Source organism: Crassostrea angulata, chromosome 6 (assembly GCF_025612915.1).
Source record: "Crassostrea angulata isolate pt1a10 chromosome 6, ASM2561291v2, whole genome shotgun sequence".
NCBI lineage: Eukaryota > Metazoa > Mollusca > Bivalvia > Ostreida > Ostreidae > Magallana > Magallana angulata.
The window spans coordinates 49,607,581-49,679,669 of record NC_069116.1 but is presented as its reverse complement, the minus strand read 5'-3'; the positions used below and the strand labels follow the sequence as shown (position 1 = coordinate 49,679,669).

Genomic DNA, 72,089 nt, shown 5'->3' with positions numbered 1-72,089 from the left:
ATTCGCCAGTGTGCTGTCACCACTTGATCCGCCTCTGTGATCTTTGATAAACTCTTCTGTGTTGTGAGGTAAGTTTTAGTCCACGTAGAAAACATTGAAGATGGCGGTTCACGAATCGTTCCATCTGTAAGTGGGCGTTAAAGTTTGTCTTTACTTTTAAGTTAAATACTTTAAGTATGATTTATTGTGTATTGTACAGTATTGGAATGATACTAACTATTGTTTATCAATCGATAATGAAAAATTTTGTTTTTTCGATCGATTTCAAATCATGCAACCGGCTCAACTGCTCAAGAACTGAAGAAGTCATCGATTGGTTAATAAAAACGTATGATTCGAACTGAGAGGCCTCGTACTATAGTGAAAACTCGATAATACAATTATCTCTATCGAATGATAAACATTAAGATGTTGGAATGTTTTTAATATAACCTTGGGTTATGTATAACTTATTATTTTTTATATTATAACTGATCTGACCCAGTGTGTTCAGACCCACTTCATGATACTTAGTTATAATTCCACTCTATGTAATCAGTGTAACATGATCACATGTGACACTTTTACGATATAGTGAGCACAGTAAAATATAAATTAAAATCCTTCTTTGAGCAATGAAGGTGCACAAGGCCTATGCTTATCCCCAATTTCACTGGTGCTAAGAAGATGAGAATCATTAATTGACTCCCACTGGATGGGACACCAGTCCATCGCAAGTTAACTCCCAGCATAACCAGGTACCCAATTTTAGTTGGGTGGACTGAGACAATGTAGATAAACTGTCGTAATTGTCTAAGGCATCATCAGGAAACCACAGTGGGACTCGAAACAATGACCTTAAAGTTACTGGACTATAAATACTGAAGTCAAGACCACTGAACTTAATGCTCCACAACATATATATAGCAAAGAGAATGTCCAGTGAACACCAGGAAGGAATTTAGAAATATGAAATTAGACCTACTAATCTATATTTATCAGTTAGTCTGCACAGAAACAGGAAGGTAGTACATACATTCCACAGGAGCAAGCTCTTTTTAACCTTTGGTTACATTAAAATTAAGGTTTAATGGGCATGGCCATTGCAATGAATTCCTTTCCTTTTTTATGATTTCCTGTAAAACATACAGTTATAAAAGTTAAGGATGTACAGTGTGTAAACGTTTGAAAAAGATTAGAACTGAGATTGTGCTGAACTCTTTAAATCTTTGAATGATCCGACAGAAATTATATTTGAAAAGCTTTTGGAAAATAAGGAATTCTTAGATGCAGATAGAAAAATCTTTATGAATACAGGTTTTAGCTTTCTATGGATATAGTTTGTTACTTTTCTTAAACAATGTCAAACTTGCATCAAAAGGATTATGAACCAAAAATTACTGAAACTTAAGCAGTATAACAAATGATACATGTAATATACAAATGATTTAATACAAATTTCAAATTGTTAACAATTCTATATTTACATTTAACGAATTATGCATTTAGAAAACATAGTCAAATACATATATATATATATATATATCATTCCAATAGATAGAATACCATATTGAACCCTTATAATTTGTATATACTGGTATACCGATATATATTGTTTTTGTCTTTCAGTCATGTAACAACAGACAAGTTTTATATCCAGCCTGTAGATTCTGGGATTGATGAACTGTTAGTCATTGATAGAGTGTCACAAGAAATCAGCCTCCAAGGTATGAAGGAATAAACTTGAATTTCTACATGGACAAATTATGTCTTACATTCATGAGTTTCATGTACTGGTAATTTTTTATCATTCATTTCTTAGCTGCCTTCATTTATATCTGCTCAAAAATCAACACAGTATATGAAATTCTATTTTTGTAATGAAAACAAAACAAGAGTCTAATCAAATTTTTCTTAAGTTTAGACATTATTGAAAAACTGATAACTTTTGATGTTTGCACTGTTATGAAACAAATCTTATAGTGGCTTAAAGATCTCAGATAATTCTATGATTGTGATCATATTAAAACTACTTACTGTCATTTTTGTTTTTTTACATTTGCTTTACATATTCATGGATTATGTATGTTTATAAAATTCAGGGGAATGGTCCCTCATATTGAGAGTTATATAGATCTGCCATTCTCTTTGCAGCAAACAAAGGACAGTTGCCCGAGTCCAGTGTAACCAAGATTATCTATGGAATATTTGGAATGATCAGGCTCATAGCAGGTAAATGTTAAGCTTTTAACAAGTCAATCAGTCGACTCTCTTTTTAACTATCTTCTGTCAACCTGATTACAAAGTTTTTGTATATTATTATTAAATAAACAATTCAACAATTTGTCATGAAATGAGTGGATAAGAATATTACAGATTGTTGATTTACATGCAAGCGTATCATACAACTATTGACACTTGGATGTTTTATATAAGTTATGTGTATATTGTGCAGGTCCATACCTAATTGTTATCACAAAGAGGGAGAAGATTGGTGATATTGATGGTCGTACTGTTTGGAAAGTTGTCAGCACAGAAGTCTTGTCGTTCAAAAGGACCCTGCTACATCTTACAGAGCAACAGGTCTGTAACATCAAGCTGTTTATTTATTTAAGCAGGATATATGTGATTTCAAATCATGTAAACAGTTGCAATTACCAGAGTTTTCCCTATATGTTTAATGTTTTTTAATTGAAGCAAAATGTTAGCTCTTAGAATTTTATTATTTTACATCAATTTATTGATTTTTAAGAATCAAGTGATTTTTATCCTGCAAATTGTTAAATCAACAAACCTCACATTCTGTTTTTATTTTTTATTTTTCTTACATTTATTATGGGTTTGAATTGTATGCATATTTATAGAGAGAGAGAGAGAGGGGAGGGAGGATAAACATTTATCAGTAACTAAAGAAGTAACTTATCTTTGTGTTTTGTAGAATGCTCACAATAAAACCTATCTAAGCATGCTTGACAATGCCCTGAAGATGGAGAGTTACTACTACAGCACTAACTATGATCTGACCCACAGCTTCCAGAGACTTTACAACACCAGTCCCGACTTCCACTCAATGTCACTCCTAGAGAGGGTAAACAAAGCACACATTAATTTACATGTATTTCATTTTCTATAAATATCTGAGTCTTATTCTTAATGGGTTCATTCATTTTTGTTATTCACTCTCAGTATAATGTAAACATATTCAATTTGGTTGTACATTCTATTTTTATGTTTTTTGTGGAAAGTGGATTCCTCTTTTCTTGAAGTTTGCAAACTTCAGAGTTTATAGATTTCATTTAATCCTCATAAATGAAGCAAATGTGCAATCAAATGGAATATTATAAAATTTAAGCAGAATACATGTACTTCTTTTTATGTAATATTCTATGTTAGCTCTCTTTTAGGACTTCAGTGTTGAACATAGGCTATCTTTAATCCATCTTTTAAACATGTACATGTATTTGTAGGCAGATCCTAGATTTACCTGGAATGGACACCTGTTGAGGGAACTCTCCCAGCAGTCAGAGCTTGGTCGGTATTGTCTGCCCATTGTACATGGATGTATCCTCATTTGGAAACAAAATGTCTAATGTCTTTTCTTGAAATGATCAAACATTTTTGATTTTTTTAAGCCTTAATATGATTGTGTCCTGTGGGCAGATACACTAAGAAATATTAATTAATGAAAAAACATTATAATACTGGCTGGTATATGTGCTTTAAATGAACTAGATATAACATTTGAATTTCAAGGCTTCACTGAAAAGATGCTAATGTTTGGCCAACTATTTTTTTTTTTTTTTATATTCTTTATTTGCACAAGACATACATCTTATGGCATAGGTTATTACATATAAATATAGCAATATTGAAATAATGGTATGGTACATAAACATGATTGTATATAAAATAAAATTTTACTAACAGGCGAAGAAACCAGAGAAATTTTTCTTAATTATCATGAATATTAAAAGCTAGATGGAGATACTTCCCCAAATTACACAGTTCTTTAAAATTTTGAACACTTAATAATTGTATAAATTTGTATACAGAAGGTTTTTTCCAATAATATTACTAAAACAGAATGAAAATACTATTTCAGCAGTGTATCAACTTTTTGGACTGTTAAATCATGATTAAACAAATTATACAGAGTTTAATACCTCTCTACTTTACTACACTTATTCCTAAAAATCTCGACCTGATATGATTAGATTACATTATTGTATATAACAACCAGACAATTTTGGCACAAACATTGTCTAGAGAAATTTTGAATATGGTTACTGAAACACCAACACAGTCACAAAGGGACTGTCAAGCCAAGTGTATTTGACAATAAGAGTTGTCCTTGATCTGTGACAGTCATAGAATGTCAGTCGTGTACAATCAACAACAAGAGCTTTGACTACATCCTGGTTTCCCGGCGCTCCGTGTACCGGGCTGGTACCAGGTTCTATGTCCGAGGCATCGACACTGAGGGACAGGTGGCCAACTTTGTGGAAACAGAACAGATTGTGCAGTACGAGGGCAATAAGTGCTCCTATGTTCAGGTAAGCTCTTAATCATGTACAATATGTAGATGAACAATAAAGAATTAATCAAATGGGGTAATATAACATATTGTATGGTAATTATCACTCATATACATGTATGTGTAAATGAGAGCGAGACTATTCAATTTAAACAAAGGTTTATGCTTATAATTACTGATTTTATAATGTTATTGAGATTTTTCAGATTGTTTTTTTTGTTGTTGTTGAAGAATTGGCTGGTAGTGTGATGATTCAAAATATGATAACTTTATGATTTAGGTCAGAGGCTCCATTCCCCTGTTCTGGACTCAGAGACCCAATCTACAATACAAGCCTAAGTTTAAAATGAACACATCTAGTCATGTAAGTATATCAAATGAACATATTGCATTGTTTCTCAGATTAATTTCTTTTAAGAGGGCTTAATGGTTGTGACCATTTTTTAGACTGTATTGATCTCCTTTAGAAGAAGAGTTCTATATTAAAATACAGAAAAATTGTAAAGTGTTGATGGTTAAAATATATACAGATTTTTCTCTACTAGCTAGATAATAGTATACATCTAAACAAATCATTTCTTAAATCTTTAGGTAGGCCTGATGATTAATTTGTTGACCATCCAACCTCCTTGACTTTTTGAATTTTGAATTTCAATATTTTAATGTGCATTTATTGCTCATATTCAAAGTGTTTTAAAATTTATAAAGTACTTTCATGTATGCATAAAAAGTTACGTGTAAAGGGACTCCATGAATTTTGCCATACATTTGTTGTTTATGACAAAAATGTTTTACTTGTGTATGTTTTCAGATAGAGGTCTTTAAAAGACATTTTGATGATTTAGTGTACAATTATGGTGATCAAGTGTTAATTAATTTGGTAAGTGCTGATGGTTTATATTATATAGCAATACGTATAAAAACATATGTGGTTTTGGTATAATTGTAGTATGCAAGTACATGTATGCAATATGATTCTGTTGCTTCAGACTTGTTTATGTCAAGGAAAAATGATCAAGGAAATTTTTTTTATCAATTTCATTGAACATGGAAGAAAAATGTATTAATTTCTTTTCTGTGTTATAAGATTATCAACCTGTTTTTTGATACTACAGATTAACCATACAGGTGGAGAAGGGCAGCTAGAAAAGGCATTTTCTCAATCAGTGACCAACACACAAAATCCGAAAATTAGGTAGGCATATTTTGGTCTGAAGTTCAAGAGCAAATCTGATATAATATGTAGCATTTAGAATCACTAGGTTTAAGGAAAAACAAAGAATCAAAGAGACAAATTCAGAATCCTTCAGAGGCAACTTGAGAGTTTAAAATGTGATACATGTCATTATGGAGTCTAATTAGTTTATTTTTTTGATTGTTCATACATGTATACCTTCATTTATTTTTGGTAGATATGAATATTTTGACTTCCACCATGAGTGTCGAAAAATGAGATGGGATCGGCTATCATTGCTGACAGATAGACTTGGAGAGGATGTCAAGAGATTTGGGTACGAGTCTTTCCCTTGTAAATATGGCAGATAAGACTTTTATGACTTAATATGATCAGTTTGTACATGTATGTTTAGAAATCTTACAATGAATGTCATGCCTTATCTTTTAACAGTTAAATATTGAAGCCAAACTATGAAATCTAAAATCAACTAACACAATTAATTCTTTTTGTAATATTGATTGTATAAATGTGTAATAACTTTTTGGTTTCTATACAAAAAAGTGTCATATTTTTGTCTGACAATATTATCATAATTTTATACATATTAAGGCAAGGTAAATTTTTATATTGGGATGCTTTTCAATTTTTTAGATATTTTGCCATATCAAAGGATGGGAATGTTCTAAGTCAGCAAGAAGGGGTGTTCAGAACAAACTGTATAGATTGTTTGGACCGTACCAATGTTGTGCAGGGGTTACTTGCCAGGATCATCCTAGAAACACAGCTAACTGTAAGCCATATACTATGACTTCATTCTAGATGAATAAAAGATGAGCGGACAAACATTTGAGTGAAAATATTTTTTCAAAATCTTCTGTTTATTTGTGTAAAATCTTTTACAAGTGAGATCACTTTAATATTTTATGATTGATCAGATGATATGATATTTTTGATATCTTTTTAACAGCGTCTGGGTGTGTTAGAAGCAAGTCAAAGAATAACAGACATGAAAACCTTCATATCTAAGTTCAATAACAGTAAGTTAGTTAGAATTGCTTTATTTCTTTCAATAAATCAAAATACATATTAAACATTTATGTGTTTATTTATGTTGCTCTTTCTTGGTGTTTTCTTAGCACTGCAGAAAGTACATGTACTTGTATCGTCCTTAAACAGTGAAATAATCTTGTAAAAGAAATTTTATAAAACAAAAGATTTATTTATTGCTCATGTACATACACTATGGTTATTTGCAGTAATTGAATAACGTTATTTGCATCTTCTTAACGTTCGCAAGAAGTATTTTTACAAGAAAGCAGATATTCAGTTTGTTCTATTTCCTCGGTATCTGATTTCGTCTCTTTGTCAGTCTGGGCAGACAATGCGGATGCAGTGTCCAAGCAATATGCAGGAACAGGTGCTCTTAAAACAGATTTCACCCGGTATGTGAGCTTGTACCAGTATTTATTAATTTAAAGCAAAGCGTGATACTAATTATTGGTGTTAACAGAAGGACTGTATTCCTTTGAATATAATTTTGTGACTTGTCCATTATCTGATTTGCTTTGAATTATTTTTAGGCAGGGAAAACGCACCAAGATGGGGCTTGTCATGGATGGTTGGAACTCGCTGATTAGATATTTTAAGAATAATTTTGGGGATGGGTTCCGACAGGTAAAGTGTTGCTTTTCTCAAGAGTGCTCTCCCTTTTCAGAATCACTCTCTCCTTCATTTTCAATATTATAGTAACAAAAATTGTTGGATTAAAATAAAAATCATCTTCAGTATTTAATACATGTAGTAGATTTAAATGAACTTCTTTTACCAGGATGCTATTGATTTGATCTTGGGTAACTACACCGTGGAAGAAAATGAAGGAATTTCCAGGCCCTCTCCTCTGCAGGCAGAAAGAGATTGGAAGTTTTATGCAGTAAGTCCAGCATATAAATTCTAAATTTTCGATGAAATGTTCTTTAAAAAAAAAATTTACCAGTACAAGGCATTTCGATGAATTTAAAAAAAATGGAGCAATTTCAAGTACTGGTATTATGGCATTGATGATTGTACATTTCAAGATGAATTTAAACAGATGTACATGTGTAAGCTTTTGACACAAGGCAAGTTTGGCTTTGCTATAGAACACATGTATGAACTGTTTCTTGTAACTGAATGTTACCTGTATACTGCTATTCATTACATGTATCTTTTATAAGATGTTTAGGAATCCTTTCCTTTGTTTTGTACAGGTACCTGTGATATTTGTTATTGCCATGGGGATGTGCTTAATCAGCATATTGTTGCCAGATGGTAAGTTATATTATAGAGATTTTTGAATTCCTTTCCGATTTATAGCAATTGTGTGATTGAAATGAATGGCAAAGAAATATATTATCTAGAATTTATTAAATATAAATGGATTAATCATGAAATAATTATGTCCTATCGGGTATAGAAGGAAAAATAATTGCTTTGATCGATGGACTTGTTTGTTTATTTCACAAAATAAGGTTGAACAATGAAAGTTACTGGTACTCTAACTTTAAATTGATTTTTATGATATAATATAATATGATATAACTCTTGACCTTGTTTTTTGCCTGCAGAGTCGTGGAGTGAACAGTTCATGTACATTTTATTCTGGGGCACTGCCAGCGTTGTGTCTCTAGCAGTGATCTACATCTATGGGAGTGAATTTGTGGACCAACCCAAACTTGTCCATACCCATGCCAGGGTTAATGGTGCTGTCATGTATGACACCCCCAAAACAGCCTGAGAGTGTGTTTGTCTGTATACAGCCTCATTCCATATGACAGAAGACAGAACTATTCTTAAATTCAATGGAAAGAAGAAAAATTTGATTTGCTTTTAATATTGCCCTTTAAGATGGATCTTCCTTGTTTATATGAATGGTTTATTGAAGTAAAATTTTAATTTGGTCCAATGTAAAGTATCAATAAAAGGATAGTCAAGAATGCATTGTGTAGCACAGTACATGTATAAACTTTTTAAAGAATTATACGTGTATTTGACAAAATATCACATGCTTTGTATTTTGAAGGAATGACAGAGAAATTTGGTAATGTAAATAAGTGTATGATTATGGTACCGGTACATGTATAAGAATACAGATATTGAATCCTTTTGTTTATACATGTACTTTATGACGGTCATCAAACATTACATGTATTTTATCTTGTGTAGGCATTGAAATTCTTCAAATTGTATGTACTTTAATCAGTTATGAAAAATGAAAATGTGATCATTGTTAGACCTATATTGCAGGGATATTAAAAAAATTGTATCGTTCAATCATTTCAATAACTTTTTTTTTTTAAATATAAATTTATGTAATTGTAATTGATTAAGTTGATCTGTGGAATTTATACCAACAGAGATCCTCATTGTGTTACTTTTCTCTACAGAACTGGTTTGTTTTGGGTATATTATACAAACAAATATGATTAAATACATGTAGATTACAAAGAGTCTTGTGTGTATGTGAATCAGAATGTTATATAATAATGTTCTCCTACCATTATAGATATCTAAAAATTTCTTAACATTGGGAAGAAAATAAAAACACCAGTTGACATGATGTGTCTGTTATGTTTATATAGACCTACTTTTAATTACTGGTAAATGGTTTTTTTTTAATGTTCTTGCGTTTACTGCAGTTATTGATGTAGTGTAAAAAAGAAACTCCGTGAAAAGGGAAATAACTCTAAAATTTAAAAAAAAAAAACGAGCATTAAATTTCGATCTAACCCATAAAATTGATCTGCATAAAATGAAATTTTGAAAATTTAGGAGAAGAAAAGTTCAAAAGTAACATGCAATATGTATGTAATATTAGTTGCTTTTGAAATTTCATGTAAATTATTATGGATAGTAAAGGTAACATGTGATATCAGGGACGTATATACGTCCCTGGTGATATATATCAGAAATCAATAAACAACAGACACTGGTACGTTTCCTTAATTATTTAATTGAAGACTTATCAGCAGTTACTGGCATAAAGTAAGAAAATATATTTGTGAAGTTGATAAAAAATTGTGACATATACATGTATGACTTCTAAATTAAAATAAATATAAATTACTCCATTATTTATTATTTCTATCTTCTCTTGCTCTGTCAACTAATTTCCTTTTTATCTTCTATCTCTATAAACTGAAAAAAAAGAATTCCCTGTGCAGTTATTAAAACAACATTCTGCTTCAACTATTCTTTACCAGTTCTTGGATGACTGAAAGACACAGTATGTACCAATTAGATAAACATACTGCTTATGTATCTAAATATGATAATTTATTTAATATCATATAATTTATATTCAAATTAGAGTGAAGAATACTATTATATAAATAGAGCCTGTTTGGGAGGGTAACAGTTGAAATTGACACCCCGAGAAAACCATTGTCAACCGACGCGAAGCAGAGGTTGACAATGGTTTTCGAGGGTGTCAATTTCAACTGTTATCCTCCCAAACAGGCACTATTTATTTTGTTATACTGAATGTCTTAATTTTTAAGAAAATTTTACTGCTTTTATATAGGAATAATGTGGATTCTACAGCAAACCGTACGCGCATAATTTTCGCGCATGTAACAATAATTAATGTTACCCGTTGCCAAGTGCGTTGCTAACGCTGAGGGTAATAGAAAGGATTATGAACTGCGTCTTAACCAATCAGATTTCAGTATTTAACATGAAAGTATAACAAAAAGAATTAATAACTGAGTATTATCTACTTGTACCTTGGAAGATTCTTTCTCATAACAGAGAAACATGGACCACACAAAGGAAGCGCAGCCCATCACTTTGGTCCGGTGTTTGTATGGAACTAGTGAGAAATTGATACTTTGAACAATTGGCCAGAACGATACCCCAGTCTGAAAAAATTCACAAAGTATCGTGGGTACATACCGGTATATAGGTAATATTTCATATAATTTATAACTTCATCAGAATCTTCCTGGTACTAAATTGATATGAATTGATCAGTTCAGGTACTAAACACAAAATTATTTTATCGTAATACAAAATGTTAAGAGAATATATAATATGTATGCACAGTACATTTCTGTCTAAAGCAAATGAATTCTACATTTTGTAAAAGACATAAAAGAGGTGTAGGTACCTTGTATGTGACTGGAAATTTTTGTAACCATTCTTCTTTAAACTGCTGCAGAGATTTTTTCTCGAGCATACATGTTGCTGAAAATATACATGATTGTTCACATGAACAATGGAAAAATCAAAAGTCACCTAAATTTGCTGAACAAATTTAAGATGATGAAAATATTTACTGTAAAATATGCATGCAATATAAAGGTAATCAGCAGTAAACTTGTTGACTTATGAAAGTTATACTAAAGATTTATAGAACATGCTCCAATCTTTATACTTAAGTTTGACATGTGTATTAAGTTATATACGAGTTACATGGAACCAAGAAATATGAAGTTGGACTTATTGCAAGTCAAACATAGCTAGACATGCAATATTATTCTCATTTCATAGATTTATTGCATTGTTCAAACTTACTGAAATAAAAAGTTGATATTGCAAAGGGGGCAAACACAGCCTGCCCTGCTATCATTTTCTTTGCCACAGTTTTAAAGGTCCTTCCTGGAAACGTCCGTTCCACAAGGAACATCCAGGAAAACACCATTGGTGCCATGACAAATGTTCCGACCGTGAACATCCTCAGAGACTTCTGGCGGTCCAGTCGCTCTTTCTTACAGATAAATTTCTGTTCAATTAGGTCAGCAATTGTCCACAAGGTGGCATAAGTTGCCATTGTTTGTAAAAGAGTCATTGTTTAGCTCACTTTATTTCTGCAATTTCTACATGAATTTCATCTACAAATTACACAGTGACATTAAACACTTTTTATTAAAATAATTATCTTAGTTACCTGTGGTATTTATTGATATTTCTATTTTCAATTCTGCTTTGCCTTTTGAAAAAAACATATTCACAAAGTTGCTCTTTTGTGCAACTAGTTATGATTTCAGGGTATAGGATTAACTATTCTTATCAATATACTGTTAATACATATATACCCTTTCCTAATAAGCACTTTTGTTTTTAATTTGTAGAGTTTTTGTACAGCTTTAAAAGATTGTGAATTTATCACTTGCCGTGAACAACATTGTCCAAACGGAACACCATACAATTTATCAACCGATAGTACTTTCAGTACTTCGATTAGAGAGTTTGTTCGGCGTGTGACAAATCATTGTATGCAAACCAATGAACGTCATTTATGAATAAAATTGATAAAGAATATATACACTTAAAATAAGCACAAACCTTGGTTAATGGTTATGGTTATGTAACTAAATAATTATCTAACATCAAGACTTCGTGTATGCCAAGAAACAATGAATGTCCTGTGAGGATTGTACTCTTGATTTCAACAAGGTTTAATGACATTTTACAGTTATTTGAATATACATGGACTGACCTTTTAGGATAACGCATCAGTGTAAATCTATAGACTTTACAGTTTTTAAGTCAGTATGGAAACGTGGTCATGTAATAAATCAGGGGTTGTTGAGAGACGGACTTGAAATACCTATAAAAATGTACGATACAAGACAGTTTAACGATTCATTAGTTCATAATTTCTGATATTACAGTATTTTCAAAATAAAGAATTTTATCATTCCTTAGCATAATTATTTTTATGCCCCCCCCCCCTTCGAAGAAGGGAGGGCATATTGTTTTGCTGCTGTCTGTCTGTCGGTCGGTCCACCAACAGCTTCCGTTCATTTTCTTCGCAGAGGATGAACATATTGAAATGAAATTTGGTATACAGATTTATCATGATAATATCTAGGTCAAGTTTGATTTTAGGTATGATAGAGCAATTTTTGACAGAGTTATGGTCCTTGGACTAAGAAAAATTCTAGTTATTTGAAGTTTACATTAATGCATTTTCTTTGTAGATGTTTCCAAGGGAGGGGGGCATAAGTGTTTCACAAACATCTCTTGTTTTTTTACGGTTAAGGTAGTCCAATAGTCAATATAGCTCGATCAATTGATACAGCAAAACTCGTTTAGAACGAACACAGATATACGGCTAGCGAAACTTGGAAGTTTTGTGGAGTCCCCGACAATCATAGCAAAATTTAACGGTTTTAATGAACTTGCATTGGTTATTAAGAATTAACGAATATATCGAACCGACTTTTAGTAGAGGTGAAAAATAACGAAATTTACACCTTTTACAGCGAATTGGTTCATAATTTTAATACATATATTTTGAGAAAATCATTGCAATACGCTCTGTGGGCTTGGTATATTAATAGGATGATAAAGTATACACCCCCCCCCCCCCCACCACCACCATGCTCTCGGGGGAAGGGGGGGGGGGGTTGAAACAGAAAAGGAAAGTCAACCTGATATTATAGATTTTTACCAAGGGATGATGATTTCGACAGGATAGTTTCTATATATTATACTTCATTTTCTTGGTGGTATGGCTATGAGAAAGGGCTATACTTGATACTTTATATAGTCTGTACCAAGATATTTATTTGCTGCACATTTAGACGATTTAAAAGACATGTACCTGTGAAAGAAGTGCAATTGAAATCGATGAAAGGGAAAAAAGATAACTTTAAGAGGTATTTATAAATATCGAATAATTTAAGATAAAATGCGGCAAAAAACTTGGGATAGACTATAGATATTCGTTGATATACTTATATATCCGAGTGCAGAATAAGGCAATGAGGCTTGTATATATGCTTAATTATCAATTACCAGCCACACAATCCTAAGTTTACGACTTTGTTACAACTAGGGGTCACAAAATTGAAATGGCAGAAACAATTTACAATAAATAATTATGTTTTCTTTGGTGATTCATGTGGGATATAAGAATAGCGATATTGCAGAAATAAATTTATATATTTACATCTACCAAATATTATTCCCACTATTTCTTACGAACACTTAAATTATAGTTAATTCATAGCTCTATAGAAACGGCCAGGCTGAAACCTACATCCCGTTTATCGATTGGTCGAAATATACAGCGGCTGAAACTTGAGAAGAAATTGACAGGTCTGAAATTGACACGCCCTGTTTATCGATTTGTCAAAACCTACAGCGACCTACAAAACATCACGGACTGCACGAAATAATCATGATGATGTCAGACTCAAAGTCTCACAGGAGACGATTTGGCTGTTTCTTTTAGCTAACGTACTTATGTACGTTAACAGTAATTTAGTGAATTTTACTTACTTTTCACAATTAATTTATTGATTTGTTAGAAGAGTGATGTTAATATAAACAATAAAATACTTCCTTTGATGATTCATGCGGGTTATGAAGGTAGCGATCATTGCAGAAAAAATTTACATAACCCGCTAACGCGGGTTGTGTGTTAGCGGGTTGTGTATTTTTTCTTCAATGTCGCTACCTTCATATCCCGAATGAATCACCAAAGAAAGCATTTTATTGTTTATATAACCCGAATTCTATAATGTTTATTTTTAAATTATAGCTTTCTTATAACAAACTAATCAATTGATCGTAAAGAGTAAGTAAAAGTGACTACATGTAAATTGTTGTTAAATAAACAATTAATGTACATTAGTACGTTAGATAAAAGAAATAACCAATTCGTCTTGTATCGAATTTGAGTCTGGCATCGTCATGGTTATTTCATGCAGTTCGTGATTTTTTTTTTTAGGTTGCTGAAGGTTTCGACCGATCGATAAACCGGTTAGAACTCGATTGTGCAGATTTCAACCCTTCAGTTTTTAAAAAGTTATGAATCATAATAGGTTTTCTCAAGAAATAGAGAAAAATAATACTCTGTAGATGGAAATATATGATCGTATCCTCCTCTTTTCTCTAATGAACTTTACCATGAAACCTTGCTCTCTCAAATAATCTTGTGAAACCAGGTAAAATGTTCAAAGCTAGATATATAAGGATTCGAGATATAGAGGTTGAAATGCATGAAAAAATAGTAAATTGGAGTTCAACCTTTCATCATGGTCCTACATGATTTCGGAATACATGAGTTCAACTGTAACTTTCAATTTTTCACAAACGTGAAATTGTAACTTTCAATTTTGCGAAAAGTTTACAACTTCGCACACACCAAGTGTTATACAGCCCAAAGGATTACAAGTACTTAAAGGATATATTTACATGTATCCTGCAACTACCCCTTGCATTGACCGAATGAAGGTAATCCAATAAACCAAAGCTATAATATTCAGTCAATGCCTCGTTATAGCCTTGCGCATTTATTCGACGTTCATCCTTTCTTTACGACATGACGATATGGTTTCAACTGCAAACATACAAGATTAGCCGAAAATAGCTTGTTGGTGGCGTTTTAACCCGCGCCCATACATTGTATGCAGCTTATACCTCAAGACAGTAACCATGTATTTTATTTTATGTGCTGACATGCTGTACGTTTATGCCATAAACTTTATGGATATATATTGCATTATACATTTTAGTTACTTTTAAAATAATGACCATCTCTGGTGTAAATTTTTGTTTACATAGTTTATTTTTCAGATCACATTTTAATGTTCTTAAAGCATATATCAAATTCATACATTTTAACTAAAAGTTTGTCTTGTAATTAACAATACCATTATCAAACATGTAAAGTTTTATATATAGCAGAGGAAGTTTCATTCAGCATGTATGTAACTGTATTATTAACAAAACAAAAATAAAAAAAACAAAACTGCATAAGGATACAAAATCTACCCTGAGTAAATTTTCTGTTTCTGTTTAGATTGTAAAAAGTAGAAAAATATATGACTTCAACATTCAACAACCTTGAGTGGTTAAATAACTAGCTGATGTTTTCACTGGTGTAAACAAAAACAGAAGCTTCAAAATAAAATAAAAAACAATGTTGACTTACTAATAAACTTGATCATCTTCTTAACAGATTTTAATTGAAAATAGAACAACAATGCACCTGGATTTTGTCTGAGTGTTCCTTAATTAACACTCAATATACACATGTTCATACACCTGTTACATACACCATGTAATGGAAGAGTTATATGACTGTACTACAGATAATTTACAATTCAAATTTTAAAACACTTTAAGAGACAATCATATCACACACTGTACTACCCCTAAGTCAGTGCAATTTCCATCACCCTGATTAAATAAACTATTCAAAAAACAAAATAAAACTTTAATGGTAAAGTGGCGTCGAAATTCCTAATGGGGGGGGGGGGGGAGAGGAGAGGGGGAGGGGCTAGAAGTATACCTATGACTCCAACTTCTCATTATTTCCATCTGTTCAAAGTAAATTTAGGAAAAATTATCTTTGCTTCGATAAAAAAAAGTGGGGGGGGGGGGGGGGGGGCTGAACCCTCCATGATGCTATGTGCCTAATGGTTAGGTCTAACTTTGCAAAAAAAAGTGGGGGGCTAAGCCCCCCCCCCCCATTCCGACGCCTATGTGGTATTAAGAAACTGACACAAATATATGATATACTAGGCCTACAATGTCCCCTGAATCTTTGTGGTGATATTGATATTTTTTCTATAGTAATAGGCATACTACCGGTATTTAAATAGGAGTCAAAATACCTTACTTAAATAACAGTATACAAATGAATTGGGCCAAAACGTTTTTTTGTTTTTGTTTTTTTTTTAACCTTTTTTCTTGAGCGTTCAGTGCTGCTGATGCTGCCATATTGTTGAGTTTTAAATTGCAATGTTGAAAAGGGGGATACTTCAATTTAAGGTAAAATAAAAAGAGCTAGAAAGTGACATAATTCCCCATTGCAAGTATCAAAATTAACATTTATCTAAATTAAAAGTAAAATAACTGCCTGTTGCATTATATTTTGAATTTTTTTGGCCTGAAAAATGATTACTTTTTTTGAAATTTGTGTTACAAAATGTTGATAATGATACAGAATACTATAATGCATATTATGCCATCTCCAAAAGAATTAAACTAATTAACACCATATGCCTTGCTTTTCTGCATGAAAAAAAAAATCACCTTTGTTACCATCTGAAACTAGATTTTGCAGCTAAATAATTTTTTAAACACAAGTATTAAACAATAGTGCTTTTCACTATGACTTCTTATATGTAACATGTTCATATAAACAGATAACATTACCAATGCATACATCCGTGAACAAGTTTAACATGCAACAAGATTTGAAGAACACATTTTTAAAGAATGCTCACACTATATAAAACATGAAATAAACAGAGTAAAATCAGCAATCTGAATATAAAATAAGCAGAATAAATTAAGGTTTGTATCACAGAATCACACAAAGGTATAATTGTTTATTAAAACATATTAATAGTTTTCTAAATATCAATTAAAAAGATAAAAAATACATGTATATATTCAAAATCCTAAACATTTCTTTTGTTAACTTCCTTGCTTCATATTTTCTGGCTGAAATAAAAAAAAAAGTAAAATAACTTACTACATGTACTATACATGTATAATAAATATTTTAATCAAATTCACTGATTATATCTTTAGTAATTATCGGTAGTCATGAGAACTTTTATACTCTAGTCATTTTAACAAATCCATTTTGGTCAAAGGTTCTTGGATCATTGGAGTATTATTTGAGTTTAGAATTACATGTATTTTGATTCTTGGAATTTAGGGCTTTCAAGAAAATTGCCCTTAGTTTGACTAACTTTAACAACTACCTTGAATTTTTATTGATTTTTGCGTTAGTTAATCCAGCTAACTAATATGATAATAATTATAAACCAAGCGTTTACCTCGGAAGGCTCTTTTTCATAACACAGAAACATGGACCATAAAAAGGAGGCGCATCCGATCACCTTGGCGCGATGTTTGTAAGGAACAACAGAAAAGTTGACAGCTTGTATAAATGGCCAGAACATCATACCAGTCTACAAAGGACACAAAATTATCTTTTTTTCTTTTTTCACCCCCCCAAAAAACTGCATTTGAATATTTTATAAATCTATATACATGTATTTAAAAGATTTAATTAATAAAAGACTGTACACATGTATGCACACATCACAATGATGACTACTCTAAAGGCTGGATGGTGCTGACCTTCACCCTGATAAGTTATGTATTATGACCTGATATCAAATTTTTACTTGGTCATTGCCAAACAGTATACCAAATGTTTTGAAAAACAGTTATAATATTAATAGTCCTTAAAAGACCTTTTAAATAGGTACATGTATAACATATTGTATATATATATAGATATACATAATTATCTCATACGTGTGGTGTATATTACCCATGTGATAAACCTTTGCTATATCAAACGGGTGATGCTTTTATCAAATACTTCCGGTCCAAACTATTTTTGACACAGCCCCTTGCTTCAACGCTTCATTGACCTATTTTTGATGATTTGCTAGTACATGTACTTTCAACATAACTATATCTACTACAAAAAGTGATATAAAATTTAATGGACTTTGTCAAAGACTTAAATTACAAATATGAAGGAAAACACATAACTGCTTAGCATAGGCATCGGAACCCCGGGGCTATTAGTTGGGGGGAGGCTAAGCCCCCCTCCCCCCACTTTTTTTGCAAAGTTATAGTATTACATAACCGTAACCAAAAGACCTTTTTTCTTGTTTTCAAGATTTTTGATAAGTTTAGCCCCCTTCAAAATTTCAATTTGCTTTATGTAGTTTATAAAACTACAAATTACGTTAACTATCAAGGAGTTCATCATGAAAACAGAGCGTACTGGTTGTGTTTATATACAAGAACTTACCGAAATAATGTTTCATAAGACTTTGATTCCACCACCAGTAAGCATCCTTATTCACTATTTTCAATTTCGAATCATTAGGCTAGTGTTTGTGTTATTAAACATCAACAATTTTTCCTTGTTCAAGTTGATTCAAACTAACAAGCATTCGCAACTTTGTGTATATGTCAACAAACTTGATTATTCAATTTTTTTTATCAGTATTTCCATTTAATCAAATGAATAAGCTCTAAGAAAAATTCAGTGAAACTTTACATTAAAACAGTTAGATTTATCTCAGAAATGACGTAATAAATTGTACTGCACAAGGTCACAATAACCGCATGACACAACGTTGCATCATTGTTTTTAATCTCTGAAAAAAAAATCAATTTGGGTCATATAAGGGACTGTCTCAAAAGCTTCATAATATAAATCAAACTGTATGAGATAAATAGAACATCTATAATTGTGTGATTTTATATTTGCTTTATCCAACTCGTTGAAATGGTCATATTCGCTCGGCATGCCTCGCGAATATATACACCATTTCAACTCGTTGGATAAAGCAAATATATAATCACACAATATAGATATCCTCTATATATCCATCATGGATCTGAGAGCCAAAAATATCTGCCATTTTCATAATGTGTCATATTTAATGTGTCATATTTAATGTGTCAGGAAATAGAGAACAAATATAAAAATTATTAAAAAGCCAGGAAAACAGCAGATATTTCAGACTGATCATGTGTTGCAGAGCTCCATCTACATATTATGTATTAAGTTAGATGAACTTTATGTATTTGAAGTTTTTACCTTGTAAGTAATAGGGAATTTCACAAGCCACTCTTCCTTAAACTGCTGAAGGGATTTTCTCTCAAGCATACACGTAGCTGAAAAATCCCAAAGAATATTGGTAGAATCTTTAATTCGTATATGAATATAAACAATTGTATACTTGTTGAACAGAAAGACATAAAATGGAAGTTCAAAAGTTGTGAAATGGGATGGGTGAAAATATGACCGACCAGACTGGCATTTGAGTCTCTACCAACAGAGCTATAATTTGGCACCAGCTGACCATCACATTTCTCCCCCTTAATAGATCCCCCCCCCCCTCAAAGATAATCACCAAATGTCCTTTACCTTGGCATGTGTTAACCTGAAAGTTCTAGGGGTTGGTGATGGCACTATTACCGGGTAAGTGTGAGGGGAAGGGTAAAATGATTACGGAATATATCGGGATTCAAACCTGCACTCCCTAAATATACATTTAACTCAATGACTCAAATATTGGCTCAGGTTACATTTGGTAACATAGCAACCCCTGGAACTGGAATGTTAAACACCTGCAATGGGAAAGAATCTGGAGATGCATCTCTGAGGGAAAAGATCATTCACATTGACAATATTGAATAAATTAACTTACTGAAGTAAAATGTAGATATGGCCACTGGAGCGAAGACAACTTGGTCAGTTATCATCTTTTTGGCCACAGTTTTGATCGCTCTCCCTGGAAACATTCTTTCAGCAAGGAACATCCAGGTAAAGACTAACGGAGCGACCACAAATGTCCCCACAGTCACCATTCTCACAGACTTTTTGTAGTCCATTTGCTCTTTCTTGCTGATGAACTTTTGCTCCACTGAGTCTGATATGGTCCACAGAGTGGCATATGTTGCCATAGTTTGTAAAATGGTCATTTTTTTGTTGTTGAGAAATACGATACCTCCTGCAGATATGTTAAACTAGAGAATTTTCAGAACCTAAAAGAAAAAAAGTTAAGGTAATGCATGTGATTGAAATTGAAAGTACATATCATGTTATGTTTCACACTTAGGATCAATATAATATACTTTTTAGTTGCAGCTTTTTATCAGTTTATAATAGTACATGCACAATGCAATAGGGAATGAAAACCAATAGTATAACCTTCTATAATGATAGTTAATTATTTCATTCTTATGCAAAATACTGTAGATTAACACTTTGTTTAACTCTATTTCCGTTCTTTGGATTTTCATCTTTTGTACTAGATTTAACAGTTTTTCTACTTTTTTCCATACAAACAGTCACACTGACCTTCAGCAGTTCAAGTTTCAGTTTGTAAGAACAGCTGACGGATGTTGCTTTCACTGTGGGAACCAGTTTTATGAATGAAAGATTATTCCGATTATTCACTGTAGTGCCTATTGCATGAAAATATACTATAGACCTATAAAAATTAAGGTTGCAATCACAATAATTAATTCCACTTCCTTTTAGAAAGCCATTCTTCCACTGAACATGCTGATTGATAATTTGATTTCAAAATATTATAAACGTTAGATCCAAGAACGACTTAATTTCGATGCACTTCCGGAACACCGTGGACGGTGTCTGATTAAAAACATGACGATGAACGAATGTATTGATTGTCGCTGTCATGGCTAATTGCAAACTTAATGTCCGAATTCAGATGAATATGACAGTGCAGTGTTAAAATGATGAAAGGTTTCACCGTTGTGATGCTTGTTCTGGGCACGTTGTTCGTGCCAGTTACAGAACAAGCTGCACCGCATCCTCAACCCAAATCAGAGGCTGTACCCAACATTACACCGGACCCTAAAGTGAATGGAAGGTATTTCTAATAAAAAATAATGCTTTGTAAGATAAAGCATGTACCATGCACAGCTGATGCACAGGGGCTTCTTCTCACAGTCACTTGATTCTGTATAAATGTTCACTCTACTATAGAATAATAATAATATACAAATATTGACTGGGGTTGAGGGCAACATTGATTATATTAGCCCACGAGGGACGAAATATTGCCCGACGCGAAGCGGAGGGCAATATTTTCGTCCCAAGGGGGCTAATATAATCAATGTTGCCCGAAAACGCAGTCAGTATTTGTTTTGTTATATGAAGAAACAAATCAAAATTTAAGAAAGTAATTGAAAACAGATCGCCGTAATTTTCTCAGCTCAACAAAGAATTCACGAATTCAATTTTGTGCAAAGTTCATTTTCAAAATATCCTCCGCATCAAACGGTGACTAGTGATATTCCGCTGACTGTAAGAATTAACATACAGATGTTCTACCTGATTTTCCTTCTCAGAAGTTCGCAAACCCTTATATCCGTTATGATAGCAAACCGTTGCATTGCGCGTCTGTTGTTTACTTGCCTTGACTGACTCTCTATTATGACATCACCTTGTTTTGGAGTCGCGAAAGGTTATTTACGTCATCGTTTACAAATCAACAAATCAGAGGCGATTATTTGAAACAGAGGGAATGTTCATTAGATATTATTCCTAGCCGGTCAATATCAAAAAAATATTGACCGGTCAATATTTTTCGGACGAGCTACCGGTAATATTACAATTAATGACTATTCGTCTATATAGAGTTATATAGTGAGAATATTCTACTGAATATAACAACGAAAGTTATCTAACTTTGAATAACGTGGAGTACCCCCTTTAGTGGATTGCATTGATATCAATTTTGTTTTTATTGCCCTATGGAAAAGTAATCTCGAGGAGATTTGTGGAGACTAAAAAATGTCAGTCCAGAGATTTTCCTTTGAAAACAAAATTTATTGCAATTTACAGAAGGGGAGTACCCCATGTAATTTGGAGTTTGATATCGTCTTTAAGATATCGATTTTGATTTACTTAATAATTTCATAGAGAAGAAGCATCCATCGAAAATTAATTTAAAAGCTTGATATTAAAAGTAAGGGAGGTCTAATGCTTAATTGCAGTCCGAGTTAACAGATATGATCGACACATATACGCTGATTGGTAAGCACTGTATGGCAAAAAATACTGGTCCATCAATGTTTTACCTTACTCTTACTGAGTTACTCGAAAAAAAAACTAATGAATACGATGATGTCTTCTGATTTTCGGGCCACACATTTTTACATTAGGGCAAGTCGGAAATTAAATATACTTGCCTGAAGGGCAAGTAGATGGAAAAGTTAATGTCTATCCTTGATCCAAAATTGGCCACTCCATGCATGTGGCTCCCCGAGACAACCATGAGAGACTTAACCCATTCATGCTTTCACTCTCGGCAGGTGTGTCATACAATGGTTTTTCGTAATGGTAAAAATGCGCTTTCACTCTCTGCAGGTGTGTCACAATGTTTTTTCATAATGGTAAAAATGTATTTTGTCCTGTAACACAAAGACCTCAGCAACTGGTAAGTGGATCTTTACTCTCAAAACTATAAACTCATTTGTAGTTTTATTGATGTAAATGGCACAAATGGTACAGAACTCATCAACTCAACAACTACTTTTACAACAACGATAGCCACTACAACCAAGCGTGTAGCAGTGGACCTGCCCAAGAAAGGAGCGGCGGAGGAAGAGCATCACAGTAGCTTCACCATCTTCTTCATCCTCCTCGTTGTTGGTATGCTTGTTTTTGATAATCAAAGAAATTCTAATGTAATAGACATGATTTTGTCTTGAATATTGCTTTTTTCCTTCATTTTGAATTTTCATCATATGATTTGAACTCTCGGTTTATAGACACATGTTCGTTAGATAATATCTTTCAACGTTTTCTTGATGTTTTTTTTTTATTTTCAGCTCTGGCAATATTGACCACACATATGCTTATTCAAACCAGATTTCACTATTTACCTGAAAGCATTGCAGACATTTTATTAGGTAATTTTTATTCAATTTGAAATCTTAAATCTACATACAGTTACTTTAACATATCTTATTTTTATATTATAGAGATGATAAAAAGAGAGAAAAAATCCCTATGGATTAGTTGTTTATGTTTAAACTTAAGAATATTTTTTTTTTCATGACCATGATAACTACAACAATGTTCATGATACAGGTATATGTAGCAATGGGTAAAATATTTTTTATCATCTTTTATTTGTATAGATGTACTGATATTTGTTTTTTTTTATATTTTGTAGGTGCATTTGCAGGATTGTTGTTGAAAATTTTTAATTCAGGAGATCCTCAGGTAATTATGCTGTAAACGCAAACAAAATGACTGACACTAATTTTTTTAATGGACGGGCTTGAAAATCATTCTTTTTTATGATTTACACTTCCATATAAAGATTGCTGATGCAATCATGTAAGTTAAAGGATTTTGTACAAACACACATGTATTGTGAAACAATATCTTTTTTGCAGAATCGTGAAGCTTTCAGTCCCACAGTGTTCTTTATAGTTTTACTGCCTCCCATTATCTTTGAATCAGGATACAATCTGCACAAGGTATATATAAGATTTTAATGTGTAAGAAACAACTTAAAAGTTATTTGAAATGTGTAATTTTTTTTCTTGTATAGCATGTTGATTTTAATAGTTCCATAATGAGTTAACTACAGTCTACTGAACTAGACAATTGATAAGTTCTGTACTTGAATGACATCATTGTCATGATGTACATATAGCTGTTTTTGAAGTTAAAACTTATGCACATATTCATTATATGCTCCTATCATTTTACGGTACACTTTAACAGTACAGATAAATAAACAAGATGTTGGTAAATGTTGCCACAATTTACTTTGACATGATCTTAGGTTGATAATCACTTAAGGTGAGGTTTGTGGCTACAGGGAGATAACTCAGATTTCCATTGTGACATAACTACGGTATCCTTTATTTCAGATTTAATGTAAAGGTTTACAGGGTTGTCTCTAAGACCCGGGGGGCGGGGAATTCCCCCGCCTATAATGCCTTATTTACCCGACTATAATTGCATTTCAAACACAATGTAGCTATAAGAAAGACCCCCAGACCCCCTTCTACTTTTTTATTTCTTCCTTCTACTTCAATTTTTAGAGACAACCCTGAGGTTTATATGACACTATAATTGACTTGGATGTTCTATATAAAAAAAAAATTGTATGATGAACAAAATGGTATGTATTTTTGGTGCAATTAAAAAAATAGAAATACAAACCACAAACCTTACCTTAAATTCAATAATTAAAAGCATAGTGGTGGAAATTGTACAGAATACATGTACATGTATATGTAAAACCTGCATTCCAATTTGAAATAATTCAGGATGTCTACATTGTGCTCATTTTCTATTATATAAGTGTATAAATGTATAATATGATTTTTGTCTTCAGGGTAACTTTTTCCACAACCTTGGCTCTATATTGGTGTTTGCCATTCTTGGAACTGTGGTGTCAGCTCTAGTGGTGGGAGGGGGCATATACCTTCTAGGACAGGTACCGGTACTGTTTTTTTACTGGATCAGTAATAATTTAAAATACTGATCTATATATTTATATCTAAAAAAAAGATATAGCATTCGACACCTGTATATTGGGTAAACCTCAAATATTTCATAATTGGAGGCTGTCAGGTATATTCATTACAGACATTTTTACAGTCATGAAGGTTTAGGGATAGAGAACATACAAGTCATTTGATAAAATTCATATATTATTGTAAACTAGGGGAGATTATATAAGCTATTCCTTAAAATATTTACAATGTAACACAGTAAATAATGATTATATTGCACCAGCTCAATAAAGTATGAAGGTTGTATTCAGCAGAAAGATGAGAGATTTTACATTCTATTACAGGCAGAGGTAGTGTACAAGTTGAGCTGGATTGAATCCTTTGCCTTTGGCTCGCTGATATCAGCCGTGGACCCTGTGGCTACTCTGGCTATTTTCCATGCCTTAGATGTGGATCCTATTCTCTACATGTTGGTGTTTGGGGAGAGTGTGTTGAATGATGCAGTGTCTATTGTACTTACTACGTAGGTATCCTGAGAAATACAGATAGTATATGTCACCAATTTTTGAAAGCATTAAAGTATGATAATATGTTTTACGGTGCTACCATTCTGGCGAGCGCAGCAAGAATTACACATACCTTGCATCATTGTCAACTTAGTTTTATTTGGGTATCAACGAACGTCAAAGAATTTTTGAGAGAGTATTGCTCTACAATAAGTATGCCAAAGGTACTAATTTTAATGGTTATGATACATACAGCGCAACCCCCTTCCCAGAGAGAGAGAGAGTGAGAGAGAGAGAGAGAGAGAGAGAGAGAGATCGAGAGATCGGTACCTGTTTGTAGGTGTTTAATTTCCCCACTTTTAAATTTAATGGTCTGACTATATGCAATATCTACATAATTTTTTTAAGTGTTTATTTTTTTCATTTTATTCCTTTTTATTTAGTTCAAAATGTCCTATTGTTTATTTCCTCCCTACTCATGCATACACAATTAGCTTAAAAATGGATCGATATGACAGTAAAGTATGGCTCTTGCTTATATATATACATAAAATCTCTATATTAAAAAAAAATTAAAAACAAATCATATGTAAATGAGGCAGGTATCGCAGTCTATACTGAAATAGCTAGTACACGCATTACAGATGTTTGATCCACATCTTAAATGTATCGCGGGAAATATAGCGCGAGTGCACTGTGACGTCATCCATGACTTTGTTCGTCTTTGTTTACGTTTCTCAACTCAATACGGAGGTATGGAAGCATGTAACAAATCTTTTGAGTCTCGCCAAAGAATATGCGGTACTCAAAACGTGTCTTCAAACTGTAAATTACGAGTTAAAAGTCGGCCATTTTTGGCATAGCACCACGGGTGAAAACATTAGAGAGCATTATGGGACGTAGACAACAAATTTTGTTTGTTGAACTGTAGGTTTAGCTCGTTCTTTTTCCCGCGCACACTGGTTCTTAGAGCTCACTTCGTTCGCCGGCGCACATTAGGATGATGTTGTAAATTAGTTATTTTTATGTTAACAATTTACTTGTGCATGTTCATTTTGGAAAATTTAGACATTAATGTTGTAATAATTCAGCAAACTTAGACTTGATCCTGCTTATTGATAAACTTGAGAATAGCAAGGAATTTTGATATTTTCGATATCATAATGTATAGGTTTAAATGCTATAAAAGTACCAATTACAGCATCTTTGCACAAAGATTAAATTACATGTATTTTATAAACCTCGACCCCTAGCATGCTATAAACTTTAAACTGTATGCTTTGGTTAACACAGTGACCCCTTTAATATACATGTATCTTGCATGTTCTTTCAGTACTGTGTTAGAGTATGCGGACCCTTCTGTACAGATCACTAGTAAAACTCAGGCAGTGTTCTCAGCAGTAGGCCGATTTCTGGGCATGTTCTTTGGCTCAGCAGCCATTGGAGTTGTGTGTGGGTTAATCAGTGCATTAGTATCCTTTGATTTTGATTGATAGTGAAGTTTTTTTTAGATAGAATGTGTATATATATGTATGTTATGAAATGAGGAATGGATATTGCTTCTTTTTTTTAGCCACTGAAATTCTCTACTTAAGATACAGATGCATGTAACATGTATGATATATTTATTATGCATAAAAGTGTTACTACAATATTGGTATATTGAACAATGTTCAGAATGCAAATTTAGGAAATCAATTCAATTTAGTTTTTCAAACTGAAATTGACATTTTCTATTCTGCAATAATATGAGAGATATATACAATAGTATTGCAATTAATTAATTTTCTCTTGATATTATCTTTTTTTGTATTCCTTGATGAAATTAAGCTTTTAAAATATGTAGATTTAAGGAAAACTCCCTCACTGGAGTTTGGACTTATGTTGACATTTTCATATTTGCCATATGCTTTAGCAGAAGGAATCCATTTATCAGGTGAGATGACTAATACCTCTATAATAATTTCCTTAAATCAAACATTTTTGTCATTAAAAATATGGTACAGAAGAAAGGAAAATACACTGTAAAGAGACACTGTATAACTGTTCACTAAATACATGAATACCAGTTTATTGCACGGGCACCTGATGTTATAATTTTTTGTCATAATAAAAATAAATATTCTTTACCTAATAATACATGGTTGTTATTAGGAATAGGGTATATATGTTTATTTTGACAAAATGTTATAACATCAGGTGCCTGTCGTTTATTGTAAACAGTGGGTACACAATTATTCAGTGCACTGTAGGTTTAAGTGTAATTTATTTTTCAGGTATTATGGCCATATTGTTTTGTGGCATCGTGATGTCTCATTATACTCACCCCAATCTGTCCCCGGTGACACAGATTACTACTCAACAGACATTCAGGACTATAGCCTTTATAGCAGGTATTTAAAATTCATCTACACAAAGTTTGTGAGACAGGCTGCTTTCATCAGCTTTCTTTGTACAAGTCTCATAAAATTGATATTAACATTAAACACTCAGAACCATAACTTTTAATGAATATGTGTGATCAAGCTAAGTTTGCTTAATGAGTTTACTTAGGTAAACTTTGTACATGTAAACAAAAATGATGCATTGTGATTTTGACATAAGAAATATACAAATCATACATCGTCACAAAGACTTTACAACAAGTACTGATGTAGGAAATAAATCTTTAGTTTATCTAAGTCATGAAGCTACCATTAAATCCATTCAAGACATGCTATAGGTTATTAAATTAAGTACAATGATACTGGTAAATTGAACATAAATATTTATTATTCTCTTCACAAAAGATTTATTTTGATTGAAGTCATGCATGCAAATGTGTAATATACCAGTCAACACAAATTCACTGCAAAGTTGTAGAAATACTTGGACATTGTATTTCAAAAGTGCTTTGGTTGCTTGCTAATGCTAATGCACAATTTTCATTGTATTATTCACCCTTGGAAAATAATTCAATAAAAGAAGGTGTGTGTAATTTATACATGTACATGTAGTCTCCTTTTTCATGTTGCCCGTTGTGCATTAGGATCAAATTCCATGTAGTGTTTCGGTACCTTGGTTATGAATGCCTTTTTGTTCCAGAAACCTGCGTGTTTGCCTATCTAGGCTTAGCCCTTTTCAGCTTTAGATTGATGGTTAAACCTGCTTTTGTGATATGGAGCATTGTAAGTTTGATATATTCACATCTAAATATTCCCTACCTACGTGTACCGGTTTATGTATTTAACCTTTATGTATATCTGAAATTCCTTTCCTGTAAACTCTAAATTAAATTTCTTATGTAAAGACTTGCCTTTATTTATTGCAAGTATCTAATGGTACCCTGGAACATTTGATTACAATTAAATAAGTGTATATGCCACATTTTCTTTTACCCTGGTTATTGGTGATTTTGTTGATGTAAAATTGGATCTGTTTTAGGCTTTGGTACTAATTGGAAGAGCTTTCAACATATTTCCTCTTTCATTTATCATGAACTACTTCAGAGAACACAGAATCTCAAGGAAGAATCAATTTATCATGTGGTTTAGTGGTAAGTATTGTGTAATGTTCATAAAAGCATTATTGTTAAATGTACCGGTACTTGTTACATGTAAGACTATAAGCATACACTATGAATTATTTTAAACAACTATGTAGCTGATCAAACGTACAGTTTTGTGTGTTGATGTTTTAACCTTTACTATAAATTTATGTTGTTCTGAACTTTTTTATGCAGTGCTATTGCATTTACCCTTAGTTTTCACATACGGTAATAATGTTGATATTTTTACCTGTACTTTGGGTTAACATGTTACTGTTGACTTTGCCCCGAGTTTTCACATAATTATTTTGATATTTTACACCTAATCTGTACTGTAGGTATATTGCCTTTTGCTGAAGTCTTCACATAATCATGTTGATATTTTGACCTGTACTATAGGTTTACATGGGGTTTTTGCCTTTGCCCTAAGTATACACAAATGTTGAATGTTTTGACATTTACTGTAGGTTGCACAGGATTATTGCCTTTGCCCTGAGTCTACACATAATTTGATATTTTGACCTGTACTGGAAGTTTATGAGGTGCTATTGCCTTTGCCCTGAGTCTAAACATATTTTGATGTTTTGACATGTACTGTAGGTTTATGTGGTGCTATTGCCCTCGCCCTGAGTCTACACTACATGTATTTTGATATTTTGGCTTGTACTGTAGGTTTACGTGGTGCTATTGCCTTCTCCCTGAGTCTTCACCTTGAGTTTGAGCAGGAGAAGAGATATGTTCTAGTTACAGCAACTCTGATCATTGTACTGTTCACAGTTATCTTCCTTGGAGGCATGACACTGCCAATCATGAAGGTAACAACGACAGATAAGCTACTGTAAACCAACTTTTATTTGTGTAATTTAAAAGAAATATTTGCAAGGTTCCCAAGAACCATTGTTGCAAATATTTCCTGTTGTGAAACAGCCTTTGTCGTATGGGTGTAATAATAACACGTATGTGGATAAAGCTTTGATTGGGAAAATAGTCATCACGAAGCAGTTTTGTTGTTTGTTCCGGTATCGATGTTTATGATAAATGGACGATGGATGTGAGAGGAATAAATGGTCTGAACTCGTGATGAGTTTTCCATCTTTTTATTTCATAACCGGAAACTAAAACTAAAACTACTAAATACGGAACCAACATGGTCGAACATTATCGATCCGGAATTCTGGTCAGACTATCATATTACAGATATGGTACATCCCCGCCGTGCAAAAAAAAAATTGGAGAATTTTTTCAAACAACATCAAAGACCAGAATTCCAAAATCAAGAAATGACATAAATGATAAAGATCAAGGGAATCTCAACAATAGGTGAAATATGGACATCTGATGAAAGTACATTGTCACAGAAATAATAATTCCATTGTTATTAATACTAGTATTCCATGGTAGTCAACCTGAAGAAATGGACATTCTATAGTAATGAAATCAGAAGTGAATAAAATGTACGAAACATGTATACACCATTCATTGGGCCCATCAAACACTCTCACATTTACACAACATGATATTCAAATCAGAGTGCATTAAGAAGAAAACTAATCTGCAAATGCCAAGTAAACAATGTAGATACAATTAAGTAAATTGCAATTGTGTAACACACTGACATTTTGTTGCAGTAGTGACTATTTTGGAAAAAGCTAGAATTCATGGAAAAAGTAAACATTGCACATTGGTGATTTTCTGAAAAAGCGTAAGTTTCAGCAATAGCAAAGTACTGTACTTACAGTGCTAAAGTATAAAAATGAAAAATGGTTTTGAATATGTATCAAAATGAAAAGACACAAGTTGAAAATACAATGTATAATCTCAAGATAAAAAAGTCTATGTTCTACATGCGGAATCCTCCTCGTGGGATGTGGCGGTCCTGGTTGCGAGAGTTAAGCTGACGAAGGTCGTCTACTTGAGTAGAGAGCAACTCAATCTTCCTAACGAGGTTTTCAATGGAGGGCTGTGTGGCAGCAGCAGCCATAGGTATGGTAGTACAGGTCTCTGGGGCAGCAGTGGGCTGCAACAGCTCTGGAGGAACAGATTTCCTGTAACCACTTGCGGCGCCAGACAGGGCAGATTCAAAAGACTGGGCCAAATCGATGGGTCGGCCTGCCCGAACGAAAAATGCCAGCTGGTCTGGGAGGCCCGCGATGAAACGGTGCATGATATCTCTGTCAGCAACCTCCAATCTCGTTCCCAGATCGACCACTGTGGCATAAAAGTCCTCAATGCGTTGATTTGGTTGCAATCTTAATGAGTGGAACTTCTCAACGTCAATGTGGAAACAATGGTTGTTGTTATACTGTGCCAGGAAAGCTGCATGCAAATTATTCCAGTTATACTTTACTGTGTCGGCCAGTCGTTGGTACCAGGACAAAGCCGGTCCTTGTAGATGTAGGTGAAAAGCAGCACACTTACGGTTTGTCGATGTTACTTTAATGCCGTGAAGTATCAAGTAACTATCCAGTTCATCGAGGAACTTCTGGGGGTCTTCATGTACATGGCCGGAAAATCTCGTAATATGGATTTTCTGTGAATCCATCATAGACGGCCTTGTTGAAATAACGGGTGTAGATTAACAGTTAATGATTCTCCACCATGTACCGGTATCGATGTTTATGATAAATGGACGATGGATGTGAGAGGAATAAATGGTCTGAACTCGTGTTTTTATTTCATAACCGGAAACTAAAACTAAAACTACTAAATACGAACATTATCGATCCGGAATTCTGGTCAGACTATCGTATTACAGATATGGTACATGTTTATAAAAGTTGATTTACAGTATCTGTATTTGAATAAAAATCTTATAGCTAAATAAACTTTTCAATTTATTATTGCTTGAAGGGTAAACACACAAGAAATGATTTTACACCTAATTTCTGTTTTCAGTCTTTCAATATCACATGCAGTTTCAATGTGTTAATGCTTTTCACACATCAAACACTCAGGAAAACTGCATAGAGAGATTTGAAAATTCGTTGACACAGTGACTACCTGTCATGTAGCATTGTGTTGTAGATTTCCAGACATAGGGTGTATTTTAGCATCAGTTTATATTTACAATAAATTCTTTGGGAAGAGCATCAACAATTCATTCAGCAGCATGCATTTACAGTTGTTAAGAGCATGAATCATACTCTATAAATGATAAGCATGTAACTGATTTAGAGATCCTAAGGTTCAGTCTACTTGCTTTAGTCTAATAGTGACATGTATGTGAATTTGTTTGAATAAAGCGAAGTTGATAATTGCATTAAATATTTGTTATTTTTAGTGTCTAGAAACCAAGAAAAAGAAGAAGAAATCCGATAAGGAGGTGTCCCTGAGTAAAACCAAGGAAATGGTAAGATACTATAGGAATGTAAGAAAACAAGTGATATAAAGGATTTGACAACAAAATGCACAGATATTGTCATAAGAAAATAATATTATACTATACATACATGTACATACAATTCAAGCTGTAACATAATTTTTGCAAAATTTCTACTTACTATAACATAGAGATAGATGACTTTAAAAAAAAAGATCAGAAATGGTGGATGTTATACCAGCCAAAAAATTAATGTATTGGTTTTGAGGCCAGAAATGTCAAAACATTTTAATTGTAAGATTTGCAAAGGTGAATAACTCAATGTCCATGATTTGCTTTAAAATTTAGATGTCCCCCTTCTCATTAATGCAATAAAATAATCATTAAATTGATTCAGTCTTAGAACCAATACATTAATGTTTTTCGTCTTATGATTAATTTGATGATATAAAAACAGGATTTGATGATATAAAAACAGGATTGATGAGTTAACATGTAAAGATATTTCCAAGAGTCTGGTTTACAGCATTCTCATCATTTGTTGGATCATCTGGAAATGTTGAGCTATCATAAAAATAAACATGAAAGGAAAATTTCAGGTAGAAATTCTCCTGTCTTAGTTAAAAACCATAAATGTTTTTTGTCAATCAAACTTTGTTCTCTAGCCCCCTATCCCACATGTACCATTCCAAGGGGTAAGTCTTTGCATATGCAGCTGTACCTGGAGAATGATAGATTACTCAGAGAATGGTCACTATAGGTTTAAATACCAAAAAGTACCGTACATGTATTATAACATCATCGTGGTGCCAGCACATGGGTTGGTTTATGACGCTAATACTGATACGGTGAATCTTACAAAGATATGTGTCATGGTACCACCACCACTACATGCTTTCATCTTAATTACCTTCTTGCAGAAAAAATAATACAAACCAGTTCTTTATTTTAACAGACACAAATGCGTTTTTAACCGGGTTTTCCAACGGAAAAATCCGGTTATTAAAATGGTGAAAATGGCGGGCGGGTGGGCGGGCGGGCGGCTGCCAAAAGGGTACCCTCATTGTACGGATAACTCCTCCTACAGTTTTCAAGATAGGAAGTTGTTCTTTTGCAGATCAATTGTACATATATCAGAGGTGTGCATATTGCTAGGATTTTGATTTCTGATTATTTATGAAAAAAATACCAGCTTTTGAACTTAGTCATTTTTGGGCAAAATATTGCATATAGGGTACCCTCATTGTACGGATAACTCCTCCTACAGTTTTCAAGATAAGAAGTTGTTCTTTTGCAGATCAATTGTACCTATATCAGAAGTGTGCATATTGCTAGGATTTTGATTTCTGATTATTTATGAAAAAAATACCAGCTTTTGAACTTAGTCATTTTTTGGCAAAAAATTGGGTATAGGGTACCCTCATTGTACGGATAACTCCTCCTACAGTTTTCAAGATAGGAAGTTGTTCTTTTGCAGATCAATTGTACATATATCAGAGGTGTGCATATTGCTAAGATTTAGATTTCCGATTATTTATGAAAAAAATACCAGCTTTTGAACTTAGTCATTTTTTGGCAAAAAATTGCATAAAGGGGAACCTTATTGTATGGATAACTCCTCCTACAGTTTTCAAGATAGGAAGTTGTTCTTTTGCAGATCAATTGTACATATATCAGAGGTATGCATATTGCTAGGATTTTGATTTCTGATTATTTATGAAAAAAAATACCAGCTTTTGAACTTAGTCATTTTTTGGCAAAATATTGCATATAGGGTACCCTCATTGTACGGATAACTCCTCCTACAGTTTTCAAGATAAGAAGTTGTTCTTTTGCAGATCAATTGTACATATATCAGAGGTGTGCATATTGCTAGGATTTTGATTTCTGATTATTTATGAAAAAAATACCAGCTTTTGAACTTAGTCATTTTTTGGCAAAAAATTGGGTATAGGGTACCCTCATTGTACGGATAACTCCTCCTACAGTTTTCAAGATAGGAAGTTGTTCTTTTGCAGATCAATTGTACATATATCAGAGGTGTGCATATTGCTAAGATTTAGATTTCCGATTATTTATGAAAAAAATACCAGCTTTTGAACTTAGTCATTTTTTGGCAAAATATTGCATATAGGGTACCCTCATTGTACGGATAACTCCTCCTACAGTTTTCAAGATAAGAAGTTGTTCTTTTGCAGATCAATTGTACCTATATCAGAGGTGTGCATATTGCTAGGATTTTGATTTCTGATTATTTATGAAAAAAATACCAGCTTTTGAACTTAGTCATTTTTTGGCAAAAAATTGCATAAAGGGGAACCTTATTGTATGGATAACTCCTCCTACAGTTTTCAAGATAGGAAGTTGTTCTTTTGCAGATCAATTGTACATATATCAGAGGTATGCATATTGCTAGGATTTTGATTTCTGATTATTTATGAAAAAAAATACCAGCTTTTGAACTTAGTCATTTTTTTGCAAAATATTGCATATAGGGTACCCTTTCACCTTATCCATTTCACTGGATACGGGTTGACATGGATTATGGATACAGTTCACTTAAAAGAAAACCCGGTTTGCTGTCACATTGACAGCTTTTCACTTGTTACTATTCTACATTAATTTTTACCCTTTTTCATGGGCCCAATATCAAAACAATACTAAGCAATACGTACACTACCATACGATGATATATAAAATTAATATGGCCTGTTTGAGAGGGTAACATTTCTTCCAAACAGGCTCTTTTTTCTTATTATGCTGAATATCTTAATTTTAAAGAAAACTTCACTGATTTTATATAGGAATGATGTGACCTCTACGGTGAACCGTACGTGCATAATTTGCACCCATATAACAATATACAATGTACCTTATCTGAGCTTGTATAGGTGCTTGAATGAATGAAATAGTTTTGTGATTTAACAGATTTTTTGTCTTACTTGTACGAAAATGATACTGTAAATGTATTCCTCAGATACTGGAAACTCCACTCTCATCCTTCTGAAGCATTCTATTGATGCATGGCTCATTGAGTATTCTTAAATTACATGAATATAATAGTAATGTGTCTATATGTTTACTCTTTACCAAATAATAGTGAATTTCACTGTACACTTTACAGAGAGAAAAAAATAAAATTCAATGACAAAAAGAATTGATTATCATATTTTCAAAAACAAAATCTTAATGGAAAGTAAATTGCATGCATATTTGCTTAAATGCTTTCACACAAAATTAGATTCAATGGCTTCAAAGTACACAAACATGTTAAAGTACCATTAGCACCAGAAGATAATTTATAAAGTTCATGAATGCCATCATATCTTTCACAACTTACATACTTAATTACTGGTGGACCATTCATTTTCACCTTTCATCAAGCAAGCATGTATGTAGCATGCACTAGTGAATAGATAATGTAGAAGTAGTAGACCATCACTATATAGTGTTCACTTTGTGTGACAGGGTGAGACTGTGGACACGGACCATCTATCTGAGCTCACAGAGGAGGAGTATGAAGTGGGATATATCCGCTCTCACCAGAAGGGCTTCCCCCGCATTGACACCAAATACCTGATTCCTTTCTTCACTCGTAGATTTACCAAACAGGTAAGTTTGACTGTGTAAGAGTCAACGAAATATCAGACTTTAAAAAACCAATATTCTACTGTTGTTTTCATGATAAGCTTCAGTTTGCTCTCAAGGTTTGTTTTTCCTTTAAATAAGTTAGCACAGCTGTGTTGGTATAATATTCAGCTGTATAAAATTAATGAAGAAATTTGTATTGAAATATGTGTTTTAAATTACTATGAAATTTTTTCAATCTTCAAAGATTAGTAAAAGAAAGGTGCATTTATGATAATATTCGTTATATGTGTGTGCCGTTAACAGGAAGTGAAAGAGGGGAGGACCCAGATCAACCACTTGGCCACCCAGTGGTACCAGGATGTTCGGGCGGTGCCTTCTGAATCAGACTCAGAGGATGAGGCAGAGACTAGTCTCATTAACCACACAGCAGAAGTCAATCATCACTGAATGTGCAGTCTTGTATATCAAGGGTCAACCATCTCTGAAGAAATCTGGAAGTTAATTTTCATCTCTTCCATCACTTACCTGAAGCCATCAATACACATAAGCAAACTTTGTCATGCTGATCCATTATGTGACAGAATGTACCGGTACATGTAACTGCTTTGGTGGTTTCCATTTATTCCTTGTATACAATGTACAATGTTACAGATACACTGTACGATGACCAACCAGAACAGACTGTTGAAACTGTTCTGTTCAACACAAAAAGATGAACATGTTTGAAGAGTCAAAGTCTACAAATCCATTTCCTTTGCGAAATATTCAATGTACATGTGCACATTCTGCTTGGTATACCAAATGATGGTTGATAATTAGAATTTACATGTATGAGAAACATATATCGTGTGAATTTGTTGTATAAAATTTACATGAAATTTGCTCAAATTCATTATTGTGTGTGCAGGATTGAGGACTATCAATGTAAAAACTCTATTGATATTGATCTCAGAAGAAAAGTATTTATCTTATTTTTTGTTTAATACAAAAGAGAAAAGAGAACTCTTTGGGCTATATACATGTATGTACATGTATATTCATTACCATTGTATTTACATGTTCATAATGTAACCTTGGTCTCAATAGAGTTTTGAGACTTTTTAAAAACATTTATTAGATGATATTTAGAATATAAGCTTTCATATTTTACATGGGTTCTGCTTTGAAAATCAAAATAATTTACAATTATAGATTTTTTTTTTTATTAAAATTATTTCCATGTTTTTTTTTTCTGGTAGTAGTATTATTTAGTTACTTCTTTATATCCTTTGTGGTATATGTGTAATTGATTGTTTATAACAGTAACATTGGGCAAACAATCAAGAAATGTTTCGATATGAAAAGCTTTTCATCGAACAATTTCTTTTTCTTGCAGCTATGTTTACTTAAGTATGTGATATTTATTAACTTTCTGTATCAGAAAGTCACGTGATTGAGCAGCGTGTGATGTCACAATTGCATTATAAGTTAATTTATTCATTTTCATATCTAACTTATGTACTTAAAGTATTATCATTGACTGTTTACCTAAATTTGGTCAAGCCAGTAAAAATGGAATAGATATAATGATAATGATATGATATTATATAAATTATTGTATTGTAAAAAATTGTTTTAACATATGATTATGGTACGCATATGAGAGTTCGGAGACAATGTATATTTAATCAGTGCTTTGCTCTATAGCAATTTATGATTATATTTGACGGATTTTTTTTCTTTTGGATTAGCTATCACTACTTTCTTTGACTATAGATAAGTTTTTCTGGTTCTGTGGAATCATTTGATTTGATGTTCTACTCTTAGGCCTGTACTAAAATCTACTGCTTTGTGGGTCATAATTTCATGGGTGTATACAATTATGTACATGTCCATGTTGAACGGTAGATCACACCCCCTCAAAGGTAACAGATCTTTAATAATCGTTAAACTTAAAAAACTAACTTACGATTCTGCAAATGATTGATGTGAAAAGTATTAACAAAACATTTGGTTGGGAACCTTACATGAACCGTACCGTAACAAATATATAGGTTATTAATGAAATCCAAAAACATTTAGCTACCATAAACAGTGATGATGACTGTTTCTTTTGTGTGCAAATTGTCATGTAGCTTTGAATTTTTCAATAGTACAATTGTATAACCACACTTTCAGATGATTAAGTCTTTAAATTTTGATAAGTTACGGTATTTATTTATGTAGCTTATTTTGAAGGTTTTATGAAAATCAGGCACTTGGTGTCCCAATGCCAACATATGAGAACTTTGCCATAACAACCATATAAGTATCTGATATCTTAATCCATTTCAGTGTCATATGTAGTAACTTTATATTTATTACACATGCACCAGTAGTAAGACTAGTGCTTGATGGGTTATTGTTGAGGTTGATTTTAAGAATTCAAAATGTGTTCGTTAGATGTATTTTGTTCACATATATAGTGTGTCATTCTATTACAGCTAAAGTGCTGTCAAATCTTTTTCAATTATCTGTATGAAAGTTTTCAAAACAAAATTGCAGAGAAATGCCAATAAAAATTTTAATCATCTTTTCGTTTTCTTCAGAGCAGTTAACGCTTATTATAATAGAAGAGAATTGCAGGCTTACTCCATATGATATCAAATTCAAAAAGTCCAAGTTTTTGATTGAAAATGCAGGCCATTGAAGTCATCATTCATTAATATGCCCACGAAATGGATTATGCTCGCATTAAGCTGGACTTAATTTACCAAGAACTCTCTGTGAAAGACTGACATCTCTGGCAAGGCTTCTTTTGAAAAATGCCAAATTGGTGGTGTATGTGGCCTTGACCATGTTCAGTGACCTCAGATCAGGGTCATGACAAGGTCATTGAGCAACTGATCATCTCATGTTTTCAGAAAGTCAGAAACTGTACATGGATGGCATGCTTTTGGTCAGAGGAATGGTTAGACGGATGGGAATAATGAATCCATCATAGCTTCCTCCTCAACCTGTCTTCTATGCAGGACATCATTTTATTTTAATCATAAAATCCCCTAAAATTGAAAAAACACACACACGTAAAAGGAAGAAAAGATTATCCAATCAAAATGTCGATTAGGTTTCTTTTTTTAAATAGCGACTAAAGTGTACATATCTTTAGAAAAATTCATGCAGTAAATTCTTGAAGCATGTCAAGACAAAATCATGTCTACAGACAAGATACCAATACTTTATGTTTTATCAATTTACAGTGTGTTTTCTCCTCCCAAATGTAATTTAAAACCAGAAAAGGATCTCTTGATTAAAATAATGTGAAGGGGAGAGAATCTTTTTAAAAAAGAGAAATTTCAGCTATATGTATACAGTCAAGCTAAATACTAGTAGTAAGACTTCCCAAAAGATGAGATAGTAAGACATCTGAAGAAGAGTGGTTAAATATTAAATCTTCCATCTGGAGGAGTAGCTATACAGTGAGACTTCCCCATAGAAGAATCACTCCGTATACATGTGTATAGCCATGCAGTCTTCCAGGGTAAACAAAGACAAAAAAGAGAGGTTCATTGTTTGATATTTATTTGTCTATGATAATTGAACATGATTCTTTTCTCCACCACTGGCCTGATTATGTTAATTCTGTTTACAGCCACATTGCTTCTATCAATAAAACAATAGCATTAAAACCAAGGAAATATTGTGAATTAAAACAAAAATAATTTCATAAAGATTTCATTTTCAACTAAAAACATTTTGACAATTAGAAAGAAATGCTATTTTCAAGAATATACTGTGAGTCATTTTAATGACATTGCAGTAGCATTTTCTAACCAAGTTTATTAAGATGAATAGCATTAACTTTGTTATACAATGCAATACAATAAGATAATGCTTCATTAAATACCCATCTAGGACAAAACTCTCTTTCTCTTAACGACAGAATGTCCTCTTTTTTTCCAAAAATTGAAAATTAAATTGGTTATTAAAGAATTTTTAATAAATTTGTAAACTTCAATTCATGGTTAACTCTTTATAATAACTGGTGGAATTTCAGAAATGAAATGTTGTATATTTGATGTTTTCGCAAGGAGATCCTCACAGGAACATACAATGTATTAAAATACTGGAGACTGAAGAATTTCATTTTTAGATTTTAACTGATCATTCAAAAAGACATACAATTAAAACATTTAAAGTACTAAGCATAAATCTGATATTTCTTTAAAGTTACTTTTAATGTTTTAATCATTAAATGAGTTTACTTGATTGCAGTACATGTATATGTAAAAACAAGACTAACGAAAAACAGAGTTTATGAATGAAAATTTTTAAGTTCAATAAAAATTGGAGCACATGAAATATTGTTGAGCAATTAAATGTTAACAAAAATCACACCATATCTGAATAAATTCAATACATTCAACATCCATCACTGATATATGGTGGGAAAGGATATGAAGATATTGCTGAGACATAAAATGCATTGTTAATATCACAATGGATGAATCAAATAATGTAATAAATAGGAAAAGTAAATATCTTTCCCTCAAACAAAAGATATTAAAAATAAACCTTATGATCAAATTATATCATTGAAAAAAAAATTAATAAAAAATAATTGAAATAAGTATGTACCTGTGCTGTATTGTCATGATTGTTCACATAAATATGTAATTAAATTGACTGAATTTTGTCACACAGATTGTCTGGAAACATTTGACACTTATTTACATGTAATGCTTTTGTGTCATAAAATGTTACATGCTACAATATACGGTAAGCTTTAAAATGATATTTTAATAATTTGTAATGTGATAAGGTAAATATGGAAAAATCTTTTAAACCCTTATTTTTAATACCCTATTTAGATAACTAAACATTATATAAATACACACATTTACATGTATATACACTCAAATGTATTTGGATACTGGCATACAATTCATTAGTCTTTAACAAGAGTTTTTCTTTCAATTTAACACGAAAGGCCCAGACATTATCTAAGCCACTGGATTACGGTTATAATAGATGAAATTCTAAAGCCTGATGATTTTGTGAATGATATCGTTGATATCATGATAACAACAAGGCTATTTTGCTATCATTAAAATCATTTTTGGCACACAAGTGTGATATATAAATTGCAAGAATGCATTGTTTTAAAATCTCATTCAATAAATTAAAAAATCACAAAGAGAAAAAAATTGCATTTTGTTGATGAAAGAATATATGTAAGTATATGTTAAGCATACACAATTATCTACAAACTATTATACATGTATCACATTGGTTTTATGGGTAGATACAATGATAGCTTATTAAACTAATATCAATTTCATTGATTACTTTAAGAAAAATTTCTTTTAATATAAGACTTAAAAAAAATAATAAAAGTGCAGTACATAAAAAAAAGATTTTTAATAAAAATACATTTACAGGATATGTCTGTAGGGAAAGACATACAACAGTGTATTTTGAAATGTTTGGTGGTAAAATCAAATAATGTTCTAAAACAAAGACATACTGAGAAAACAAAACTTTGTCAGCCTTAGAAATTGTCTTGTAGGAAACGATAATGCTTAATTTACTAATTCTACAGCTAAATTACCTGTGTGCCTTTTCAAGGTTATCAACAAATGCCCATTTAAAAATATTTTACTTTTCACCATAATTAGATACAAGTAATCAAACCCAAATTGATGAACAACCAATTTGAAAACTAATAATAATTCTGTTCACAGAAACCAAAAATAAAGTTATGGCAAGATTTTTCAATATGATAAAAAAAAATGGATGAAATGTAATTCCAAGGAGGATATGAAAAAAAAATGAAGATGAAATTTAGTTGTTCATCCTTCCGTTCCAAGGGTGAATTTAATTGCCTCTGCCCCAGTGCTTAAGTCTGCAATGTCCAGGTCCTTGCCCACATAGATCTCCACCCACACAGGGCAGTGGTCACTGACCACCCCACCCCAGCTCCAGCCGTTGGGGATCAGGGGATTGGTCAATCCCTCCCTTACCACTCCAGAGTTCCCTGCAGAAACAAATATACTTTTGAACAATGGAAATACATAAGAACAAACAAGACAGTATAATTATACAAGGTGCATAACATGTGTTAAAACACTACTCAAATATCTTGGTTAGATACCAAAATAAACAATATATTTAATTCACTCTGATTTTAATTAACTATATGCATATTATTATGGCTACATCAAAAGACACTTCGAATCCATCGTATACTGATATTAGATTCAACCCATGAAAATTTAAAAGAGTATATTTTGAAATTAGGTAAAATTGGATCATTACCAGAGGTTATATTCTTGGTCTCCTTGGTCAGCCAGATATGATCATATGTCCTACTACCTTTCATATTCTTGTTGCTGATATTTGTAAATGTTCCTGTTGGTATTGCATTGGAGAATCCTTTATTACGCAAGCAGTCGAAATCTGTAAAACAAAAAATAACGAGTATTAAACTTGTAAAACATAATTTGGCCCAAATCATAAAGACATACTCCATGTTTTGTCATTTCCTCTTTATTCACTGATGCCAATTTTTACATAAACTGTTGAGAATCTCATCGATGAAATGAGATGTTGATAAAAGGAAAAGTGTTGATAATTTTACTGCCTTCAGTAAAGAACCATTATTCACATACTTATATATCATTGAAACTATGGTTTTTTTCTATATCCATGAAAAATGATGCTTACTGATAATACAATGTAAAGAAAGCAAAGTATATGCAGGAAGTATGATCAGAAAACTTAAGCATTTTATCAGTAATATAATGATCAAATGACAGCTAGCACCTGTTATTTACACTAAAGCAGATGAATATAGTTTTGTCTCACCTTCCTGGTCGGGTTCCAAATTAAAGTCTCCCAGTAAGATAATATCCTTCTCTCCTAGAAACAATTAGAGAAAAACACATATATAGCAAAGTGCAGAATACCAGTCCATGTATACCTTGCTAAAACTTGCCTTTGACAATATCAAAACAGAATATATACATGAAATCCATAAATCTACCGTATGTATATGTGTTTATGTATAAATCTATACATAAACATGACATCAGACTGTTAATGTCAGACCACAAAAAAGTCAATGCCATAGAGAAGGTCAAGGTCAGAAAATTGTGACAAATTTGAATTACTCTTAATACTAATATGAAGTTGATAAAAAAAATCTTGAACAATTTCTTTGAAACTGAGCTAAACACAACAAGTGAAAAGCTGTCAATGTGAAAGCAAACCGGGTTTTCTTTTATGTGAACTGCATCCATAATCCTTGTCACCCCGTATCCAGTGAAATGGATATTTCACTGGTATTTTTTTGATAAATTATCCGAAATCAAAATCCTAGCAATATGCACACCTCTGATATATGTACAATTGATCTGCAAAAGAACAACTTCCTATCTTGAGAACTGTAGGAGGAGTTATCCGTACAATGAGGGTACCCTATATGCAATATTTTGCCAAAAAATGACTAAGTTCAAAAACTGGTATTTTTTTGATAAATTATCCAGATCAAAATCCTAGCAATATGCACACATCTGATATATGTACAATTGATCTGCAAAAGAACAACTTCCTATCTTGAAAACTATAGGAGGAGTTATCCGTACAATGAGGGTACCCTATATGCAATATTGTGCCAAAAAATGACTAAGTTCAAAAGCTGGTATTTTTTTGATAAATTATCGGAAATCAAAATTCTAGCAATATGCACACCTCTGATATGTGTACAATTGATCTGCAAAAGAACAACTTCCTATCTTGAAAACTGTAGGAGGGGTTATCTGTACAATGAGGGTACCCTTTAGGCAGCCGCCCGCCCGCACGCCATTTTCACCATTTTAATAACCAGATTTTTCAGTTGGAAAACCCGGTTAATAAAAGGAGTGGTGAAGTCAATGTCATACAGAAGTCAAGGTCAGAAATTGATGACAAAGTTTAATTAATTTGAGGTCCTCTTCATACTGCGTTCTATTTTTTACCGGTAAGCATTAAACATCACAGTATGGCAATTCAAATGTTAATCTAGGTACAAAATGATTTAGTATACTCCACCATACTTGCATATTTACTGAACAGGAACTGTTATCTTTTGGTTGGATGTTGAAATAGTCATTTAGCTCATGACTATAAATAAATAATCAAATCGATCAATACATGTAGACTTAGTAAAGCATGATTAATTATTATTTATTCCCATTCATAATTAATATATACGGGTACATGTACAACAAAATATCATTCATTTAACATACGGTCACAAGAACAGTTACCATTTTAGGCTTAAAAAAAAGTTGTGTGTTTAGGGTAACCCGACCTAACCTACAATGCCCCGATCCTACCATTTTTAGATGTCTGTTTTTATCCAATTGTGAATTTTATATTATTTCTATTAAAAAATCCGTTTTTAAGTATGACACAAAATAACATTCTAAGGATTCATGCAGAAAAAAATATGATAAAATTTTTAAAAAATCCCTACCTACCTAACCTAATTTTTTCATTAGTGTTACCCTAAACACACAATTATAGGCCTTATCATAAGATCATTAAGGAAACAGTTTTATCCTAATCCTATTTATTTTATCTTTTAGGAACATTAACCAACATTTATTATAATAAAGACAAGTTATTTACATAGGGCATGCACCAAACTATTGACCCTGATATTGGTGGCCTGCCTAGTTCATTGACTGACTTAAGTTTTATCTCAAAACAATGTCCGTGTACATGCATGACGGAATACTGTTACAGTAGAAAAGTAGTCTGAGGCATGTGACAGACAGGTATTTAACACACAAATAGTTCACAACAAGACCCATATAATGTTGACACTGAATTGGGACACCTTTAATCAAATGCCACTCTACACACAAGACTTACCTAGACCATTAAAACAGAAAATATATACTGCACTGTCGATATTCAATTACAAAATGCGCAACAAGTGAAGTAAACTTGAACTCCAGTTTAAAAATGCATCTCTTCTATGAAGAGTGTGTACATTTTCCAATACACTGGTAAACATTGTACATAAGTGAGAGCTACTATAACTTCATGTTTTCTTTTCATGCAATATATATTTCCATTTTCAAATTTCCATCCACATATAAACATACAATAACACTTTTAAACCCATACATAACAAACAACAATAATTTTTTGAGGATTTCGCATCTCAATATTCAACCTTATTAAGATGCTTGTAGGTCTCAGTTTCCAAACTGAATTCAGTAAGTTCTTGAACTCCTCAAATTTTTCCTTTCCAAGCCATGGGGTGCAAGCAAAGGACCAGCAGTTACATCCATGATCTCTACACTATGCAAATGAGAGTCACACAATCCTCCTGTATTCTAGTAGAATAATTCTACCTACGGTAATGCAGTCCATTGCAGATTAACTCCTAGTATAAACCTTTCCCATCATTTAGCTGGGAGGACTAGGACAATGGATATAAATTAAGTGCTTTGTCCAAGTACACAATACATGACATTAAGTGACAACCAAGGGATTTGAACCTTCAGTCTTTGGTAAAATAAATATCATCATCTAATGCACAGTTATCTGGATCAAAGCATAATCAATGGTCTATTAACATATTTCCCCAATATTAAACCACTATTCTTGTAATTTTTTGGACTGCATGACCTTGACCCAATATACATTATATATCCTCTGATAAATATTGGATTCCTAAATGCATTTTGCAAATGTCAGTAAGCTCTGCATGACTTAAATTTTTTTTTTAATAAATATATTAAAAAATTCTATAACCGTGAGAGATTTTTAGATTGTCAGCTGTACCTGGGTAATGGTCCTCTAAAGCCTTCACAACCTTGGGCACCTTGTCTATCTCAGCCTGGAGTTGATCCAGGTCCTCATTGCTTAGCCCTGTGGCCTTGAGGTGGACACTGGTTATAATGCAGTCAAACCTCTTCATCTACAGAGAAACATCAAGTAGGTGAAGGAGTTCTTACAGCAAAAATGGCAAGGTACTTTGAATCAGTTTAATTTTTTCAGTGAAGCTTGACATTATTTACAATTACACGTAGTTAAGACTCCATTAAACAAATGCTGTCAAAACCTGTGATATTTTTATTTTTTTTAAATTCTGTAATGATTTTGAATGATTTTGATTTAAAATTCACAATACAATACATAGAAGTGCACATCAAGTTATCCACCAGCTGAGTATAAAGAAGTGCAGATACATGTCCAGCTACCTTGAAAATTCCTACAAATGGTCTACGAACAAAATCTTTGGTGGCTTTGTTTGGCTTCTCCAAAATAGCAGAACTTTTCAGGGAAATCCCTTGTGATGTATCATACAGAAAACCATTGTATTCCATACTCTGTAACAGAAAACAGAGACAATGAGAAGGCAATCAAAATCTACTGTTAACATACATGCATTATCGGCATCACTAATCAACATGATTCATTCTGTAGACATATACATTAATTGACATACTATGCTTTACTAAATTTGGCTGTATTCAAAGAAGCAAAACTATCAATAAGTTTTACTTCCCATTTTCAATGATTGCTAAACTAGTTAGGAGTTTGGGATCTTAGTCTGTACATATACATGTAGTTTCATCTTCTCTATATCTCATCACAACTAAACATAAATCAAGTACATTTACCATTTATTTGAGAAAAAAATTCTCTGAACGCCTAACGAAGAAGTACTTAAACAACAAATCAGAAAACATATAAATACCAGTTCATGTAAATTAAAAGCATATAATCATTACTGTGACAATTCTATATAAAGCTTCAAATGTGTGTACACTGATCTGTCATACATGTATCATTCACACTCTACAGACACTCTATACATATAATCTGAACAGTCCTTGAGAGGTTTTAAGTACGGTATTTAATTGTCAATTTCCTTCCTGACAATAAAAAAATTTCCTTTCAATGTCACTTCAAATTTCCGAACATGTACTCTTTCTTAGTAACAAAGACTTCCCTAAACAAAAATTAATAACCATCCTATTATGAAGGAAGGGACCCACTAACAGTGCATCATTATAAAAAGCCTACTCTATACATCCTCCCAGTTGACTTAGACACCACACATTTCCACGCCCCTCGCTTTCCTGCCCAACTCTTAACGCGGGGGACTGTGGGATTGTTCAATTCATCACAAATCTGTAATGATAAAATTTGAATGATCAACATGATCAAAGTTAAAGTTTCTTTGTATTAGTTTTAAAAAAAATAGTACTAACATATATCTTTTTTAATTGCATCAAAAGTACTATGGTATGAAACATTGATTTTGATTAAAATTATAACTAACACAAGTCCAATACACTAATTAACATGAAGCATAATGAATGCATAGTCATATGAGATACCTTGTTAAGGCTACTTTCATCTGCTAACTCTTGGAATGCAACAACACCAAAGCTAAAGGAAAATATTACAAGGTATTTAAACATGTTGTCAAACTAGAAAAGTTATAATGATGAATAAAGATGAATTTTACATTTATTGTTAATAGATGGTAAGATATGAATATCTTTAACATATTACTTGTACTGTATAGGTGGCACACCTACATCATGTACATGAACTACTGAAAGGTAGTCAATTGGTACATTACACGGAACTGGAAAATCTGATCAAAATTTACACAATTATGAGAGAAGTGTTTGTCAGGTCTTATTAAAGTTACAAAACACTATACGATTAATACCACACATTTCATAAACATCAAAGCCCAAACTATGATACATGTACATGAACAAACAATTTCCGGGATTTACCAGTTAGTACTTTAAAGTTATTTAACATTGCTGAGGGTATAAGATTTCACTGTAATGAGACATCAATGTAATATGTTTATTTTAAATTCTGATCCCCAACGAAATCTGACAATTTCAAAGTTAAAATAGAAACATACAAGGTAGTTAATGGTTACAGTACATCTCCGTACAAATGGCAGAATTATCCAAAGCATAGAGATATATATACTATTCTGTTACAATAAAATGTTTTCACTGTCAGCTGCTACTAATATTGATATACTGAGAGTCTGCAGAGGTTTGCATATTACTTTGCCACTATTAACAATATTAATTAGACATAATTTCCTCTCTGAGCCAGGGGTCTACAATATCATGACTAATTGACATGGTTCAAATTACATCGCAGACAGAAACTAAAACAAGTCAGTGCAGCAACTCTTAGATACACACAGGGTCGTTATTTTGATAATTAATAGCTTCTAACTGTTTAGCTGAAGATGCATCAGTGCTAATTACACAAAAATCTGCCTTAATCTCCATCTATCTGATCAGTGTGTCACAGTTTTTACTCTTATCCCATAATGAATCGGGTTAATGGAGTGACGTTACCAGATCATAAGACACCAGGAACAAGCGGAGAAAACAGTGAACAAACAATGAACACCAGCCGATTCAGAGGAAACCAGACACATGATTAATTCACCACAACAGTAGCCGCTTGTTGCAGTACCTGAACTAATTACACACTCACCCATTCTCCAGTATAGTCATGCAAATGACCTCCCTGACCCCTACATTGTCTGCCTTCTCGCCATCGAATCTCTCCACATTCCACGAAGCAAGTCTAACCACTGAACGGTTCTTGTGCTTGAAATTAAAAGGTGTGACTTTGGGTCTTGCACCGGATTTGAAAATAGGTTGTAGAATGTCTAACATATTTTCTGTGGACGTTGATAATATCCTACAATTACTGTGATTATTATGGTCAGTGTTAGGGGGTTTTGGTGAAACTGTATTAATCCTATCATTTTCAGCAGATGCTGGTAGATGTCCATTTGGTTGAGTATTATTTGAGCTTTCACTATCATCTACAGCTAACTGGTTTCTTATTGCACTAAGTAAGTTTGGACCAATTCCTTTCACTTTAATAAGATCGTCGATTGCCTTAAACCGTCCTTTTTTGTCCCGATATGTTACTATATTTTCAGCAAGAACTTGTCCAATTCCTTTGACTTTCATTAGCTGGAAAACATTAGCAGTATTCACATTGATTTTCCCATTTGATTTTCTTGAAGTCTCGCTTTTAAACGACACATCTGACCGGCTTCCAGTCGGCGAGATCTCCTCTGATGGGGGACCAGAACTACCCGACTGCTTAATCGACACCGTGATCTCATCCCGAATCAAATTCAACTTCACTGCACCGACACCAGACACTAAAGCCACATCCTCAATTTTCTTAAATCCTCCAATTTTCCTGCGATACTCGATAATCCCTTTTGCTGTAGTTCTGTTGATCCCAGGCAAGGTCATCAACTCTTCCTCCGTAGCATAATTTATATTCAACAGATTTTGAGCAGAATCATCCCCAAGCAGTGCAGACATATTAAAAGCTGCACTCAAGTTTCGCTTATGCCCCTTCACTTTTGGGGTACTTGGGTCCACCTCCAAATGTTTGGGGATGCAGCAGCTATTGATGGCCCCCATTCTCTCTGTGTGCGAGTCAAAAGACCCAGTAATCACTCACTCGTTCGGTTAACTTTTCAGTCAATACCTGTCTCCATCAATGACACAGACTGCCGTAGTCTGTTGTCATTGATCAGACTTCTGCATTATACACATCCATACAGGTGGCTGTCAAGGAAAACTCAGCAACTTCATTTTTGTTAAAACTTCTTCTGTTGAAATAACAATCTCTGCATTTCATCTAAAAAATGGAAAAAAAAATAGTCAGTCTACTTGTATTACACATATAAAATTCAGCACTAACTAGGACCTCTCAACAATTTATCTGACATCTTTCAAAGTCATCTAGGTCATATCAAGACACAGGGCTCCTTGAGCTATTGAAACACCAAAAAATGAAGTCCTTTGAATATAGGAGCAGAAGAACATTATCAGTGGGGAAGCAAGTGTGTTTGAGAAATATTTTCTCTAAAAGCCTCCTATATGCCCTGCATTACTTCTCCACAAAAATTGCTCACTACTTTATGGCAGTTCCTTCAATGCATCAAAGATTTATAGTGGTTCTAAGAAAAAAGAATGCTGCAGTACTTGAGTGCAACAGCTTAAGTTGATGCAAACAGGTAATAAGACTGCCTGAAGATAAAAACCTAGATAGGCATATACATTTGTATCATCTGAAGTATCAAATACATTGTGTACAATATCACATATATAAATATACTACAATTAACCATTTACATAAACATCTGTCACACATTTATTTTTTATGATTAGCAGTAGATTATGCAGGAGTGTAAAGATTTTTAGTGTAGCATTTTAGACCTGCCATGAACACAATATATCATCAGATAGGTACTCTATATGTAAATCTAAAATGATTTTATCACATCTTTAACCTTTCACTAGCTATCATCCAATGTTGCAATTCTAGAAATGTGTTACATTCTTTTAATTCTTGACTTAAAATATCTGAAAGAGATACTCTGTATGCATGATTCCATGTGCATTAATGTGTACAGTGTACTTTAAGCTGAAAACCCCACATTAACATGAGTTTGTTGATTAAGACCAGCTGTATAACAGTGACTGCATTCAATATCTGACCTACAATGATCAGTTGTGTATCACTTGAGCTGGCCAGTACCAGGCACAACAATGCACTTGTATCAATAGGATGATAAGTACCAGCGTACAAAGTCCATCAAACTCTCCTATGTACATCTCCTTCAATCACTTTATGAACACTTAGCATTATGTATTATAAAATGCAATTTGTCTTGACAGTGTTGTGATCAGCAAAACAATTTGAATGGAAAGCACTTAATGTGATAAAAGATGAAGAACTAATAAAAAATCCCAAATAAACTGGGTTTTTTACATTATGATCAAGATTTTATCCCACCTCATTCATGAAATTAAGTCACATATTCCATTTTAACATGTCAATTCCTTCTGTCGCAAGTTTTAATACTCTCTCTATACAGGAACATTATTATATATCTTAGAAGAAAGAAGAAAAAAATCCACCACACTGTACATCACAATTGATCACACTTCAATGATAAATCCCTATAGTTTTATTACCCCTAATCATCTCTTTCCCAATCTGTCTGTCAGCTCCACACTAGCAGTGTGAATGATCTCAGGCCCCCCTGTCCCGGGAGGCAGTAACAGACAGTCTTTAATTAGGCAATCTTCTCTGTGTATCTGTCTGTACAGCAGGGCAATAAATCTCACACAGGGACATCATTTGTCAACAACAATTACACTACGGCCAGTAAGTTTAGATCAGAGTTCAAGGGCCGTAGATCTAAATAAAGGACTGCTGCGATAGAGAGAGAGAGAGAGACAAGTGCTGAATCGGTCAAATTCACAGGAATCAATACTCATGGGTCTTGGAAAAAACTTAGGCTTACATGACTATTAACCTTTGATGACCTATTAATTTCCAACTTCTTTTTTCCTACACTGATTTGGTGCCTACTTTTAGACAATACCATCCTAAACTCTCCAATGAATTGATTTATATTGTAAGTATGTATTTCTCACTCTATTGAAGCTATCCATGTACTGATATAAGGACGTATGTGTTGACAATCATGCATAAAATCATGAATAGTTCAATACTAGTGTCTACCCTCCCCTCAATGTAAATTTTGCAATGTAAGGAATGCGTCCATTTTAGCTATAAATTGAGAAATCTGAAGACTCATTAATGATCACATATCTTTAAGACAACAGATAGAAAAGCGATTCATGATTCAACAATGAATGATATACATATACATAATCAATCAAATAAATGGCTTCCTGTTTTCTGTTATACTAACAAACATCTACAGATATTTAGTTGTTTTTCCTTAAGTTCTAATGGCTGACCTCACTCTGACTATATTTCCGTACATGTACATTTTTTTTTCATACTTATTTTTTAAACAATAATAGCTGCAGGTCTGTTGCTCCCAGTCTGAAAAAAATTTGGATGGACGACCTTGGAGCCAGGAGGTAAATCAGTCCAAAACTAGCACACCTTTTTGTGCGCAATAAATAAACAATTTTTTCAATGGGTGGCACTGTAGGTCATCCAATCAAATTTTTTTCAGACCTGGAGCTACAGACCTGCAGCTAAAACAATAATAATAGAGATTGTCACTAATGCAAGCTGCTTAAAATCAAAGTAAACTGCAGCTGGACAGTCAAGTTCACAGAATATTTCTGCCAAAGATGTGGCTATTAATAAAGGACAAGAAGTGAAAGGACAGCATGGGTGCCTTCTGGTATCAAAAAATTAAATCCAGGTTCCTGTAGATTTGTCAACAAAAATCACCATGAAATTATGGGAAAATGAGTGCATACTCAATGTGAGCGGATCTAAGGACATTATTTTAATCTGATTCCCAACTGATGTTTTCTGCTAAAAATAAAATCTTTGCCAAGTAAAGCCTGCTGCATTGTTGGAGATTCAAGTCAAAAGATTCAACGATAGGTTTTTTTTATCAACACCTATATTGATACACATTTTATCAAAAATCAATTGACAAAAAGAATATTAATTTTATGCAAAAAGAAACTATGTAAAAAAAAATTATAATTAAAACAGACTGATGGATATCTGATGTATATAATTCATATAATAAATGAATGATCTAATTTCACAAAGTTGATGTTGTAAAGCAAAACTTAGGTTTTTAATTTCCCATCATGTTTTTTCTAGGAAACATCAGACACAAGTTTGCTTAGCTCTGTTCCATGCAGGCCTACATGACAAATCTTATAGCAATTCCAAATTCTGAAATTCAACCAGCATTTTATTTTATATAATCAAACTGAAAGATGTAAAATTCATCAAAACTGAAAACAATAACTTTTCGGAATGAAGAGTGTTACTAAAGTTGATAATACGAGTATAAAAAATTCATCCGAATGTGGAAACCTACTACCAACCAGTCCTAATTTGCAAATTAATGTACACATTAAGCTGCATGTACATGTAGTTATGTGCATTTCACTGAACATAGAAGTGGACAACTGTGTGAATTAACATCCAGGTATCCATTGTCAGAGAATTCATGTATATATATACTCTTGTCTGAAAAATGACTCCCCAATACTAGAATCAGATATACAGTGAACTGTGAAACCTTGAGTGCATAGTACTGGAATAATGATACAGCATGATCATACATTGCAGATATTTATGATAAGGAAGAGCTTGATGAAAATGATTTGTTGCTTGGTGTACAACTTCATGTATTCAATATTGCTAATAAAAATGAAGTTCATTACATATATTCTTTAATTTCATTATTTTGCAAGTACCACCCCCCCCCCCCATTAGGATAAACTGCATACATAAGAGAAATAAGAGTATATTAAATATACACACTGTGAATGGTATGCATGAACCTTAATATATACCAAATTGCAACACTTACTTGTATTCCAACTCTTTGTTAAGTTCTTCAGACAATGTAAAATTTCATATTTTAGATAAAGTAAGTTTCAATAGCACAAGACATTCAACATGTCAGATCTACAATCAATAAATTTTCATTAGGTAAACATAACTGTGACTCCAAGCTTTGGACCTGTACATCCTCAGGTAATGTATTGTCCTGGGTTATAGCACTGTGAAATCAATTTCCGTCTTACAAACAAAGAGCCCTTCCCAAATCCCTCCTACGGGATTTATTTTTCAAAATCCTCTAAAAAATTTCAGTGCAAATAAATAATGCAACATTTGAGATAGGATAAAATAAACAAACAATGAAACTCTGTATAAATACTTGTACTGCACGCTTATTAAGATTAAATTACATACTCTACAAGCAAGAAAAACTACCTTAGGTATGCATTTTAACACTCACCACCATGTTTTCTCTTTGAATGACTGAGTCAGGGCGTAAAACTAACCCTAATAAGAGTTATTGTTGACATCATCACCAATGGAACATCGATTAAATAAGACCAAGGCTTTTCTTTTGAGGGCGTTATCAGTACACCCACACATAAACAAAGTGAATGCCTGTCTTAAATATGCTACCCCCGTAAATGGCCCGATTTATTTCTTTGATAAATCACATCTCTCCAATAAAATTATAAACATCTTGGCAATGCATTAACTTACATGGATGACTGACCCAATACACCTCATTTTTTGTATTAAAATAATATTACAGGCACATTTAATTTAAAACATCAATAAAAAGAAGAGCCAATAATTCTAACAAAATAGTTCATACTTTAAATATATATTCATGTGATCTCAATTAATATCAAACAACAATTCTTTTCATTGTGATGTCTAGACTCTGACCACCAACAATTATGTATTTAAGACACCATTACCCATGCAGACCTGTAAAGTGTACTAAAGAACAGCTATTGAGACATCAGTATTTCCCATTTCTTAATAAAGTAAAAAAAAAACTGATACATTGAATTTCAGCTTAAATTTGATCAAAATATGAAGAAAAGAACTTATTATGATAGTACACATACACTAAAATCAGTGTATGAGTTCCTGATAAAGGGTCATTTAAAATTATATGTTTCAGACTGTTACATTACATGATCCATTCACACTGGAAAGCTTACTAATAATCAAATATTTAAAGTCTCAAGTTGCAAAAATATTTTTACCTGTAATTTAAAAAGAAAAACACCGGTCTTGAACTAATAACTCTTGAACAGCTACTAGACATAACATAAGTTGATTGTTTTCCCCCCTGTCACTGTGTATATACACAGAATTTACTGTATTAAATGACACGGTAGTGACTGAAACTGAAAATGAAAGAGGTCCAATAGTCCAAAAATACATTTGTCAGCACCGTTGATAGTGATTATAAATAAAAATATAAATTTAAATTTTACCTTTATATGAGAAGAGAATTTTCTAGATTAAAATTAGAATGTGATGTAATATGTTACTGGGATTTAATAATACCAGATCAAACTTCAAAGTGAATGGAGTGCAAACTGTTTTACAGTAATCTCTAATTATCAGTGCATGGAATTGTCATACAAAGCACATCACTTCAAGTACTGATCAAACTAACTCAACAAAAATATAAAGAAAATAGGCCACCAGATCCGATTTTGATTTGTGGACACTATAAATATATTGTATGTTAATCAAACATGATGTCATTAGAAAAGAGTGCCAGATGTCTTTATACAAAACAACCCAGCTACTTCTTACAATGTTTTTATAAACTAACGTCTGACTTAATATGCTTAATAAAAAAAAAAGAAAAACAGTTCAAATCAACATGACGAAGTGTAGAATGAAGGAGCGGTTTAGTCACCACAATCGTCCAATGACCAACAAGTTGATTTTATAGGATTAGCGAAGTTAGAATCATGATACTCAGTCTATTTTTCCACTGACATTATACATGGCCTAATATATCGTCCAAAACTTGGATGTAAACAAGGATATGTATTATACAGTTATCATGGTTTTAGTCTATCTATGATTATAGTCTATATGGAGGAAACAAGTAGCATTTAACTCGAAAAATGTCTAGAGGAAATAATACAGTAAAACAAAATTTAAAACTTTGGTAAAAAAAAAGTTATCTATACGACTGACTTTTCTCTTTGTTTTGCTAAAATTGGCAGTATGACCAGACAGAATTTTGCCATTCAAATAATCATAAAATGATACACCTACCTTTCTTCTAAAAATAAGCGCTCCATCGATAGAAGACGCCGGTGTCTCTAGTGCGTTTTATATAATCGTACTTCGATCCCGATGGTAAATAAAACGAGACTTTCAAACATGTTAAATTGAAAGTACTTGTGCCGAGGAAAGGAAATTCCTGTTCAACTTCCCTTTTCCCCAAATTCATTACTTTTTTGTTTATGATGGCCCTTTAATTATAAAATGAATCTCATCATTGTAGCTTTTTAAACTACATATTTTCAAAAAAGGTAGACGTTCTCTAACGTTAACATGTAGATGTTTATATAGTACATTCATGCATTTACCATTTCAAAGCCATATAATATGTTAAACTTTCCATGTCGTTTTTTAAATATATAATATTACACGTGCAACCATTTTAAAGTTCAAACCAAATGGCGCATTTTATTTACGAAGGGTATAACAAAAATTATCAAAAGACGCAGTAAACATCGTAAAGTATAACTACAAAAACATGACAAGAACAAAAATTAGATTTAGGTAAATATAAACATTTAGTGATAAGACAATAGAATTAGTTAATTCTTATACCACGACTGTAAACTATAAATTACTCAAAATGTTCAATGGCATGTTTTAGACACAGTCAAACGCAACACAATATTGAAACCGCGCTGTAATAGAGGTCCAAGGCTACCATTTGAAACATCAGGCGAATGCAATTCTCCTTCTTGGTGTTTCATCATTGTTTACATGTGTGCACTAAATATAAAAAAATCAAATGTTTCATATAATATTGACGATTGAAAAAAAATCAACGTTTTTACGTTTGATATAATACAATATTTGTACAATATTTAAAGACTGTACCCTTTTCTTGCATCTATTCAACGCATACATGATGGTCCCAACCACAGTTGCAGTGCCGATAGTCGCAGGGAAAATTGTGAATACCCAGCCTGAAAATAAAATGCTTTTTATTAAACCTAATATTGAATTAATAAATATGTTAGCAAAAAGTAACGATCTTTTATTGGATTTTCAGAAAGATAAAAATATAATGTACAAAAAGAGCTAACTATCTATACTTTATAATCTAGGATTTCTTACTCAAGTCTAAAGAATCGTCACTGGATGCCGGAGCTTGCTCTGAGGTGCTGGAATTTGAGGCGCTTGAAGTTGTAGAGGTTTGGGTAGGGCCTGATGATGCAGACGTTGTAGAGGTCCTGGTAGGGCCTGACGATGCAGAGGCTGTAGAGGTCTGGGTGGGGCCCGATGATGCAGTCGTTGTAGAGGTCTCGGTAGGGACTGATGATGCAGTCGTTGTAGAGGTCTGGGTAGGGCCTGATAATGCAGAGGTTGTGGAGGTCTGGGTGGGGCCTGATGATACAGAGGTTGTAGAGGTCTTCGTAGGGCCTGATGATGCAGACGTTGTAGAGGTCTTCGTAGGGCCTGATGATGCAGACGCTGTAGAGGTCTGGGTAGGGCCTGATGATACAAAGGTTGTAGAGGTCTGGGTAGGGCCTGATGATGCAGTCGTTGTAGAGGTCTTCGTAGGGCCCGATGATGCAGACGTTGTAGAGGCCTTCGTAGGGCCTGATGATGCAGACGTTGTAGAGGTCTGGCTAGGGTCTGATGATGCAGACGTTGTAGAGGTTTGGGTGGGGACTGATGATGTAGACGTTGTAGAGGTCTGGCTAGGGTCTGATGACGCAGTCGTTGTAGAGGTCTGGGTGGGGCCCGATGATACAGACGTTGTAGAGGTCTGGGTTGGGCCCGATGATGCAGTCGTTGTAGAGGTCTTGGTAGGGCCTGATGATGCAGTCGTTGTAGAGGTTTGGGTAGGGAATGATGATGCAGAGGTTGTAGATATAACACCGCTAGATAAAATTTGTGTCATTTTTGTCTCACTGCTCGATGAACTTGAAATCGAGACCAAAGGAAGACCTGAAGAAGTCAAATGTGATGTAGCAGTTGTTGAAAACGAAGTCGACGTTGCCATTATGTTGCTTGTTGAAAGAGCATTTAAGATCTTAATTGTATTTGTTAATGATGCAGGTGTACTGGTAGATACATATGAAGCCGGTGTTGGTGATATTACAGAAACGCTTGATGTAACTTCAGTGGCATCAAGAGTAAGAGATGATGGAGTTGGCAATGTGGACGCTACAGCTTCACTTGAAGAGGTCGAGGGTGGTAGCATCGAACTGCTAAATGTTGATGCAGTGAAGGACAGTGGAGTATTGTATGAAGAAGTCGAAGGACTCTTAGTGACATACGAGGGACCAGAAACAACTGACGTGTCAATGACAGACCCTGAAGTCATCGTGACAGTTGAAGTAGACAGAGCTTGCTCATTCAAACTGGTCTTTGTAATCATTAAACTGGATGGATGGAGTGGGATACTTGTAGCAATTCTAGTATCAAGTAAAGTCGAGCTGTGTGGTAGAGATTCACTGGAGAAGGTTGTTTCTGTGGATGATTTTTCCAAGCTGAACGGTACTTGTGAATTGGACAACGTTTTAGAGGCAAAGCTACTAGAATATTGATCCATTGTCTTGCTCGTTGTGATATCAATCGTTTTCGTTTTTTCTGGTACAGATGTAGAGAGAAACTTGTGATCCGATGAGAAATCAGTTAGAATAGAATGAAGAAAAGTAGCAATCGATGTTGCTAGGTTGTCAGACAAGAACGAACTTGACATAAATACTTGAGTCGATTTAATTAGAGTAGATCGCTCATAAGAACTCATACCAAAAGAAAAATCAGTCAGCGAAGTCTTTATTCCAGTATTAGAAATGGACAAGCTGCTTGTTTCGGGTGGCGACGTGAGAAGCAAGTCAGATACTGTTTTGTATTGTTTTGAGTTACTTGAAAAGTAGTTTAGAGAGGAGGAACTATCCAAATCACTGGATGAGAAGAGTATATCAGTAGTTGTAAGTAAAAGCATGGAAGACGTTATGCCGGATATAGAATGTGAAAGATCTCGTGGATTCAAAACGTCGCTGCTCTCAGAAAAAAGAGACGATCTTTGAGTAATGGTACTAGTGTACATTTCTGAAGTTTTCAATGGTTTCATTATTTCGCTTGACGATTTGAAAGTATCTTTGGATGGAGTGAAAGCGTAAGAACTTGTCTGAAAGTTTTCAGATAATTGCGGATCCAATTTAACGCTGCTTTCCAAATAGAGAGATGATTTACGAATATCAGAAAAGAGTTCTGTTATTTTCGACGAAGTAGTCATATCTTTGGATAATAAACTCAGTTTGAAGGACTCTGAAAATTCCGTGTCAAACTTATTGCTACTGTCTAAATAGAGTGACGATTTTTGTATTTCGGTAATCATTTCTGATGTTTTCTTTAAATCGCTTGAGAAAGTGACCTTATTACTGTCTATAGAACTTGAAACTTCAGTACTCGATCTAAAGTATTCAGATAACTGCGGATCCAACTTATCGCTACTTTCTAAATAAAAAGACGATTTATATATTTCAGAAAATATTTCTGTCACTTCCTGAAACTTGCTTGACTGAGTTATCATATCTCTGGATAAAGGTACAGTAGTGGAGTGCTCCGAAATTCGCGGATCCAACAAATAGCTGCTGCTTTGTACACTCTGCGAGAAAGATGACTTCTGAACATCATTGAAGATTTCTGTTATTTCCTTAACCTCGCTTGATGATGTGATCATATCTTTGGAAATAAAACTTGTTTTGGGGTATTCCGAAACTCTTTGATCAAGTTTTTCAGTACTTTGTAAATAAAAAGACGATTTTTGAATATCGGTAAACATTTCTGATGTTTTCCCAATTTTGCTGAACGGAGTAACCATATCCTTGGACGGAAAACTTGTCTTGATGTATTCTGATAATTGTGTGTCCAAACTATTGCTGCTTTCTAAATAGAGTGACGATTTTGTAATATCAGAATATGTTTCTGTCATTTTTAGAACCTCGCCGGACGAAGCGATCATATCTTTCGATAAAAAACTCGTCTTGAAGTCTCCTGAAAACTGCGTGTCAAACTTAACGCTGCTTTCCAAGAAGTGAGATGATTTTTGAACTTCAGAGAAAGTTTCTGTTACTTTCCACTTTTCGCTGGACGATGTTATCATCTCCTTGGATACGGAACTCGTCTTGTAGTACTCCGATAATCGTGGATCCAATACATCGCTGCTCTCTAAATAGAGAGACGTTTTTTTTATATCCGATGTAATTTCCGATGTTTTCTTGATATCGCTTAGCTTAGTGCTCAGTTCTTTGTCCAGAGTCAAAATTTCAGAACTTGTTCTTAAGTCCTCCGATAATCGTGGGTCCAACTTATCGCTGCCTTCTAAAGAAAGAGACGATTTTTGAGTGTCAAAATAAGTTTCTGACATTTTCCTAACCTCGCTTGACAACGTGATCATATCTTTAGAAAAAGTAAAAATTTCAGAACTCGTTTTTAAGAATTTTTGCGAATCAAAATTTTCAGTGCTTTCTAAAATGAGAGAGGATTTCTCAATATTAGTGGGTGTAGTCGTTTTCAGCGTTTCCTTGACATCGCTTCCTGCGAGTATTATGGTTTGGTCTGACACAGATTCATATGTTGTTGACAAAAGAAATTTAGTAGAAGTAGTCACCAATTCTTTAGATGCTTCGTATTCTGGACGTGTTGAAACTTCATTTTGTATCATTGTTATAGACGAACCACATTTATAAACCGCCGCCGCTGCTCTGCACTCAACTGATACGCTCCCTGGAGTTTCAGTGGCTGAAATGTCAAATAGTTGTTTTCTTTTTAACGTACTAACGTACAATTTTTTTTATTTATAAAGAAAACTTGAATAGTCTTACTTACCCTCAATTTGAATCCAGAATTTTCCTGCAGGTGATGTAACGGTGTTGTCCAATCGCATTTCAATTCTACTGTTAATACTTTTATAGACTATCCTTTTTTGAAAATGGTTGTTATCTTGGCATGAAATTTCTGTATTAGAAAACCCATCAGTGATGTAGAGTCTCTGACTACAGATTCCAGATGCATCGCTTAATTGCAAATCTAATACAGTTATTTGGATAGGAGATCCGTTAGTTGTCTGTAGTGCGCATGTGGCACCGGAAGTGACAGAACATTCTGACATAGTTGCTGGATAGTTTTCACTGAAGAGAAATACGGGGTTGTCTGTCAACATTGAAATGGAATTGATGGACATCGAGGAAATATCTAGAACGAAATATCATTAAAACGTTATTCTTCCTCAAAGTGTTCTACAAGTTTTATTGCTTTGGAAAACTTGCTACATAACATCAAATTAGTAAATCTAATAAAATATTTATAGCAATGAAAATAATGGAACTTTTTATTTGATTTTACATTTTTTCATATTAAAAATGAAATACTAGCCTTTTTGAAAAAAATATGTTTTATGACAAAAATTAAATAAAGTATTTGTGACGCTTTTTGTAAACGGGGAATTCGCAGTTATGCTAACAATAATTTTTTAAACATTTAGTCAAGTGTTCGATCATTACCAGTAAAAAAATGAAATTCGATTCGAAATTTGAAATAGTCTCACCGGGAATACAACTGTACCACATTTTCATGTAATTTGTCCTCTCGTCAAAAATTGATATGTCGCAAAAATGTTCCGTGTAGTTCCAAGCCACAGGTATTCCGCTGCAAGTTTCCATGCCCGAGCATCGTGAGTAATGTGCGTGTTCAAAGTCACTAGATGTTCCGAAGTACCTCTGACCGCAGTCCTCTTTTTCATTGACATAGTTACAACAATATGTTATATTTCTGTCAAAGTATGTCGCAATTTGCGGACAATTCAGTTCTTTACGTTTTGCATACACAAAAACGTCATAGACGTAGATTTTTTCGCCTGTTCTACAAGTGGGTATCAAGTAGTCTTCAAATCCATTCCCGTAACAGGCCTGCTGGATGTATGTTGTTGAAGCATGATTTTCTAGGTACAAAATTTTCAAAATAATGTTATTATGAATACCTAAATGAAGTATATTCTTTCGTTTTTAACTATGAATTGTAATCACAATAAAAATTAAACAAAAACAAAAAATATTATTTTCCCCAATTTTTATACTTGAAAAAATATTTTTTTTTTTAGCAAAAATGCAAGATTATATGTTAATCTACAACAATGAAATACCGCCCCCCCCCCCAACAATAAAAAGAAACCAAAAACAGAACAAACTTCATTTAAAATAAAAACAAGGATCAAAACAAACAAAATTTAAAAAAAAGAGGAATAGATAAAGAAAAATAATAATTAGGGTTTAAAAAAAGATGAATAATAGGTATGTAATAACAACCAAAAAAAAAAACAAATAAAAAAACCCCAAAAAAAAACAAAACAAAAAAAAACAAAACAAAAAAACAAAACAAAACAGCAACAACAAACAACACAAAACAAAAACAAAAAAGGGAAAAAAGAAAAGAAAACTCCTAAATGATTTTTTAATAAAAATTAAAAAGACAATGTTAAATAATAAAGTTAAATATTAAAGTTATTTCTAAATAAATAAGGACAAACAAATCATTTACCTGGTATCAACATACATGGGATTACGGTGACAAATATTTGAGACAAACGTAAAATAAGATCCATTTTAAACTTCATGAATTTTCAATGTAGCCTTCCTCCATGTCCTTATTAAAAGACCAGATTTGAATGTTGATTTCCTTTAAATTATTTTATTTAAAAGTTGCACACAGGTATCGAAACCAAAATGACATAGAGAGATTGTTTTTCTTACAGTTGACTTTGCACTTAAATTGACTGAAAGAGAATCATGCTTCTGATTTAAATCTTTTATAAAACTATTGAAGGTCTAGAGACACTTGATATATTTGCATAAAATTTTATATTAACTTTCTTTAAAGAAAAATTTCTTAACTTCTCTCAATCAAGTATTTCTGATTGTAAAATAAAAACGGGACCAAATATTTTGGCATAGTTAATGTTGATCAAGAAACAATCTGCTGCCTTTTCATTTCTGAACCTCAAGACACTAATGATATTTAAATACTCTCACGTAGAGCATGTATATATCTATAATTGTATCTTTTCATGTAAAGAAACTGTTACACCAATTTAAACTTTTTGAGGTAATTCAGAAACCCCTTTACATGTGTGTATTGTTAAAGCGGAGCATACATTACCGTTAAATGTATGCCTGTAACAAATTGATAAAATTTTGGTTTTGCAGATTAAATTTGGCTTCGCGTGACAGAGACCGGCACTTGAAATGGATAAAACCAAGGAAATGGTAGGTGCCATGCCATAGAAGTCTAAGTCACGTAATCCTTGTTAAATTGATTAGGAAATATACAATGTAGCCCTCGAAAAACAAAAAACCCACAAGGAATAACCAATTGCCCTGACGTTTAGGTATTTACGTCAAGTTAAAAAATAAACCAAGTCGCTTATATATAACCGCATTTCTATGTCACTATAACTGCAACAGCATATATTTAATAATTCCAGAAGTCAATTAAAACATCTGGTAGGGTACTAGTATTAAATTTTGTCTTTGTATATCACAGTGATATTTCTATCCATATCGCAGTGAATTTTTATTTTTCCTAAGATGAATACACCTCATTTTTTCTGACAATGAGAATCAAACTTAAGTGGAGTTTATGCCTTTTATAGGCACAGCTAACATTCATCTCACCACAGTGACCTGTCACAGGAAACGCTCGATAAGTCTCATCTAAAGTTAAGTTGTCTTGACATAGTTTCCAACTAAAAATATCCCTTTCTTATTTTCCTTCCTAGATTTCCCTTTTTTATAAATTCTAGGTCAGAGATATATATATATATATATATATATATATATATATATATATATATATATATATATATATATATATATATATATATATATATATTGTTATACTATATGTAATATCAATTGATCAATGTAAACCATGGAACAGTTTATAATTCTATTGTTTTGCTGATAAATTTCATTCACAAGCAGCTAAGAATACACTGTGGTTGAGTGTATCTTAACTATAACTTCAATGTCATTAAGAATGAAAAGCACACATGGATGAATGTGTTGGTTTTATTAAAATTTCTTAATGTTTTTCAACGAACAAATGAATGTTTCCACAGCATTAGATTACATATTGTTTATGAAAAACAATTCATTACATATAAATAAACAGTGAGCAAGGGTTGACATAAATGCATTAAGATTCCACACGATCACTCTACTTTTTGATTGAATAATAATGAAAAAAACCACAATATTTAATTAATCAACCATGATAATTTGAGCACTTCTTATGAGTAAACGTTAAAAATCGAATCAAAGTAACAATTACAGCATTGGCTGACACAATTATTTGAACTACTCAAACATTCACAAACGTTGTCTCATTTGGCTTAATGTTTACATGACTTTACAATTATTCATTTTATTCCTCTTTTTCTTGCGTTTCGGGAGTTTTTCGTAGATATGCGCGTCACTGCCGTCACTGCCTTTATCTACATTATTTGAACTAACTGGAGTTAGGTAATCTGGATCAGAAGTTTTGCTATCTGGATCTAATTTCCGAAAACTCCAATTCATAGCAGGACAATGCATGAGATGAGTTGTCACCATACAACGCGTCAGAAACATTTTGCAGCCTGACTGCTGATTTATACATGGCATCACATCTACTGGGCAGATGTTTTCAAAATGATCCCTCATCTTACATGCATGGAGTTTTGCGCCGCAGTAACATTCTTTAAGTGCACATTTATAATCAACCTGGACTGTACAGTCTCTTCTGAAGCAGCTATCACAATGGTGACTCTGTTCTTTGTTCTGAAAGAGATTGTAGGGTGGCAAACTCAAAGCTTCGAAATTCATGACGGGGCATTCACGTAAATGTTCAGTCAGAAGAATTCGTGAAAATCTATATTCACAGCCGTGCTGTTTGTTGATGCAAGAGATTTCTTTAAACTGACAGATTCGTTTGTGTTCCTTTATTTTACATCCATGGAACCGCATCGGACAACCTGCGTTCGGACATTTTTTAATCACGCATTCTTTTTGCTGTGGACAGTCAATACAAAAGCAATACAGGCAGTGCTCATGTATATTTTCAATCTTGAGAGATGGTCTTGAGTAACGGTCACTAGGATGTCGGCTTACACGCTTGTCAAAATTACTTGGATGTAACGTTTCTGGTTGTTGTTGTTGTTGTTGCATCTTTGTGCAATGCTGAAGATGGTATGCTAGCTTGTTTCTTGGCATTTCCATCCGACATCCAAGTGTCTCGTTAATGCATCGAATTATTGTGTATGTGCATAATTCATCATGCTCCCGTTGTTTACATTTGTGAAATAAAGCTTCGCAACATTGGTTTTTACACTTATTTACTGGACAATCCTTTATTTTAGAGCATCTTTTGTCAAAACAAGACAAGCAGTGTTTATGTTGAAGTTCGTACGAATCGGCATCGCCCTGGTCGCTTTTGGGCCTCTCCTCATCAGCTTCTTTCTTTAAAAACAATCTAATGACACTACTAGATAAATCCTTGACGGAAACCCCACTAAAATCATCCAGCAATGGTTTTTTTATTATCACACTCTTGTTCAAGTCGACTTTTTCTTTGCTGATTTTCGTTTTCTCCTGTCCCTTATTTTCTGGTACTAAAGACCCCTTGCGTTGTGCCTGCATCAGATCTCGATACTCCCCCGTGTCCGTTGGAGGCTGTCTATCGTTCTCTACATCATCTTTCTTTTCATTTAGCTGGTAGTTCAAACTTCGTTGAAGATTTTTCACAGATATGTTTCCAAAATCCGTGGATTTTCTTTGATCGACCCTCTCTTCATTTCCGACCCGGAGATATTTGTTTTCTTTTCCTCGTTGATTAATTTGATTTTCAGTATTCTGACCCTTAAAATTAGAATTGCCGGATGGTTTTATGTACATTGATGTACCAAAATCCTGAACTGATATATGGTCAGCCATTACTATCAAATACAATGTAACTCTAAACTCCCAATACGCCGTCGGGATTTATAACAAGCCCTGTGATCAAAACGGAAATTGACGTTATTATTTCTGGAAAATAACCCGGAAGAGTCACAACTCAGATACTCGAAAGAGAAAATCACTGCAGAATGTTTACTTTCAGTTTGGATACAGTAAAGGTTCTTTAAATACAGAACATGTATGTACTTTTAATAATGGGAAAAAATGTATAAATCAGGAGGCACAACACGGCACAAGATGAAACAGGAATATTTTTCTGAATCATCATAGAAATCAAATACACTTATTAAACTACTTTAATGTCATATCAATATAATTTATTGAACTTCATGATATTTTTTAATATTGAATAAAGAATTTTAACACATTTAAAAAAATACTTTATTGATAAAAGTATATAAAGTATTTTATTAACAGGTCTTGTTAAATTATTCACACCGACCGATATGGTAGCGAATTTGGTAACAACGTTTCTTGGCGGATAAAGCATGGGTCTTCTGATCAACAGATCCTATATTTGAACCTTCTTTGTACAATCTGTTCCTGTCAATTTGAAATCCATGCACTCATAATACTAACATATCTTTATACATTAAACCAACTCGCGCTGATTTTAACAATTTGATACATTCATTCAAAAACAAATTGTCAGGACTTTCGCTGCATGTCGTTAGTTTCAAGGAGCAAATGACCGCCAATGATTGATTAACAAAATATCAAGAATGAAACCGCAGGATACACTCCTTTCTGTTTATCATAAATTATTAACTTGAACTTCGTATTCTACGTGCATGAACACACAAACTATAACTTCCCTACAATTTGCAAATAGTTATGTATCAACTAATTTATTATTTCATTTACTGTACATTGGACACATTCCCTCTAAGCCTACGTTCGGTGATTTCACTCTGACAGTCTGACCCTCCTTTGATTACAGGGACATATTGCTCTGATAAGATGATTATTTTCTTATCACCGATTTTCCGGCCCAGTGTTTGATGATCGTACAGTTAAAGGACTAAAATATGCCTGTTTTAACTACGTAAGTTAATAGTTTTTTATAACCTGATAAAGCAATTCGAATAAGTCCTAGCTTAAGTTTAACTAAATGTAAAGTTTTTACAACGTGCAATATAAGCTAGTATAGTTACAATCTATACATCCCCTAGGATAGATGGGCACAAGGAGGCTGGGAGTTACTTTATCTTTGTATTAATTTTCATATCAATTTTCATAAACTTGATATTTTGACCTAAAATGATGCTGTGACTATCTTTTTTTTTTTTTTTCATTTTGGCACTTATAACGACTTAAATGTATAGGATAAACAATATATTTTAGCTACAAGTCTCCCTTGTTATTGCTAAAACTCGTTTTTTGCGGGGGAGGGGGGCATAATCATGAGGTGCAGGGTAAAATAGGATTTCCTTGATATCGGGGTCCACAAAATATTCGAACTCGTGTAACAGTCAGCCTGAGTGTATGAAAACTCAAAACATCTTACCTTGATAATGCATTTTAATTATGTGAATACGTATATGACAAACAAAAATATTGATGTTATCTTCAACTAAGAAACAAACATATATTTAGTCGAAGCCTTTACATTCTATGCTATAATAAAACTCGGTATTAGATGGGAAAAGTATAGAAAAAAGATATAACATGTCGCTTATATTAGATATGTATGTACAACATCTATCTTGTATGAGGTGTGATGGTTTAAGGTAATTCTTTGACGGCAGAATAAACAAGCCTTATAGATGAACAGCGCTAATTTGATTTATATTTTAAGGTCCCTAATTTTTTTACATTGTATATACAGCTTCATTATCTTATCTAAAAAAAGGTGAGCGATGTGACCCCTGGCGTCTTTTAATGTGTCAAGGAAATTGTTATCAAAATTTTGAATCAACAACACCGTTGACTTTTTGCCATTACATATTAGTAATAACTCGTGTATTGGAAAAGTTTTCACAAGGACTTTTAAATCTGCGTCGAGACATCCATTAGCATCTGTCATTATCGTAGGTGAAAGGAAGCAAACAAAATCCCCTTTTTGTTCTCTGTTGATATATTATATCAACATTTTATTTGTATAAACAAATCGTATTTGCTTAATCAACTATTTGACACCAGTGATTATACACTCCTCTGTTCAAATGTTCTATCTTGATAAATCAGCAAGAAAGAAAATCAGGTCACAAGAATAATATTACAGAAAAAACAAACTGTAAGTATCTTATTGATGAAAATATTATCTCATATTAAAAAAAAAGTTTGAATGACTGAGAATCTTCGAAATTTATTAAATGCCAAAAAACCCCGATAAGTGATTATATACCCGATTAATTCAAATGAAGTATTCGTGGTTCTTTGGAAGAAGTCACACATGTACATGTACAAATGGGACTCAGACTGAAGGAGGGATATTTTCATAAATGTTGCATTAAAAACCCATAATTGGGTTTTTATACACTTTTACATTGTGAGTAGCATTTTATTTATAATAATGTTTTTGACAAAATGTTCAGTTTAATGGTTAGTTAATAGCCCACTATCCATTTATGCATAATATGTGTACAAAAAGGCGTAGTTTCATTTTGCATCTTATGTGTACATGTAAAATCTAAATCGTCTTTTATTAACCCCAAAAGCGTTTACTAATTGAACTTAAATTACCCATAAAATAGAATATATTTTTAAAATATTTCATGTATAGTTATGAAAACTAGACAGCTAAGTTACATTTTGAAATTTTTTATAACAAACACGCGTGACCGAATATTTTTCGATTGTCGGTTTCTTACTTTACAGACTTTCTATATCGCTGCTGGAATACAATTTTTGTGTTGATGACGCTATTGTGAGTTTTCCTTACGTTACATCCCTAACATTAATACAATTGTTATCATAATATATACTGTGGAATCATCATTGTTTGTGGGGGACCAATTTTTGTGGTTTTCGTGGGTTACCCTTGCCCACGAAATCTCATCCCCACGAACATATAATAAACATTTGTTTAGTGTTTATTGAATTTATGCCGAACTTTCTACCCACGAATTACGTCTCCACCAACCAGAAAAAAATTGGCTACCCACGCACACTGACCCATACGAATAAAAATAAGTCCACAGTATACATGTGAAAACTGTGTGTTTTAATCCGTTAAAATACAATTTTTGCTTACAGGAATTTTGCGGATACATACCTTTCTTCGTTTGTGAAGGATATCTTTTGTGTTTATTTGCATTCAGATTGGTCTTCCAACTGTATCTGTGTATTGCAGATAAGAACAAAAAGGTATATATTGTCATGTGTTGTTCCAGGCAAATGAAAAATATACTGTGGTTTCATCAATATTCGTTGAATACCAATTTTCGAGGATTTCGTTGTTTAGTTGATCCACGAAATTAAATGTTCATTGAAGTGCAATTTTTATTCACATTTTGTATTGATAGGGTCATTGGCCACGAATTTACGTATCCTTGAAACTGTGATGTTCACTTTATCCACGACATTTGATGCCCTTGAATACTAATGAAACCACAGTATATGCTTTAATGACGTCACTAAATGTTGAGCATGACAAAAATTTCAATGTGTAGCAGACAAGTGTCATACTATAGTCGAATTTTCAGAATAAGAAATATATTAATAGGTTAATTTAAGAAAAAATATTGCTAAAAAAATGAATGCTCTTTCAGTCATCTCGTCTGGTTGCAAAGGCATCGCAGTATGCTCACGTACAAAAACTGCTATTGAGAAGTTATTCAGATCTTGAAAACACAGGAATAAGGTAAATGTGATATATAACGAATTTAAAGTTCATTAAATTTTAATCATAAACATAAACCAAATTATTAATACATACCTGTTTTTCAAATGTTTAGACCATACCTCAGTCAGTCAACAATATGATTATGTAGGTTTTTTTTAACTTGACACTTGCTGTTTACAGGAGTATGCTGACAAGTAAATCAAACCTGCTTCTCAAAGAAACAAAGTTGTGCTGTCTTAACAAGAGTATGCAGCGCTGTACAATGAGGACAGTCACTGTCAATTTTGTTGTTCTACTAAGCTTTTATCAAGTGAGAACATTTTGTCAGTTTTATGATAAGCCTCTATTTCTCTTTTGCTTTCTTACTGATTTTATCTTTTATTTGGAGTTAAAATCGGGGTTCTTTGCACCTTCTATCAGATATGTGAGATATATTTTCCACAGTGCATAAGAAAGTGGCTTTATCTAGGTTTGCCTTATTTCTAAAGTTTCGATATATGTATCAGATATACAATACAACATCATAATTATCCTTGATAATCAAAGACTATTTGGGATATTTTTTGACAGTTGTTCATAGTGTTTGTGGAAATATCCAGGGGACTGTACAACTTGAAAAGATTTGCTGGAGTAGGACTGCAGAAATTGAATATATCATTTGAAACATTTGACGTGTATACGGACACATTTTACTGTAAGAAAATCTTGGAAAGATTCTTTTTAAAAAAAATTCATTATATAGTTATATATTCTAGCTTTAATATTTTTCATGCAAATTTTCTTTTCGAATGCAAAAACAAAATGGTTTTAAAAAGTGTCATTTTAAAAATAAATATTGGGATTGGGTTTTTTTTAATTGGCAACAATTCAGTTATAGTATAAAACGATTCTCATTTCATTTTAATTGGCATTACCTGAATGCATTTAGATTTAATTACAATCACTATTACGTACGTGGAAAGGAGTAATCAATATTTATCTATTCTAGTTTTTGCTAAATACTTACTTTCAGATAGTTTCATCATTGCGCAGGTGCTCTCTGCAATCTACATAATTTCCATGATGATACTGATTTACAAGTCACAAAGAGAACATCTTATCCAGGCATGGAGGGGTAACAAGTCATTCATCCCTAAGAAATGCTTAGATATGGAGAGCGGCGAAATGATAGTAAGTGTACATATCCATCAATTGCAAGAGTGAAATACAGTCACAATATCAAATGTGTACTCACTATTCAAAACAGATATATATATATATATATATATATATATATATATATATATATATATATATATATATATATATATATATATATATATGTATATATATATATATATATATTTTTCACACAGAGACTTTCTCTGTTTGTGAATATGATTAAGTTGGGGAATAGCTTGGTAGGATGCCACTCGGCTTTCTACTGGTTGCTAATGGAAAAGAGAAACAATTCCGTAAAATTAAAACAAGTTCTTTATTCTTTAGACGTCGGATGGAAAGTGCATTAAAACAAAAACATATTTCGAAACACCCTGTAGTAAAACACCGCAATGCGAGAAAGCGAGATCGTTTTTACGCTTATAATCTAAGGATCGATAATTCCGCATAAGTATGAAAATGCATAACGCTTATAAAATGCAAGAAAACTAGAAAACAAAATATAAACTGTTGTCATTAAATAATTAAAGAGGAAATAACTTACAAATATTACTTAGCTGACGAATTTCTACCGATTCTTAAATTCACCTTCTCGCACTGAAGAGTTCACTACAGGTTTACAATAATTACGCGGCGAATTCAAACTTTATAAAAACAGCATTTAACAGCATAGAAATTCAATAATAAAAATCACACATTTAGACGAAATGAAGCAAAATTATGTATCATGGCATAATAAACAATGACGCGAAATATCTTTTTATAGAAATGAAAACTAAAATTCTGGAATGACAAATTCATAGTTCCGCCGAATAATAAGAAATATATAGTTAATCAATGTTCTTAAGTATTTTAAACAAAACAAACTAAAATTTATCAAAATTAGCAACAGAAAAAAATATAATAAAATACTATAATGAAAACCTAAATTACTGAAAATAAATAACATTTCATTCAAGCTTACCTAATGGAAAAGAGAAACAATTCCGTAAAATTAAAACAAGTTCTTTATTCTTTAGACGTCGGATGGAAAGTGAATTAAGTAAATTCACCAACCATCCGGCTTAATTTGGAATTGCTCTCATTGACCAATCAGGATACTTGATTTAAATGCTAGCGGGCTAATTTCACAGAATTTCTTCTACGAGCTGACACTGATTACTAAAGGCCAAAAAGGTGATATAGTCAATTAGATGAATTTCGATGTACGTATGATAACAAAGAGAAGATTAAGTAAAGCCGAAATGAGTAAATAAGTTTTCTGACGTAATGAAAATAGAATAATCTTCGCGAGTCGCTAAAGTGTCGCTCTGATAACACAAAGAATTTATCTTCAAAGGTTTGCCTGAACGAGGAATTTGTCAGTTTATTTAACAAATTAACTTATTGTCCGACAATCTGTCGTAACTAAATAATTTCCAGAAAAGTGTCAAATTGTTTAGATGCCATGGTTATACAATTAAAAAGTAAAACGCTACCAATAAATTTCCTCGATTAAGAAATAAAGTTTAACTTTTAACAGTGAGAAAAAAAACAAAGCATTTAAAATAAGTAAAATTTAAATGATTTTGAAATAAAAATTGTAACTCTAAAATGCTAAAAATAGAAAAATTAACTTGTGCTGAGTTAACACTCAGAAATTATAACCGAAATTGTTATAGATAGTTTTAAATTCTCTGAATTTTAAAACTTTAATGTAACATATATATATATATATATATATATATATATATATATATATATATATATATATATATATATATATATATATATATATATATATATTACACATTCATGTCAGGTTCTTTTTTTTTTTTAGAAAAACCATTTAATATACAAAAGAAGGTTGTTTTTATAACAAAAATTGTTTTTGTTATTTTCCATTATGCTATCGATACGCCAAAACTTTAATCATTTTCTTGGAT

General features: G+C 32.8%; 7 protein-coding genes across 12 annotated transcripts in view; 3 read left to right on the top strand and 4 right to left on the bottom strand.

Moving 5' to 3' along the window:
• The first annotated feature begins 73 nt into the window (after window positions 1–73).
• LOC128190414 (phosphatidylinositol-3-phosphatase SAC1-like) lies at window positions 74–8,600 on the top strand. The gene is made up of 18 exons (XM_052862456.1): window positions 74–126; window positions 1,609–1,706; window positions 2,134–2,211; window positions 2,435–2,562; window positions 2,918–3,067; window positions 3,447–3,540; window positions 4,345–4,532; window positions 4,794–4,877; window positions 5,325–5,393; window positions 5,629–5,708; window positions 5,926–6,024; window positions 6,342–6,480; window positions 6,658–6,727; window positions 7,060–7,132; window positions 7,271–7,364; window positions 7,519–7,620; window positions 7,937–7,997; window positions 8,294–8,600. Exons 1-18 carry the CDS (start codon window positions 101–103, stop codon window positions 8,461–8,463), a joined length of 1,803 nt encoding a protein of 600 aa, XP_052718416.1. The 5' UTR covers window positions 74–100; the 3' UTR covers window positions 8,464–8,600.
• Window positions 8,601–9,921: 1,321 nt separating this feature from the next.
• Window positions 9,922–12,244, bottom strand: LOC128187584 (mpv17-like protein). The gene is made up of 5 exons (XM_052858000.1): window positions 12,166–12,244; window positions 11,241–11,557; window positions 10,834–10,910; window positions 10,451–10,585; window positions 9,922–9,939 (listed from the first exon to the last, which is right to left on the bottom strand). The coding sequence occupies exons 2-5, from the start codon at window positions 11,512–11,514 to the stop codon at window positions 9,922–9,924; spliced, it is 504 nt and encodes a 167-aa protein (XP_052713960.1). The 5' UTR covers window positions 11,515–11,557; window positions 12,166–12,244.
• A 2,979-nt stretch (window positions 12,245–15,223) lies between these two features.
• On the bottom strand, window positions 15,224–20,742 carry LOC128190856 (mpv17-like protein). Its single transcript, XM_052863069.1, has 6 exons — window positions 20,533–20,742; window positions 19,880–20,216; window positions 19,267–19,343; window positions 17,474–17,608; window positions 15,973–17,132; window positions 15,224–15,923 (listed from the first exon to the last, which is right to left on the bottom strand). The coding sequence occupies exons 2-5, from the start codon at window positions 20,151–20,153 to the stop codon at window positions 17,106–17,108; spliced, it is 513 nt and encodes a 170-aa protein (XP_052719029.1). The 5' UTR covers window positions 20,154–20,216; window positions 20,533–20,742; the 3' UTR covers window positions 15,224–15,923; window positions 15,973–17,105.
• A 48-nt stretch (window positions 20,743–20,790) lies between these two features.
• On the top strand, window positions 20,791–38,176 carry LOC128189214 (sodium/hydrogen exchanger 8-like). Of its 3 annotated transcripts, none has more exons than XM_052860738.1 (17): window positions 20,791–21,070; window positions 22,685–22,857; window positions 23,037–23,117; window positions 23,384–23,433; window positions 23,610–23,693; window positions 24,563–24,664; window positions 25,028–25,206; window positions 26,523–26,661; window positions 27,020–27,125; window positions 27,466–27,582; window positions 28,274–28,356; window positions 28,613–28,724; window positions 29,388–29,530; window positions 31,996–32,064; window positions 32,700–32,729; window positions 35,503–35,646; window positions 35,933–36,018. In XM_052860738.1, exons 1-17 carry the CDS (start codon window positions 20,934–20,936, stop codon window positions 35,933–35,935), a joined length of 1,752 nt encoding a protein of 583 aa, XP_052716698.1. In that variant the 5' UTR covers window positions 20,791–20,933; the 3' UTR covers window positions 35,936–36,018. The 3 variants fall into 3 exon arrangements, with proteins under 3 accessions (XP_052716698.1, XP_052716696.1, XP_052716697.1); XM_052860736.1 differs by having other exon boundaries at window positions 20,792–21,070; window positions 35,929–38,176; XM_052860737.1 differs by lacking the exon at window positions 32,700–32,729 and having other exon boundaries at window positions 20,793–21,070; window positions 35,929–38,176.
• Window positions 38,177–39,148: 972 nt separating this feature from the next.
• On the bottom strand, window positions 39,149–55,323 carry LOC128188420 (endonuclease/exonuclease/phosphatase family domain-containing protein 1-like). Of its 4 annotated transcripts, none has more exons than XM_052859462.1 (9): window positions 55,246–55,323; window positions 48,133–49,308; window positions 46,989–47,040; window positions 46,672–46,779; window positions 45,843–45,971; window positions 45,424–45,559; window positions 42,451–42,504; window positions 41,902–42,042; window positions 39,149–41,620 (listed from the first exon to the last, which is right to left on the bottom strand). In XM_052859462.1, the coding sequence occupies exons 2-9, from the start codon at window positions 49,086–49,088 to the stop codon at window positions 41,436–41,438; spliced, it is 1,761 nt and encodes a 586-aa protein (XP_052715422.1). In that variant the 5' UTR covers window positions 49,089–49,308; window positions 55,246–55,323; the 3' UTR covers window positions 39,149–41,435. The 4 variants fall into 4 exon arrangements, with proteins under 4 accessions (XP_052715422.1, XP_052715421.1, XP_052715424.1 ...); XM_052859461.1 differs by lacking the exon at window positions 55,246–55,323 and adding an exon at window positions 54,210–54,684; XM_052859464.1 differs by lacking the exon at window positions 55,246–55,323 and adding an exon at window positions 53,003–53,351.
• A 7,956-nt stretch (window positions 55,324–63,279) lies between these two features.
• On the bottom strand, window positions 63,280–65,265 carry LOC128188530 (uncharacterized). The gene has a single exon (XM_052859634.1). The coding sequence runs from the start codon at window positions 65,193–65,195 to the stop codon at window positions 63,624–63,626; it is 1,572 nt and encodes a 523-aa protein (XP_052715594.1). The 5' UTR covers window positions 65,196–65,265; the 3' UTR covers window positions 63,280–63,623.
• A 2,733-nt stretch (window positions 65,266–67,998) lies between these two features.
• Window positions 67,999–72,089, top strand: part of LOC128187583 (stimulated by retinoic acid gene 6 protein-like) — a gene marked incomplete at its 5' end in the record, with an annotated part of 8,054 nt that continues 3,963 nt past the window's right edge. The window contains 6 exons of the mRNA XM_052857999.1: window positions 67,999–68,088; window positions 68,418–68,528; window positions 68,933–69,024; window positions 69,187–69,316; window positions 69,577–69,700; window positions 70,019–70,176. Coding sequence (XP_052713959.1) covers window positions 67,999–68,088; window positions 68,418–68,528; window positions 68,933–69,024; window positions 69,187–69,316; window positions 69,577–69,700; window positions 70,019–70,176 — 705 coding nt within the window. The remainder of the gene's footprint in view (window positions 68,089–68,417; window positions 68,529–68,932; window positions 69,025–69,186; window positions 69,317–69,576; window positions 69,701–70,018; window positions 70,177–72,089) is intronic.

Coding starts and splice junctions, on each gene's coding strand:
- LOC128190414 (XM_052862456.1), top strand. CDS start 101: ATGGCGGTTCACGAATCGTTCCATCT. Junction 3,541..4,344: donor TCTGCCCATTGTACATGGAT/GTATCCTCATTT, acceptor GATCTGTGACAG/TCATAGAATGTCAGTCGTGT. Junction 7,365..7,518: donor TTGGGGATGGGTTCCGACAG/GTAAAGTGTTGC, acceptor TTCTTTTACCAG/GATGCTATTGATTTGATCTT.
- LOC128190856 (XM_052863069.1), bottom strand. CDS start 20,153: ATGACCATTTTACAAACTATGGCAACATATGCCACTCTGTGGACCATA. Junction 19,344..19,879: donor CATATCTACATTTTACTTCA/GTAAGTTAATTT, acceptor GGGATTTTTCAG/CTACGTGTATGCTTGAGAGA. Junction 17,133..17,473: donor ATGAAAAAGAGCCTTCCGAG/GTAAACGCTTGG, acceptor TTTTTATTTCAG/CCAGAAAATATGAAGCAAGG.
- LOC128187584 (XM_052858000.1), bottom strand. CDS start 11,514: ATGACTCTTTTACAAACAATGGCAACTTATGCCACCTTGTGGACAATT. Junction 10,911..11,240: donor AATATCAACTTTTTATTTCA/GTAAGTTTGAAC, acceptor GTATATTTTCAG/CAACATGTATGCTCGAGAAA. Junction 10,586..10,833: donor AATTTCCAGTCACATACAAG/GTACCTACACCT, acceptor GAATTTTTTCAG/ACTGGGGTATCGTTCTGGCC.
- LOC128188420 (XM_052859462.1), bottom strand. CDS start 49,088: ATGGGGGCCATCAATAGCTGCTGCATCCCCAAACATTTGGAGGTGGAC. Junction 45,972..46,671: donor CAACTGGGAGGATGTATAGA/GTAGGCTTTTTA, acceptor TTTCTGTTACAG/AGTATGGAATACAATGGTTT. Junction 42,505..45,423: donor TTTAGAGGACCATTACCCAG/GTACAGCTGACA, acceptor AATTGTTTCTAG/GAGAGAAGGATATTATCTTA.
- LOC128189214 (XM_052860736.1), top strand. CDS start 20,934: ATGATGAAAGGTTTCACCGTTGTGATGCTTGTTCTGGGCACGTTGTTC. Junction 24,665..25,027: donor GCATATACCTTCTAGGACAG/GTACCGGTACTG, acceptor ATTCTATTACAG/GCAGAGGTAGTGTACAAGTT. Junction 32,065..32,699: donor TGAGTAAAACCAAGGAAATG/GTAAGATACTAT, acceptor TTTGTTCTCTAG/CCCCCTATCCCACATGTACC.
- LOC128188530 (XM_052859634.1), bottom strand. CDS start 65,195: ATGGCTGACCATATATCAGTTCAGGATTTTGGTACATCAATGTACATA.